We start from the raw sequence: 70053 nt of genomic DNA on the forward strand, positions 1-70053 counted from the left end.
TTGGTGGGCTAGATAACACTCAGCCCATGATGGGCAGCTCAGGTCCCAAGGCAACTTGGTGGCCCATTGTCAAAAGTTCAGTTTCCACTAAGGCCTCATAGTAGACCAAGAGCTGTCTTTCAAAGGGATATCTTAGTTTGGGTTTTATTGCTGTGAAAAGACACCATGACTGTGGCAAGTCTTATAAAGGAAAACATTTAATTGGGGCTAGCTTACAGTTTCAGAGGTTTAATCCATCGTTGTCATGGTGGGAAGCATGGCAGTGTGAGAGTTATACATCTGGATCTGTAGGCAGCAGGCAGAGAATGTCCCATCTCTGGCTTGAGCATTGTGAGATCTCAAAGCCCATTTCCTAGTGGCATACTTCCTCCAGCAAAACCACACCTACTCCAACAAGGCCTCACCTCCTAATAATGCCAGACCCTATGAGCTATGGGGTTATTTTCATTCAAACTACCACATTCAGTTTCCACTAAGGCTCAATAGCAGACCAAGAACTGTCTTTCAAAGGGAGAACAGTTGTCTGCAGATGATAGTAGCCTTGCTTCAAAATGCCAATGGTCTTTTGTGATTCACCTGTAGGGGCCTGCCAAAGGCTCCAAACAGCATCCCCATTTCCACTGACATTTCAAGTACCATCAGGTCTGTTAGATCATATGGTCCAAGTGAAAGAGCAGCCTACACAGCACCCTGGACCGTTGAAGAGCCTTCCCTGTTCCAGGCCCCACACAAAGCTAGTAGCTTTCTGAGTCACTTAGTATATTGGCTGGAGTAACACACCCAAGTACAGAATGTGCTGTCTCCAGAATCCAAATAGGCCCGTTAAATGCTGTGCTTCTTTCTGGGTGGTGGGTGGGACCAGGCACAATGACTTATTCTTTATTTTAGAAGGAATATCTCCGAATGTGCCCCACCACTGGACTCCTTTCACAGAGGTAGGACCTTGAATTTTGGTTGGATTTGTTGCCCATCCTCTGATGTGCATATGTGCTACCAATGAGTCCAAAGTGGTTGCTACCCCCGGCTTGCTTGGTCCAATCAGCATATCGTCATCAATTTAGTGCACCCATGTGATTTCTGTGGAAGAGACAATGATCAAGTTCCCTTCTAACTAAGTTATGTCACAGGCCTGGGGAGTTAATATATCCTTGAGGTAAAATGTAAAGGTACACTGTTGGCCTTGCTAATGGAGAGCAAATTGCTGGCATTTGCTGAATCAATAGCTGCATACCAGGTACCGGGAGATATGTTAATCTGCTCAAGTAAGGACACTGCATCTGGTACAGCAAATGAAATTAAGAGTTATTGGATTGAGTTTTCCATAGTCAACTGTCATTCTCCATGATCCATCTGTCCTCTGCACTGTCTGGAGGGAGAGTTAAAGGGACATGTGTTGGGGACCACCACCCCTGCATCTTTAAAGTCCTTGATCGTGGCACTAATTTCTGCAGTTCCTCCAGGGATGTGATACTGTTTTTGATTCACTATTTTCCCTACAAGAGGCGACTCTAAAAGTTTCTATTTAGCCTTTCTAACCATAATAGCCCTCACCCCACAGGTCAGGGAACCAATGTAAGAATTCTGGCAACTTCTAAGTGTATCTATCCCAGTTATACCATCTGGGACTAGAGAAATAACCACAGGATGAGTTTAGTTTGGACTTATTGTGAGTTGGACTTCATCCCAAACTCCATTAATCACCTGACCTCCATAAGCCCCTACTTTAACTGGAGGACCACAGTATTTCTTGGGATCTACTGGGGTCACTGTCAATTATAGTGGCAATTAATGAAGCAATTCCTCATCGTTGCTGCCTACTAGGGGCAGTGCTTCAGGGGTGAAGCACAGACAACCACCCCTGCAGTCAGTTCAGAACCAGTATCCAACAGACCCTAGAAAGCCTGTTTCCTGCCCCCAGCGCAGTAACCCTGTCAAAGGCTGCAGTACCCTGTGCGGGGAGGAACGGGGAAAGGCTACAAGTAAAACCTTCATGTATTTTACCAAGGTCCTTCCTCAAAAGAAACTGGCCATCCCTTCATTCTGGGTCTCCAAACTGGCTCAAGTCTGGAAATTGGTTCATGGGCCAAGAATCACTTTTGCCATGATCCAATGTAGCCTTTCTTTTCATTTGTTTGAGAATTTTTCTGCTTATGCAGATTAAACAAAAATCTAGTAGGTTTCCTATCTATTTAATGCTTGGAAGCACCATGATTGATTAGCTAGTACCAAAGAGCCATCCAAATCATGCCACCATAAAGTTCACTGGGTCTGTGCTGACCATACAGGTCAGGCCATTATGGTCAGACAATGTTTTTTTGTTTTTTTTGTACTTGCTAGGCAAGCGCTCTACCACTGAGCTAAATCTCCAACCCCTTAGACAATGTTTTGTCTGTTCTGCTCTTTAAGATAACTACGATCACTTTGCCTTTGGTGACTAAGTGCTGCCACTGGCCCATGCTACTTCGGGGCCCAATTAAACTCTTTTTTTTTTTTTCTTTTCTTTTTTCAAGACAGGGTTTCTTTGTGTATCCATGGCTGTCCTGAAACTTACTCTGTAGGCTGGCCTTGAACTCAAGAGATCTGCCTGCCTCTGCCTCCCACGTCCTGGGATTAAAGGCAGACCACCCAGCAAACCTATTGCATTTACTTCATCCAACCGAGTGGCAGCATCTCCTAAGGTCAGGCACAAGGAAAAGTGAGACAGCAAAGCTCTTTAAATGTGCGGGTGCCCCTCTCACCGTTGTGTCTTGTAGGATTAGTGAAGGGCATGTCTTCTGGGCCTTCCCATTGGGGAGGATTAGATTTTACACAGCACACCCACTCTAGCATTGCAATCTCCCCGAACCTGAAAACCCCTTTATCAACACTAAACCAAGGGATATCAGGTAACTCCAATTCCTTTTCAGTACACTGTGGGGGCCCCTGCAAGTGTCGTGACCTGCAGAGAAACAAACATTAAAAGGCAAGAAGGGAAACTCAGCTCAGCCCAACTTAGCTGTTGCTGGCTTAAACTTCTAGATAGTCTGACAGCAGGTGGTTTATTGTAGGCATATTTAAACATGGTACAATGTTGGAAAAAGGCCTCCTGGTGTTAATACAATCCCCAATGCACAAGGAGTCATAATTACATCGAAACTCAAAAGTACACGTGACTGTGAAGATGGCTTCTATAGCTTGAGGGCCTAGATCTGGTGTGGTCTCTGACCCACACAGCACAGAGGTTGCCAGGCTATAAGGTACCTGACATCTCCCCTAAAGATGAGTTCTATTGACTGATAAACAAAGCTAACTGGGCAGTGGTGGTGCACGCCTTTAACCCCAGCACTCTGGGAGGCAGAGACAGGTGGATCTCTGAGTTTGAGGTAAGCCTGGTCTACAGAGTGAGTTCCAGGACAGCCAAGGCTACACAGAGAAACCCTGTCTTGAAAAAACCAAACCAAACCAGAAGGAAAAAAAAAAAAAGCTAAAAATAAAGGTCTAGGGAGGGAGAGCCTGGGATAAACGTTCTGAGGGATTTGGGTGAGGTCTGGCTCTACAGAGAGCGAAGGTCGCCAATCATCACAATATCCACTCGCAGCCTTCCTTCTGCATGGGAAACAGGTATTCATTCCCTTCTTTGAGAAGATAACCCTGTGTGATTAAGATTCCTGGTTCCCCCAGTGATCTGTGGGCACAAGGACCTTTGTGTTCCCAACAGTGACCTTTCAAGCAAACTTGACCCCTTCTTTAACTGTGTAAGTTTCCATATAAACCTAGGTCTTCTCCAGAGGGCCCATATCAATCAGCTCAGCCCGATTCAGTTCTATGTTCCTGCCACCACTATCCCACGCCCTTAAAATCCACCCCCACACATACTCCCCAGACTTCTGCTTGAATGGTTTAGCAAACCCATTAAGTTCTTTAGTAGTGGAACGCACCTCCTTGGGGACTATACTTTCTACCACCTCATGGGCCACACTCTCTCTCTCCCCTCTAGGAGCCTGCTTAGCCTTCAAGTCTGGTCATAGATCTAGAGGCAACTATTGGGGGCCCCAAGCGACATCAGGATTGTCTTAGAATTTCCTTCAGAGAATGAAGTATTAATTTTAACTGAAAAGAGAGACCAAATGGAACCCACCTGATATAGACCTACTTCTAAGGTGGACACAAGACCTTCCTGACAAAAGAAACAGTGCCTTCCACTTGGCTGGCTATGCCCAAGTCTTAATGGATGCCAGAGGCCACGTGGATATATACTTTACTTGCGTTTGTTCCCAGAAAAGAGGCAGACAAGGTTTAATTCAGGACTCTGGGGTGGCCAAATCTTGGAAATAATAGGACTCTGGTGCTAAAGATGGGGAATGGGCCAGGGCTGGATAAGGAACTTCCTGCTCAGAATAGGCTTGGCTGTCTACTGTGGGAGCAGGGGCTCCTGTCATGGGGAATGGCTCTTATCAGGTACAGAAGACGTCCCACTGCCCTCGGACCCCTTGGAACTCTGCAGCCGATGCAGTGCCTCCATCTGCCTCCTCTTCTCCTTGGCTCGGTTGATGGTTGTCCGGAAGAGCTTGCAGAAGAGATGGATAGCTTGAGGTGAGTCATCATTGCCAGGGACAGGGTATGTGATGAGGCATGGGTTGCAGTTGGTGTCCACAATGCCCACTGTGGGGATGTTCATCTTGGCAGCATCCCTCACAGCCACATGGGGTTCAAAGACATTGTTGAGCGTGTGCAGGAAAATGATGAGGTCCGGCAGGCGGACTGAGGGCCCAAAGAGGAGGTGTGCATTAGTCAGCAAACCACCCTTGAAGTAGCGGGTGTGGGCATACTCCCCGCAGTCCTGGGCTGTCTTCTCAATCAAGTGAGAGAACTGCCGGTTCCGGCTCATAAACAGGATGATGCCCTTGCGGTAGGCCACATGGGCCGTGAAGTTCAAGGCCAGCTGTAGATGCGAGGCTGTCTGCTCCAAGTCGATGATGTCTTGGCCCAGGCGGTTACCAAAGATGTATGGCTCCATAAACCTGCCAGAAAAAAAACCCCAAGGTGAGTGGGACAATGTTCAGAGAGCTACTGTTCTCCTTCCACAGACCCCCATCAGCAATTCAGGATCATCTATGAGGGCACTACAGGCTAGGAGGCACTATTTACACTCAACTGCTCCCCACTACACCTTGACTAGTGAGTGAGAGATGAGGACAGTGTTATGGAGTTGAGCAGCGAGCATCGGGTGTGTGGCTCAACCCGTCTCACCTTTCCCCTATGGTTTGAGGACCAACCACACATTAAACAGGACCTCAGGCAGGGCACTCTGTCTAGTACTATTCTCTTCATTTCTTTTTACTTTATGTGTATGATTGCCTGCATGCATGCCTGATGCCTGTGGAGGTCAGAAGAGGGCGTCAGATTCCCTGGCACTGGGGTTCCAGATGGTTGTGAGCTGTCATGTGGGAGCTGGGAACCGAACCGGGGTCCTCTGCAAGATCAGCCAGTGCTCTTAACCACTGAGCCATCCCTCCACTTATTCTCTTCATTTCTATGTAGCAAGACCTCTCCACTGGGGTGGCCAAAACTCAGGGGTCCCCAGCCTGTAATGACCCTCAGTTTTCACCATGTCTAGGAACAGCATCAATACGAGCACTGCACTTGGCCTTGCGGTCAACGCTCCCATCAGTCCTCACTTCCAACCTGGACCCGATCCCACCGCTCTGCCCACACTGCCCGTGCCAGCTACCTATGGCGGCAACCAGCTTTATGGCCCAGGTGTACTCGGGCGTCGAAGAGGCTCTTCACGGAAAACAGCTCCTTGACATTGAAGAAGTCTGAATGCTGCAGTGGCACATCTAGGATCCTGCTCTGGGGATCTGAAAAGGGAGGGAAGAGAGGCACTGTGGACCACCACCATCCACCGAAGACTCTGTGTGGGTCATCCCTCTTCCCTTAGTCTCCACAGATACAAGAGAAAGAGACACGAGCCTCGTTGACTTCTGGCGCCCTCAAATGCCCCGCCAGGAGACCAGCAAGGTAGACAGATCCAAAACTAGTCTTCACTGGTCTCGGGAGCTACTAGGCCACAAGGGGGCCATTCGCCCTCCCACCCCACTTAGAGAGATTAGCACAGGGTTGCTTCGGGGATCCCGCAATGACACCCCCTCCACGATTCTGCACCCCCGCCCAGCTCCAGCCGCTGGCCTTTACCGTCGCCGTCCTGGGGCTCGCTGACCACGGGGACTTGGGCTACCGTCACCATTCTGCCATTTAGCTCGGCCAGGCCCGGGGCCGCTTTCTGCAGGAAATCTGGCCGGCGCCATACACCTGCGGGGAGAGAGTCGGTGGGGCCACGCCCTGTTCATGTCCCTGTCCTCCTCTCTCGGATCCCAGGGTCCCTCCCGTCTCGGAGATCCTCCGCGCTCACCTGCACACAGCAGCCGGGTCAGCACGGCCGGAGAAGGCGCCATAGCTGGCGCGTGGACAGAGCTGCCGCAGAGACTCTTCCTGCCGAACAGAGCGCCTCCTCCGCGGAGCGCGCGGGGCCGCAGCGCCGCCTGCAGGCGTGGAGGACAGCCGCCGGCTCCCGCTACGCGCGTCCTTGTAGAAGTCTGTGCAGATGCTGGCCACCAGTGCCGGGCTGGGAGGTGGGACTGAACCAGGACCAGTGGACACTTATCTGCTGCTCGTTCCTCCTGGTAAAATTACTGCGTCCTCTCAGAACCGGTCAGGAGGAGGCGACCTTCTAGTTCAAAATGGTTTTTATTGTTTTTCCGAGACAGTGTTTCTCTGTGAAGCCTTGGCTGTCCTGGAGCTCTGTAGACCAGGCTGGCCTTGAACTCGCAGAGATCCGCTTGCCTCTGCCTCTCGAGTGCTGAGATTAAAGGCTTGCGCCACCACCGCCTAGCTTATTGTTTGGTTTTTAATTGCATTTTTTTTCTTTAAAATTTGCTTCAGATTTATTTATTCTGTGTGTGAGTACTTTGCCTACATGTATGTATACGCACCCTGTGAGTGCCTGTTGCCCGTGGAGATCCTAAGATGGTGTCTGATCCCCAGGAACTAAAGTCAAGGATGTTTGTGAGTCACCTTGTAGGTGCTGGGAGTTGAACCAGGTCTCCTGCAAGAGCAAATGCCCCTAACTGCTGAGCCATCTCTCCAGCCCCAAATTACTTTAAAGAATGACAATAACAATGAACCAAAGTCTCCCTGACTGGCCTGACACAGAGATCTGCTTGCCTCTGTCTGCAGTGCTGGGATTATTAGTGTGCACCACCACACTATGACCCGAGTGGCTTTTATCGTTTGTTTCAAAAGTATTATTATTATTATTATTATTATTATTATTATTATTATTATTCGAGACAGGGACTCACTATGTACCCTTGGCTGGCTTAGAACTCTCTATGTAGATCAGCCTGGCCTTGAACTCAGAGATCTGCCTCCCGGAATGCACTACTACTGTGCCATAAATACGTGCACCGCTCACAAGATCATTTTTTATATTTCAATAGTGTTTGGCCTGGGAGAATTTCCTAAATTTAGCAACATTTCACGTCTAAATTTAGGCTGAGTTGTGGGGAGCATAGGATGACGGAGGCCAAGGAGAAGTCCTGGCAAGTACAGTAAACCACAGACCAGTAAGTGCTTGCTCAGGTAGAGTTTGGAAGCACCTAATTCCTGCATATTTGCTGGTTAAGTCCCAGGTCCTAAGGTTTCATTTGCCCAGGATATGCTTCCTATTGCATTTTGAGATGATACCAGGATGTTCAACAGTCCCAGAAAAAGGCCAGCGGAACTCCCAGAGGGGCTGCACCATGAAGCTTGGGATTCTTTCGCGCAACAGCCTAGCTTAGAACTCCTCACTGTCCCCTTTGTTATTCGCCCTCTGGAAGATTCTAGATTTGTTTATAGCTCCAGGGGCAAGCAGCCTACAAAGGACCGCCCCTCCTCCCGGTCTGGTGACATTGTTGCCTAGCAACAGGACGCTGCCGACGCTGCCGCAGCTTTGACTACTAGTCGGGGGCTACTTTCCTGTGGAGGTCAAATGTCTGAAGAAAACCCCCAAGAGTGCACGGAGCCCGTGGAGCCCAAGGCTAAGCCCGCCCCAGAGAAGACGAGCGACTACTACCGCGTGAGCGAGCAGCTCCCAGTCAGGTTCAACAACCCGGGGTGGTTTCGTGGCTACAGGTGAGGACTGAGGTTACCTCCTCCAGGCAGTAGGGGGCCGCAGGTGGCCCTAGCTTTGGCCATGCGTGTGAACTCCCAAGTGCCTGGCCGCTGAGGTCAAAAGAAGCCAGAAGTGGACCTTGTTTCTTGTGTCACCATTACTAGGAGAGTCATGGACCTGCTGTCTGAGCAACCGTAAGAGTGAATGTGTGTGGCCATGAGGTTGTGTGTTTGTGTGTGTGTGTGTGTGTGGGGGGGTGTCTCTTCGCTTTTGAGGCTCCTCTGAAAGTTGTACACCTCACAGGGCAGCCTGGTGCCCTTGCGAGTGATGGAAGCTTTCTTGACTTCTGTGAAGTGTGCAGGCACACTACCAACCCCTTCCCACAAGCAAGAGGACAGCTTGCTGAGGCCTCAGACTGAGAAGTAGAGTGGTGTCCAGTTGGTGGCCTCTGTGTCACAGACCACAGCTCCACAAACCGGATTGCCTTCCTCCTCTCCACCTGACTGAAGCTTGGCCTCTGTAAGGGTTGGGGCTCAGAAGCGGAGGGACTGCTGGGTGACAGGGTCTGGAAGCTGAGATGCTGTTCCCCAGGTAGCTATACACCTGGCAGTGGCAGTCTGTACCAAGGTTCCACCGAAGCCTCTACCTCCAGCATTTGCTGGCTGGGTGCTCTGTGGGGTTTATTTTGGAAGGGTCAGGGGCCATGGCTGGGGCGGGGGAGGGGGGGGGGATCAGGCCTGCTGGGAGAGAGTGGGCACCCTATTGGTATTGATATTGCCTCTGGGGATATCACAAAAAAATAAAATAAAATAAAATAAAAAACTCCATCAATCAAAGATTCTTCCAGGTTATGACTTGCTGGCTTAGAATGAGTATGAGTGAGAAACAGAGTGTCTCTTTTTCTCCAGGACCAAAGAGCTTGTCTCCATGTACAGGACCAGTAACCAAACCTATGGGAGCAGAGCACCCACAGTGCATGAGATGCCGGTACGTGCAAGCCAGACATGCCAGGATGAGGTGCCATCTAGAAGAAGAACAGAATTGTGAGGTTGGGACCCCGTTAGAAATTCGGGGCACCTCAAATCATGTTAGAACAGGGCAGGGCAGAGAGACCATAGAGTACATTTAGAAGCAAAATTGTAGAAAGAGAGAAGTCCAAGTAAACTTGCGTCTGCATTGTCCTTCTCCTGCTCTACAGTCACTCCCACCCTCAGACAGGCGTGTACTTCTTCACATGGGCACCCAGAGGCAAGTCAATGAAACCAAGTGTTCTCTGAGATTTGTTTTGTGCTGTGAGGTGTGCTTTTTGCATTCGGGTGCAGGACTGGTCAGAGCTGAGTTTGCAAGATGATGCCACTGTGACTGAAGTCACTTAGATCCAGGGAAAGCACTAAAGGAGTCAGTGAGCATCCCCAGATCACCAGGGCTCCCACTTGGAATGAGGATGTTGGAGGTCATTTTCCCAAGCAGTTGGTTTCGTTGTTGTTGTTTTGGTTTTTTTGAAATAGGGTTTTACTGTGTAGCCCTGGCTGTGCTGGAACTTGCTCTGTAGCCCAGGCTGGCCTTGAACTCACAGAGATCCGCCTGGCTCTACCTCCCGAGTGCTGGGATTCAAGGTGTGCACAACCATGCCTGGCCGCTTCTGCACTCTTAAATTTCATTCTACTCGTTTTTGTGTGTGATGCACCATGGCACATGTACGTAGGTCGAAGGACAACTTGTAGGAGTTGGTTCTTCTGTCTCCTCGTGAGTAGGGATCCAATTCAAGTCATCAAGGTTGGCAATAAGTGCCATTATCTTTTCCTTTGAGACAGGGTCTCAAATTAGCCCCAGATAGTTTTGAACTCACCATGTAGCTGAAGATAGCTTTGAACTCCTAAACTTCTTGCCTCCCTCTCCCAAGTGCTGGGTTAAAGATGTGCTCTACTAGCCGGGCGGTGGTAGCGCATGCCTTTAATCCCAGCACTTGGAAGGCAGAGGCAGGTGGATCTCTGTGAGTTCGAGGCCAGCCTGGTCTACTGAGTGAGATCCAGGACAGGCACCAAAACTACACAGAGAAACCCTGTCTCGAAAAACCAAAAAAAAAAAAAAAAAAAAAAGATGTGCTCTACCACACCCTGTTTTATGAAGGCCTGGGGCTTTGCTTATGTTAGACATAGTGTTCTATCAGCTGAGCTACACCCCCAGTTTCTGCTTTAGCTTTACTAAAAGGCCACTAAGAAAATGCTACTCTGGTCAACAATGGCGTTTTACACTCAGATTAGCAGGCAATGGACCACAAGGCAAGGGTATCGGGCAAGTCTGGAGGTGGCTGTTCCCTGATTCTTACAGTCCTGTTCTCTGGGGCTGGCTGCTCAGCTTCCTGACTGAGTACACTGCACGCTGTGAGCAGCTCTCAGTATTATTCTCTACGATACGGCAGTGATGGACATGTGTCATTGTACACTTGTCAAAAGGTACTGAACATGAAGGGCCAAGAGGGGGGCCCTGAGTGCTTGGTGCTGCTAGGGAACAGCCAAGCAGCAGTATTGGCTCTGATGCAGGTACACCTGCAATGCAATGTGCTAACAATGGGGGAGCTGTGTACATTGGGATGGGATCTGAACACTTTATGTTCAGTTTTCCTGGAGATCTCAAACTTGCCTTTTGAAAAATGCTCTGAGCTGGGCGGTGGTGGTACACGCCTTTAATCCCAGCACTTGGGAGACAGAGGCAGGTGGATCTCTGTGAGTTTGAGGCTAGCCTGGTCTACAGAGCTAGTTTCTGTGGTGGTATTGTGTTCCCCAAAATATTGTGCACCCTAATAAACTTATCTGGGGTCAGAGACAGAACAGCCACTAGATACAAAGGCTAGAAAATGGTGGCACTCACACCTTTAATCCTAGCATTCCAGAGGTAGAAATCCTGTGAGTTCAAGGCAACATTGGAAACAGCCAGGCGTGGTGAGGTGACACATGCCTTTAATCCCAAGAAGTGAGCCTTTAATCCCAGGGAGTGATGGCAGATAGCAGAAAGGTATATAAGGCATGAAGACCAGGAGCTAGAAGCATTTGGCTGGGTAAGCTTTTAGGCTTCTAGTAGCAGTTCAGCTGAGATCCATTTGGATGAGGACTCAGAAGCTTCCAGTCTCAGGAAACAGGATCAGCTGAGGAACTGGCAAGGTGAGGTAGCCGTGGCTTGTTCTGCTTCTCTGATCTTCCAGCATTCACCCCAATAACTGGCCTCAGGTTTGATTTTTTGGTTTTTCGAGACAGGGCTTCTCTGTGTAGCTTTGTGCCTTTCCTGGATCTCGCTCTGTAGACCAGGCTGGCCTCGAACTCACAAAGATCCACCTGGCTCTGCATCCCAAGTGCTGGGATTAAAGGCGTGAGCCACTACTGCCCAGCTTCAGGTTTGATTTTATTAATAAGAACTTTTTTTTTTTTTTTTTGGTTTTTTCGAGACAGGGTTTCTCTGTGTAGCTTTGCGCCTTTCCTGGAACTCACTTGGTAGCCCAGGCTGGCCTCGAACTCACAGAGATCCGCCTGGCTCTGCCTCCCGAGTGCTGGGATTAAAGGCGTGCGCCACCACCGCCCGGCCTATTAATAAGAACTTTTAAGATTCCTGCTACAAGTTTTAGGACAGCCAGGGCTACACAAAGAAACACTGTCTCAAAAAACAAAAAAAAAAAAGAAAGAAAGAAAAAAAGAAAAGAAAAAAGAAAGAGAGAAAAAGAAAGGAAGGCAGGAAGAAAGGAAGAAGAAAAATGTTCTGAAATCATTTCTCTTTGCATGGTGGAGGTTAGTTTGCACATGTCAGACATCTCCCTATCGTCTAATGATTCTGTCTAGCTAGGCTGATTCTCACTCCGGTTCCTCTTCTCACAGTGGCCTCACTACACTCTCAGCAAGCGCTGAGTGCTTCAGGCCTCCGAAGAGCAGCCCCTTCCCCTACACTGGGCCGGTGGTGCATGCTCTGGACTCTTTAAAGCACTTTACAGAGGGTTTCGGCTCACAGCCAGGACAGAAACCCACTGCTATGGCTCAGAGGAGTGACCCCAAAGGTCTGTGTGTTAAAGGCAGGGTTACTAGTGTGTGCTCCTGGGATGTGGGACTTTATGGGAGTTTTCAGGACATTGGAGGTACACCCTTGAGAGGGATCCCGAGATCCAGTCAGCCCTCTCTTCCATCATGGCTCCTGACTGGAGCAATTTGCTTTGACCACTGTTACCCAGTACCCCCAGCCAAGGGGCAAGGCCTCGGAATTGTCCATTGTCCTTCATGGGACTGGAACTCCAGGAGTGAGGCCCAGAATATATATATATATATATATATATTCTCTCTCTCTCTCTCTCTCTCTCTCTCTCTCTCTCTCTCTCTCTCTCTCTCTCTCTCTCTCTCACTTTGAGACACAGTTTTTCTATATAGTCATGACTGTCCTAAAACTCTTTATATAGACCAGGCTGGCTGGCCTTGAACTCACAGAGATCTGCCTCTTGAATGCTGAGATTAAAGGTATGGGCCACCACATCCCCTAACTTTTTCTCTTCCTAAGTTAATTTTAAGTATTTTATTTGAGTATTGCAATGTGACTTTACTCATAGAAGAAAAAGTTGAAACTTACAGAGGCCCTGTGACTTGCCCAGTGTGGCACAGCTGGCAGAGTAGAGCTTGGTGTGTGTGTGTGGGAAGGGGTGTCCCTCTGGCCTGAGCCCAGGTTAATGCTTGTTGTCACACCTAGGTGTGGAGGTGTTGCACACAGGCGATCCTGTAACTTCTCTTGCTGTCCATGCGGTATGCAAACAAGGCATTGCTACTTATAGTAGACATATTAAGCACAAATTGGGATGGCTGGAGCAGAAGAGGCCATCTTGCCCACTCAGGTTTCTGTGCTTCCTAGGAACAGAGGCTGTATTTTCGAATAAATTACTCTTCTTCCAAAATACCAGTCTAGCTGCTTGAGTATTGTCACTCACCACTAATTCTCTTGTTTCTTTTCACTTCTAGACTGTATTTTATCCATCTTCAAATAAGTTTTCCAGAGAATGTTCAGCTACTGGAATGTTCCTGAATAATACTTTTAATGTCGGCTTGGAGAAGAGCGTGGTGACAGGCCCTGACAATTACATCACCCACTATGACCGCTTTAACTTTCACCCCAGTTACAATGTCAACAGGCCATCCATCTGTGACTAAGGGAGTTGGCTGCCCATGGGAGGGGGCGGGGGAGGTGTCTCCTGACTCAGTGCTGCTGTGGGGAGGATCACTGCTACCCCTGATCCTTACCAAGTGCCCGGTTCTAAAGGCACAGATCTCACTGCCTTCTCAGAAAATGCTTTTCCTTCCAGGAGGAGAAAAATATGCAAATAGGGCCATAATGTCCTTCGTTCTGTATTTTACACAGGAAAGATGCTGATGGCAGGATTTGCTATTAAAAAAGTTGCCACAGCCTCAGTTTCTGGCTTGTCTCATCTTTGCCTTGGAGCAGCAGGGAACTGCACATCTTGGAACTCAGATCTTGGTCTGAAATGCAGGGTGTGACAGCGAGTGCCACAAAGTGTCTTTATTTGTGAGCTGTTGCCGTGTGTGTGTGTGTGTGTGTGTGTGTGTGTGTGTGTGTGTGTGTGTGTGTCTATACTAGGCTAACATCTGCACAGACCCTAGAAAGCCCTGAGTGAGTGTGGGGTTCCCCAATTGGTAGTACAAATGTCAAGTGAGCATTCTCCAGTCACAATGAGGGTAAGGGGCAGGACATATGCCACGCACCAAGGTTGGCAATGATAGCCAATGTTAATAACTGTGGAGGTCAGAAATCTCCCATCCAAGTACCATTCAGGTATGACCTCACTTAGCTTCCCAGATTGGAAATACTGGTTTACACAAAGGCCCTCTCTGATCATTTTATTTTTTCTTTTAAGATTTTGTTTTTAAATTGTGTGTGTGTGTGTGTGTGTGTGTGTGTGTGTGTGTGTGTGTGTAGGGGGGAGTCCAGAAGAGGCTGTCAGATTTTCTGGAGTTACAGGAGGTATGAACTGTGTTCCATCTGGGTACTGGGACCTGAACTTGGGTCCTTCACAAGAGTAGTATGTGCTCTTAGCCACTGAGCCATCTCTACAGTTCTCATTTTCTTTTTTTGGTCAGGCTTGACAGCAAATACCTGCTGGCCATCTTGTTGATGCAGATTTTTTTTTTTAATGTGTGTGTGCTCCTGCACCTGAGTATACATATGTGTGGCTGGACTGTGCCATGTGTGGATGTGTGGATGCCAGAGGCTGATATCAGATATCTTCCTTTATTGCTCTCCACTATGTGTTTTGGGATGGGGTTCCCTCACTGAACCTGGAATCTGATGTTTTGGTTAGACTGACTGGCCAATGAACCCTGGTGATCCACTGGCATCTGTCCTTTAGTGCCAGAGTTAAAGGTGCATGTCCCTTGCCTAGCATGCTCAAGGCCCGGGCTTCATCCCCAGCACCTCATAAATGGGGCACAGTGGTGCCCCCTCACATCCCAGATGGAAGCAGGAGGGTCAGGAGTTACTTCCAGGCCAGCCTCCTCTGCTGCACGAGACCCTGCCTCCAAAGACCAAGGGAGAACTGAGCACATGAGACCACAGGTTCCCCAAGTCCAAAGTTTGTCAAGGTAAAGCTCACAAAGTCTGATGTTGGTGTTTTAGGAAAAAAAAAAAAGGTGCATGTCCCCGTGCCTAGCTCCCAACTCAGGTCCTCAGGTTTGGGCGACAAATATTTTATCCACTGAGCCATCTCTCTACTCTTGAATTTTTTTTTTTAAACTTCATTTCCATGTATAAGGTTTTCTTGCTACAAGAAATTTGGCCATCAGAAAGAAGAAATCCTTACACACTGTCATTAATGCTTTATTCACAGAAATTAAACACCTGTTTTTTCCTTCAGTATTATTAATGCATAAAGTAAACATTTTGCAACAGTCTTAATGTCTAATTTGGAATGGAAATGCTTTCTAGAAAAAAAATCGATTGGTTTAATTAAAAGGCTATGAGCCAAGACTAAAGCCAGAATCTACAGACTTCTGAGATAGAAAACCAACAGGCTGCTGGGTGTCCAGCTGAAAAGGCTTTTGTTGTTGTTGTTGGTTTTTGTTGTTGTTGTTTTTTGTTTTTGACAAGGTTTCTTTGTGTAGCCCTGGCTGTCCCGGAACACACTCTGTAGACCAGGCGGTCCTCAAATACATGTAGATCCACCTGCCTCTGCCTCCCGAATGCTGGGACTAAAGGCGTGCACCACCACATCTGGCATATTTTGTAAGATTTATTTAGGGATATCAGCAGTAGTGGTCCATGCCTTTAATCCCAGCACTAGGGAGGCTGAGGCAGAGTCAGGCAGGTCTAGCCTGGTCTATGTATCCAGTTCTAGGATGGTCAGGGTACACAGAGAGACTCTGTCTCCAAAAAGAAACTATTTTTTTTTTAGGGTTCGGAGAGAGAGCTCAGTGCTTAAGGGAACTGGCTGCTTTTCCAGAGTACCTGATTCAATTCTCAGCACCTACACAGTGAGTTACAATTGTAACTCCAGCTCTAGGGCCTCCGAGGGCACCATTGTGGTGCACAGACATAAATGCAGACAAAACACCTATACATATGTGCATTAGTCAGGGTTCTCTAGAGTCACAGAACTTATGGAATGAATCTCTCCATATGTAAACAGGGATTTATTGGAATGACTTACAGGCTACAGTCCAGCTAATCCAACAATGGCTAGTTGTGAAAGGGAAAGGCCAAGAATCTAGTAGCTGCTCAGCCCCATGAGGCTGGGGGTCTCAGCTGGTCTTCTGTATATGCTGGCATCCTGAAGAAGTAGGTGCCAATGCCAGTGAAGGGATGGATGTGCCTGCAAGGAGAGAGCAAGCAGGTCAAGAGCAAGAGCTTCCTTCTTCCATGTCCTTATATAGGCTTCCAGCAGAAGGTGTGACCCAGATTAAAGGTGTGTCTTCCCCCGTCAAGATCCTGATCAAAGATGTGTGTGTCTTCCTACCTCAAAGGTCCAGACTAGAAGTGGATTCACTTACTTTAAACTGAGCAAAAATAGTCTCTCATAAGTGTGCCTGCCATTTCTGGATTGTAGTTCACTTAAGTTGACAAGAATAGCCATCACATCATAAATAAAAAAATTTTAAACTTATTCTTTGTGTACACGTGTGTGCCTTTCTGAGTTTGTATGTGCCACATGAGTGCAGGTGCCTGAAGAGCACAGAAGAGGAGCCCCTGCAAATGGAGTTACAGGAGATTGTGAGCCATCTGATTTGGGTGTTGGGAACCGAACCTGGGTCTTCAGCAGGAACTGTATGTTCGTAACTGCTGAGCCATCTCTCTAGCCCCTGAATTAATCAATCTGTGGCTTGTTGAGACAGAGTCTCACTATGTAGCCCTGGCTGTCCTGGAACTCACTGTGTAAACCAGGCTGGCCCTGAACTCAGAGAGATCCACTTGACTCTGCCTCCCAAGTGCTGGGATTAAAGGTGTGTGCCACCATGTCTTGCTGAAAACAGGTTAACAATCATTAAAAGTATTCTTTAAATGCCACTGGCCTTGCTATATTTAGCCTCTCCCCTTTCCACATAGCTGAGAATGACCTTGAACTTCTGACTCTTTATCCGTCTCTTTAATGCTGGGATGACAGGTATGCGCCACCACACTAGGTTTATGTGATGTTGGGGATTAAACTCAGCCAAGCTACATCCTCAGCCCCTCTCTATCTTCTGTTGAAAGAAAAAAGCTCCACCAACCAGGTGCTGAAAAGAGGGAATGCCTTCACAGCAGCCATCCTGAGGAGCAGGTGGACAGTGCCACAGTAGATAAAGCCAGAGGCTGAGCGGAGCCCAGAGTGACTGAGCTCCCGTCCTGCCGTGTGATGAGGAGGATTTGTCTCAGCAACCAGCACATCTGAAAAAAACCTGTGTGCTGGACAGTCCCCACTTCCAATCCCAGGGGAATGTGGGGCCTGGGCCAGAACTGCCAGCTGGCAAACAAAATGTGGGTTGGCACAGGGACTGAGCTTGCCCGTGGGCTGTGTGGGTTTCACTCTGGCACTGCGGCCGGGCACTGAATTGCTTTAATTGGCCATGTCCAATAAAGTGCTTTTTCTGGGAGAGCTGATGAGAGTACAAAGGTGGACAGCGCATGTTAAATAGAGGAAGTGTCTGGAAAGACAAAAAGCCCAAATACTTCTCATGTAAGCCACCTGACAGGCTTACTCCATTTTCTGTTGGTATAACAAATTATCTTAGGCTTGTCATTTATGGAGAATGGAGGTTTATTTGGCTTAGGGTTCTAGAGCCTAGGAATTCCATACCAAGGCCCTGGTATCTCCTGGGCATCTATCTGCAAGGCCCTCACTTTGGAGAACATGCAGAGGCAACACATAACAAGCAGAGCAAGCCTTCTCACAAAACCACTCGTGCCACCGTAGGGGCACCTACCTCCGTTTCCTGACTGTGCATGTGATGTGACCAGCTCTTCTCATCTGGCCTTTCCTGCTGTGACGGACTGTATCTTGAACTGAACCAGAATCAACCCTGAAGTTTTGCTTTTGTCAAGAGCATTTTTATCATGTTGTTAAGAGTATTTTGTCACAGGGACAGGACAAGAAACTAAGACATGGATGTGCACGTGCGATCTGCTGGCCACAGCTGATGGATGGCACAGCCCTCAACCCAAGGGTGCTGTCCTCCCTAGAACCGGGGACAGCTTCTGCTGCACACAGCCCAGCCAACTTGGAAGGAAAGCACTACTGCTCCTGAGTTCAGGAGACTGGACCAGCGCCATCCACAGGTAGGGAGCAGGGGCAGGACTGAGAGATGCCATGTTGTGGGGTGAAGCTCCTTTCCTTAGGTGGTGATGGCATCACCCCCCAAACAAGGACAACCTAATTTGTGGATAGTACTTGGTTTATTCATTAGAAAAACAAAAACAAAACCCAATGGGTCTTACATACAAAACAAGATGCTTTTTGTTTTCAAGGGTTAAAAGCACTCTTTAAAAATTTAAAGTGGGAACACGGACGACACAAAGCTGTTTCTCCCAGAAACACATGAACAAATATAATATGCACATGGAATTTATTATACACAGACCGTTCAGGGGCAAGACAGGACCACAGAGCCCTGTGCACGTCACAGCTCCAACATGGCAGACACTGAGGATGGTGGGAGTATGTGTCAGTATCTGGGCAAAGAAGTGAATTGGTGCATAAAATAGAAAACTCACTTCCACGTTAGAACACCAACAGAATCCAGCCACAATGTAGAGCCACAGCAACCCAGTACACTGAGCTGCATGACTCGGGTGACAGGGAGATAATCGCAACACAGATGTAACCCTCACATCTGGGGTCCAGCACATCTTCAGCCCCAAGTTGTCACTGGCACCTCAGCACCAAGGCAGTCATCACTCTGGCTAACTTCCCAGGACCCAACGCTGCTGCCTGCAGCCTGGCCTCAGCACTGGCCAGGCCCTTCTTTCTCCTGTGTAGAAGCAGGGTTTGCAGAAAAGCCATGCAGGCTGCTGGTGTCATCGTTGGTCACATACAACTGGGCTTTGAGTCCTACAGGGCTGGTGTGGGGAGGGTTTGTCTCCATTGTTTCTAGGGCTGGGGTTCTCCATCACAGGTGACTAAGGTGTTCAGGGACCAAACCATCTCATGGCCTCACTCTTCACCCATACATACATCAAGAACAGGACAGTCAAAACAAACATCTGGAATCACCTTTTAGAGCCACAAATAAAAGCAAACCAGTTGCTCTCTCAATATAAAGAGGTTTATAGGGATGCTAGAATGTCCCAGCAACTGGATACTGGACGATCTGGGCTCAGCTGAGCTGCAGAGCCAGCAGCCAGGTTCCCACACTAGACAGGGGATGACTGGCTAGCTATCTGCTGGCTGTTGTGCTTTGAAGTGTTTTCTAGCTACCGGCCACAACTACAGGAAGCAGAGACAGCCTCTGGCCAGGGGCTAGAGTCTTCAGGAAGCACCCTTGTCCCAGTGGCGTCCTGACACACTTCCGAGGTAGACAGCTGCTGCTGCCGTCTCCAGGCCTGCCTGAAAATTTGTACCAGCAAATGGCCCACAGATCCAGCCTCTGTCTCTGACCCTCACAGGATGGTGAGAACCAAGTGTTTGCTCATCTACACACATGCATGGAGACCAGAGAGAATTGCAGCTAGGAACACCCTGCAAGATCGAGTGACATTTTCAAAAAGTATTTCTTACACTACTTTAAATAATTTACAAAAAACCCTACAAAAACCATATGTACCAGGACACATCCATTAAATAAAAATGTCATTTGAGATTAGTGTACATATTTATACAGGGGGCTGCGCAGAAGGGACCCTTCTTTTTGCTCTTTAATGGTCAGCAGCCCCTACCTCCACCCCATGCTGCCAGCACACACAGAACTTTCCACAGCTATGACACGAGAGTCAGGACATGCCTGTCACAACTTGAGGCCTTTACTGCTCACTGTCATGCTGCCCCCGTCCTCCACAGAGGTGTCACTGAATTCGCTGGCATCACTGCCCAAGGCCTCCTGGTCCTGGTGTTCCCTGTCAACCCTGTGTCGATATCTCAGGTCTAGGACATTGTCCTCAGAGCCAGAATTCCTCCTGTCGTGCTGTCTCAGGGCCCCCTGAGCCTTCCGGCTTGGCCAGTGCCCACTGTCCTTCATAAGCAAGTGTGAGCTTCCAAACACAGGGCTGTGGCCAGGCGGGGTCTCCCTGAAGGCCGAGAAGGCTGGACCCTGCAGAGGCAGGCCCAGGCTGGGGCTGAAGAGGCCAGCCTGTTTGCTCCCCCAGGAGACACTCTTCCCGAAGTGGAAGAGCTGGGTGGAGAGGAAGGGCAGGCCCTTCCTGGGGCCTGAGGAGAGGCCAGATGGGCCCCCGGCCTCTGATGTGGCCCCCTTTTCTTTCTCAGCCCCGAAGACCCCTGTCCACAGTGTGCCTGGTCCGGGATTCAGTGCCCATGGGCTGGACAGCCTGCTCTGGTGTGCAAAGTCATTCCAGGGGAGGGTGAGGTCAGCCTGGGGTCCAGGATTGGGGGTCAGCAAGTTCTGGCTGCCATAGTTCAGGTGAAAGGCCCCCCCAGCACTTCCCGCCTCAGCACCCACTTTGGCACAACTGGACAGCTGACCGAAGACACTTTCTGCCATGGCAGTGTGCGCCCCCCGGGGGCTCTGGTCCTTGTGCACACCGGCACTTTTCCTGCTTGGCGGAGACACTTTGGCAGAATTGTTCCTGCTAGTGTTCTTGGGCAGTGCTGGCTCGCTTCGGCCCAGGGCAGTTGGGAGGCGAGGGGCCTGCTCAGCACGAGGGGTGCCCTTCCCAGTCTGGCTTAAGAGGCCGGCTGCCTGGGTCCGAGCTCTCTCTGGGCCTCTCCTTCCTTCGGCCAGCTGAGGGGTTGCCCTGGCTTTCTGGCTCCGGGTGCACACTCCAGGCTGCACCCCTGGGGTTGGCTCTTTCCTGCAGGGCATCTCCGGCTTGGCAGGGCCCCCTTGAGGCTCTGAACTGCGTACAGACTCCTTGGCCTTTTCTGCCAAAAACCGCCTGATCTCCAGCTCGATGCTGTCATCGCTGTCCACTGAGCTGTCCTCAGACGGAGGGCTGGGGGCAGAAGGAGGGCGGCCACTGGCTCCGGCGTCCTTAGAGGCAGGAACCCCTTCTGGACTCTTCTTCCTGGGAAGCAAGGCCGGGGCTGCATCCTCGCCCGCTGTGCCACCCAGCCTCACCCTCTCTGCCACGCTGCTGAAGATGCTGACTGGGCCTCTTCCCAGGCCATCTTTGTTGTCCCCTCTGCACTTGGACAGACAGCTCCGTAGGGCCTGCTGCCCGTGGTCCTTCCCGTCCCCAGGGAGGCTGCTCAGCCTCTCTCCGCACCGAGTCTCTGCGGTGCCGAATCTGACCTTCTTCCACGCGGCCCGGGGGTCTCGGCACCTCCTCTTGAACTTCCGCTTTGATCTTAACAGGTCCTTAATGGCCATGTCCAGGTCCTCATCGCTGTCCAGAGAACTGCTCTTATCCTCAGAGCTCTCTTTCTCACCCGCACTCTTCCCCTCGCCTGCTTTCCCGAGACCCCCGTGGCCTTGTGCATCACTGAGCGCAGCTGTCCTGGAAGGGACAGGCTGGTCCCTGGCCTCAGCCTCTCCTCCTGGGGCCTCTGTGACTTTGCTCTGGCTGGGAGGGTCCCAACCATCATGGCCGGGCTGCCCCTTCCCCTGAATGTGGTCACTGTCCTGGGCACTTTCTCTACCCTCCCTTATTTTCTTGGGCACTGTCGTGCTGCTGCCACCTCTCCGCTTCCGTTTGCAGCCCTGGGGAAGATCCGGTGTTTTAGTAAGAGATGACTTGGGGATGCCGGTCTGGCCACCGGGGCCGGGTGGGGACAGCGGGCCCTGGGCAGGCTGCAGACTCCCTACTTGTGCCTTGAGGGCCAAAAATGTCCGGATCTCCTGCTCTATGCTGTCATCACTGTCAATGTTGCTGCTGTCACCCTCAGAGCGGGGAGGTACCGGTGGGGGACAGAAGAGTGGGTTCACGGATGGAGGCCTGTCACTGCCTTCCACCGGGGCTGGCAGGATGGTCTTGGAAATGTCCAGGATGGCTTCTGCGCACATCAGCTCGGTGGACGTGTCCGCGAGGCACGACGAAGCCTGGTGCACAGCTTCGCTCTTGGCAGCTGTGTGTCCTGGAGGTCCGGAGGCTCTCGAATCCTTTAGGAGCTTCAAGAGGGGGTCAGGGTGGAGCCCCCCCAGGGTGGTGTCCGTAACCTTTGGGGTTGCTAGCTTTTTCTTGCTTGGGGGCCTCCTGTGGGCTTCAGGCAAGGCACTTGGCTGAGCACGGCCAGGGCTGTCCTCTTTGAGCTGGGTTCTCGGAGGTGGGTCCCCACTGGCCTCGTTCCTGGTTTTCTCCAGCTGGTACAGCTGGATGGCCTCCTCGATGCCATCGTCACTGCTGGAGTCAGACGCCTGGTGCACTGGGGCCAAGTTTCTGATGCGCTTGCTTCGCCTGGCAGGCATGCTCCTTTTCACCCCGCCCCTGTTCTGGGGAGCCTCTGGTCTGTGGGCAGTCAGCTTTGTGCTCACCAGGGTCTCAGGCTCTGCGGTGACCTTCGGCCGGAAGTTTCTGGGCTGCACGCTCATCTTTGTTAACCTGGGAGGTTTGCGGAAGATGAACTCCTTACAGGTTCCTATCAGAGCTGCCCTGGATGTGGTCTCTCGGTTCCCTCTAAGTCTGGCAGGGCTTTCGTTTGGATCTGATTTTTTATCCACAGACCCATCACACTTTGGGTTTTCATGCTGTCTTTTCTCATTAAGAAACTGTTCTATCTCAGCTTGGATGCTCTGTTCAAAGGAATCCTCGCTGCTCATGCTAGCTGGGGAGGTGGAGCCCGGGTCCTCACTGGCTCCCACAGGAACACTACCTGAGTCAGGAGTGAGTTGTTGGGGACACGGGATGGGTAGGGTGCAGCTGTGGGAAGGCTCTGGTACACAAGAGGCTGCTCGGGACACAGGCTCAGAAGCCCCACCCTTGGCCTTCAGGTACTCCTGGATGGCCTCCTCGATGTCCCGGTCCACGGAGTCATCGCTGTCAGAATCCAGCTCCAGGGGGCCCTGCTTCCCAGCTTCATCTTTCTCTAGGGGTGTACAGTCTGCAACAAGACCACAGGCAGGGAGCTCTGGCTGCTCTCTGCACACAGCAGGTTTGGGGGCCAGTCTGGTGTCCCGGCACCTTTCTGCACGTTGTCCTCTCTGTGTGACACGCTCATGGCTCATGCCCAGGGCAGCCTCGTCTCTCTGCAGTGTGCTGATGAGCATCTGTACCCTGGCGCTCACTGAGGCCCTGGAGGCGTCCTCTTTAGACTCGGAGAAGCAGTCAGGAAAGCAGAAGCTCCTGGGCTGGCCGAAGGCCTCCCATCTGGACTGGAGCGCCACCACTGGAGGTGCGTTCATGAGGAACATCCTAGCAGGCAGGCTGGGGGCTGGGAGGCAGGGCTTGTGGGTCAGCCCATGTCACATCCTGGAAGCAAAGAGAGCATACGTAATGAAGGCTGTAGCTAAGTGGTAACACCAGCAACCACCCACGCCACCAACAAGAGATAACACACCCGGGACTACAACCTAATGTCTCGTTGGCTGGGGAGCTCATGCAAGCCTCTCAGACCTGTTTCGCCAGCAGTACTAGGAGTCACTTCCATCCTGGAGGGTGGAAGACTCAGGGGGAAAAAAAGTGTCTGCAAATTCCAGCGGCCCTTCCCTTTCCCCTCCAGGCTTGCACCTTTTCTCTAAGAGGACAGAAGAGGTGTCTTTACCGCCCAGTGTCACCAGAAGCCACTGCAGTCTCTAAATGCTTCTGTGTGTTTTAAAAAGAATGACAATCCACATGACAAGCTAAGTTGGACTTCGTGGGTAGATTCTTTCTGGAAATGACCAATATGTTCTTTAGCCAAAGTTGTGCCTTGTGAAGGACTCAAAATGCACTGTCTCAAGCTTTTCTTCAGAGTTGCCTTCACTACATTGTTGGTATGAAAATGTCAAACATGTGACAGAGATTGTCATAGGCTGACATCAAGTTTTGCTAATCAGCATGAAAGTTGTCCTAACTTTTGGGTGGTCACAACTAATTGGTGGTCCCATCATGTGGGTGGGTCTGGGTCTAGGTCTAGGAGCAGGCTGCATCTGTCTGGAGAAAGGACTGTGTGGCATGTAGACAGATCATGGGCTCATCAGTTTGGATGGAGGGGACGCTGTGAAACAAACTGACACAAGCCTGTGTGGTCAGAGCCAGGTCTCTACACATCAGGTGGCCTGGTGTCAAGAATACTGAAGACCAGTTTTCAGAATCCCTGCAAAGAGGAGACTAATGAAGGAGGCACAGGGTCACTTGAAAAAATACCAGCTGCTCTGAATAGCTCTTAATTCTTCCAGGCTCTTTTTTTTTTTTTTTTTTAAAGATTTATTTATTTATTTTGTACACGGTGTTCTGCCTGCATGTACCCTTGCAGGCCAGAAGAGGGCACCAGATCCCATTACAGATGGTTGTGAGCCGCCATGTGGCTGCTGGGAATTGAACTCAGGACCTCTGGAAGAGCAGCCAGTGCTCTTAACCTCTGAGCCTGCTCTCGATCTCTTTCAGGCTCCTTTGATCTCCTTTCTGCCTCCCTGAGATTGGAGAGCACTTACAAGGCTGAAGGGCAAAGAGACCTGAACTCCCGAGAGAAGGCATCGAAGGTTGTCTCCACCCCTAACCCAGGGCGGGATGGTAGGCCTGGCCTGTCGTTGGCCTTGCTTCCATGTTCTGTCCTGTCCAGCAGCTGATCCATCTGCACTTGCCTTTCTGACAGGCCAAGATGTGCTGCACACATACTGAATTCCCTTCCCACAGAGGCGGGGCTGGCCATCTAGACTAAAATCTGCTCAGAGGGACAGGCAACTAATTAGAGGTCATTGCAAATGAAGCTGCAACTCATGGGCGATTAACAATGTGTGCTTCAAAGGTTGAACTAATATACAAAATCTACTGCAATTACTTGAAATTCTCAAGTGCAGGCTGATGTTCCACAGGATTTCAGGGATGAGGTCTTCACTGATCCTCTTACATTTCAAAGCATCTCTCACCCGCTTTTAAAGTCAGCTGTGAGGGCTGGGCATGTGATGCACACTTTTAATCCTAGCACGTACACGAGGCTGAGGCAAGCTGATCTCTGTGAGTTCCAGGCCAGCTTGGTCTACACATAGTGAGTTCCTGGCTAGCCAGGGCTACATATATAGTAAGACCAACTGTCCAAACAAACAAACAAACAAACAAACAAACAAATCAGCTTTTACTGCTGGTATTATAATCAGTGGCATCTAGTTTAGAAACTGGTGACAGCTTATCCTTTTCTTTCCTGTCATGATATGTTGTTAATGTAAAGAAAGGCTCAAAACAAATTCAGGAAAGCCTGCACGGACACCATTTACATTTACTGTGTCTAATTTAGCACTCTTCTGGGTGAGAGCCGCAGGGTGGGGAGCGCTTTCCTGTAGTGGCTACCAGAGCTCCCATCCTGGCCTCCGTCTACCACAGTCCTACTCTCCGGGGACACTGCCTTCCCGAGACCCCCACAGGCACAGGGCAGAGGGAACAAATGGGGCAAGTGGCTTCCTTCACTGGCTACACCTTTCCCTGCCGTAGATGTGGTTCAGACTGCCAGAGCCGTCCTACGGAAATCACGAAACCTTTGTGCAGCTTAACTGTGAAGGGTCTGAATCAAGCAGGGTGTGGTGGTGCATGCCTGTAATTCCAGGTGAAGGCTGGAGGATCAGAGTCCAAGGCTAGCATTGTTTCCTTATCTAGTTCAAAGATAGCATCTGGTCTATTGAGATCCCGTCTCAACAGACCAAAGCAAACGAAACAAAAGGTGCGTTGGGTGGGGTGGGGTGGGGTGGGGTGTGTGTGTGGGGGTAACATTAATGTCTTAACAAGAGGGCCACCACTACACCAGGTGCAGAGCTGGGGAGATAGATCAGTTTATCTCCACTCACCTGTTCACAGCTTATAACGATGGACCCAGAGCTGGGCTTCTCCGACAGTCTTAACGGTTGTTGGTCCAACTACCTGGTCTACGTCAATCTTGGGAGCTGTCATTCTGGAGAACCATGAACTGCAGAGAGTTAGAAACATGAGCTGAAGCCAGGGTTGGAGCTTTAAACTGGCATCTCTGGGAATCAGGTTTCCAGGGTGACTGTAGGTACAATAAGCCCCTGCACCTCAGCATGGCCTCGGCATTTAAGTTATAATGCAGAGGGCCCTGTACTCCAACTTGAAGTAGGTGTAGGTAATATTTGGTCCTTGGGAGCCAGAGGTGCTGACAAGATTCAGCCCTCAGTAAAACTGTTGTGTCTGCCATCCCCTGTGCGGAGTGGAGGCAAGCCGAGACAGACTCCCACGGCTGCCTGAGCACTGACTGACTGCTCATCTCGCTGCCTGAGAGGCAGCTGGAGTGGCAGTCTGGTCTTGAGCAGGTTAATGCCAACCCTTCTCCAGGCAGAGGCAGGGCCTCCGACTGGTCTGTGCCCCCACCTATCCATCCCCGAAGTCCTTTTCTGGGATCCCCGGCTTAGGGTATCCGGGGGCCTCGAAGCTTCCCGTGGCAGGGTGAGAAGGAATCCTTGAAGGCCAGGCAGGCCTCGGTGACCCGGAGCCCGCCCCTCACCTGAGCCTCACCTGGGCCCGACCTGCACCCGCTGGCTCTCGAGGAACGCAGGGCGCAACAAGCGCCAGGCACGCGCGGGAGGCGCCTCCCGGGGGCCTCGACCCTCGCCCATGGCAGCGACTAGCCCCAGCCACCGACCCGATCCGGAGCCCGCCCGCCGCGGCCTGCACGGCGAACCCGGCCCAGCTGCCCGCCTTGCGCCCCGCGTCCCTGGAGGCGCCCGGCCCGGAGCGCGGGGAAGCGCGGACACACGCGCCCCGCCCTCCCTCGGTCTGGCGCCCGCAGCCACCGCGGAGTCCCGCGGGGACCCCGGGGCCCGGCACGCCGTGGGAAGCGCGGGAGGGGAGGGCGGGGCCGGCGCGGCGAGGGGCGGGGCGACCCCCTCCCCCCAGGCCGTCCCTCCCGCCACCTACCCGCGGCGGCGGCGGCGGCGGTGGTGGCCGCGCTCCGGAAGCCGTGCCCGGTGGCTGGGCATCATGGGAATGGCACGGCCGAGTTCCGGGGGAGGCGCGCGGCCCGGCCGGACCCCCGCCCGCGAGAGCGCGCCCACCTGCACCGCGAGTGCCTGCGCTCGGACACGCACGGCGCGCGGGAGGAGCGCACGGGCCAGCGCGGAAGCGGCCGCGGAGCCCTCGGGAGTCCGAGCCTGCGCGGGGACCCTCCTGTCCTCCCACCCGGGCCTGGCGCAGCGCCCGGCGCCGAGAGCGCGCACAGCCCAGGGGTGCTGGAGGTCGCGCGCGTTGGCAAGTTGGCCACGGCGAGGGGCGTGGCCGTGAACAGCAGGAGGAGGGCCGCCGGACCCTGGCACATACCTCTTAAGCTGCCTTGTGCTGGTCCAGATCCAGTGGCCCCCCGAGTGCATGGCATCTGCTCAGCCCAACCCTCCCTATCCTCAAGCCAGCAGAGGTGTGCTTTCCTGCCTACGTTTTGCATCCAGCTCCGGATTGCGCTTAGCTCGCCTGCGCTGGACACTTCGCCTGCGCTGGACACTTAGGGCCCTCTGCCAGGGTCCTGTGTCGTCCATGCCTTCTGGACTGCCCAAGTCCTCTAACTTTGCAGACTGCTTCGATATGTTTGTGCACAATGCTCCCTACCTCGACCTTGGGGAGATCTCACACCACACTAAGAGATAGGGACCCTGAGACTGAGGAGGTGATAAACACCCGGGGTCATGCAGGGTGACCTGCCCCACATTCACATTGGTGGCCTGGTGGAACAGGTGGGGTAGGACTAGCTTCTACCAACACAGGATTATAGAGTGGAATTCCTTGGCTCCCTGGCACACTCTGACCACGTGACTCAGAAAGCTTCCTAGTTTTCTTTTGCTTAGACAAGTCTGGAGATACTGTATTTATGGCAATCTCAGGGAGCAAACGAGGCCCACCCTGGGCCCTGGGCACCCACCTATCTGATAGAGCAGATGAAATGATTAGTGAGTACCAGGGATCTGTCTGGAGAAAACCCCAGAAACTTTGTTCCAGAGAAGGGCTCCTTCCCCCTTTCCCCTCACCCCTCCCTTCACCTCCACTCTGTTTTTGTTTTTTTATTTTTGAGATTAAAAATAGCCTAGACTGGTTTTAAACTCCTAATCCTCATGCTTCTACCTCCTTGGTACTGGGATTACAAGTAAGTGCTGACATGCCTTGTACAAGTAAGTGTGCCACCACACACACACACACACACACACACACACACACACACACACACACTTTTAATCCCAGCACCCGGGAGGCAGAGGCAGGCAGATCTCAATGAGTTCAAGGCCAGCCTGGTCTACAGAGTGAGCTCCAGGACAGCCAGGGCTGTTACACAGAGAAATCTTATCTCGAAAAACAAACAAAAATATATTTCTAAGCTTGGGAAATTGGGGCGGGGTTGGAGGTTCAGGAAACACAAAGGCATTTTAATGCTTCCATGACTGGGGTTTTTCCTTTTCTGTCTTTCGTTCATTTCTTTTAAAGATTCATTTATTTTATTTTATATGTATGTGTGTTTTGCCTGCATATATGTGTAAGCACACTACTTGCTTTCCTGGTATTCAAGGAGTACCAGAAGAAGGCATGGGATCCTCTGGAACTGTAGTTACAGATGGTTGTGAGCATGTGGTGCTGGGAATTGAGCCCAGTTCCTCTGTGAGAGCAACAAGTGCGCTCAGCTGCTGAACCATCTCTCTGGCCCCTCCCCCTTTCCTTCTTGGGTCTCACTGGTGACACTTCTGCTGGGGGAGGGGGGAATTTGTTATATAAACAAGTTTAGCCTCAAATGTACAGAGATCCATTTGCCTGTTTTCAGAGTGCTGGCATTAAAGACATGGGCCATCACTGTGGGGAGTCCCAAAAGAGCTTGACCAACAGCTGCCATGACAGGCTTAGAGACCCAGACACAGCTTCTGGCCAACTCCACACAGTGGGGCCTGCGTCTGAGGGGAAATACCTGAGGCCCAGACACAGCTTCCGCCAGGCAACACCTGGACCCAGGAAGAGCCGCAAGCTGACCCCACCCTGTGGGGCCTGCAACTGAGAGGAAATACCTGGCGTTCCAAACATTCCCTGTACCTAGACAATTGTCAGCCAATCAGGGTCCTGAACCCTGAGGTTCCTCTCACCCCAACCTCTGCTATGATAAAACCTCACCCAGCCTGGGCTCTGGGCTCTCTGCTCTCAACTGCTGCTTCGGACAGACAGAGAGACCAAGCTCAGAGCTTGAAGATAATAAAGGCTCTTTGCTTTTACATGCGGAATTCCGTCTCCATGGTGGACGACAGCACTGCCCAGACACACAGCACTGCCCAGGACCACAGCACTGCCCAGACACACAGCACTGCCCAGGACCACAGCACTGCCCAGGACCACAGCACTGCCCAGACACACAGCACTGCCCAGGACCACAGCACTGCCCAGACACACAGCACTGCCCAGGACCACAGCACTGCCCAGGACCACAGCACTGCCCAGACACACAGCACTGCCCAGGACCACAGCACTGCCCAGGACCACAGCACTGCCCAGGACCACAGCACTGCCCAGGACCACAGCACTGCCCAGGACCACAGCACTGACCAAGCACACAGCACTGCCCAGGACCACAGCACTGCCCAGACCACAGCACTGCCCAGGACCACAGCACTGCCCAGGACCACAGCACTGCCCAGGCACACAGCACTGACCGAGCACACAGCACTGCCCAGGACCACAGCACTGCCCAGGACCACAGCACTGCTCAGGACCACAGCACTGACCGAGCACACAGCACTGCCCAGGACCACAGCACTGCTCAGGACCACAGCACTGACCAAGCACACAGCACTGCCCAGGACCACAGCACTGACCAAGCACACAGCACTGCCCAGGACCACAGCACTGCCCAGGACCACAGCACTGCCCAGGACCACAGCACTGCCCAGGACCACAGCACTGCTCAGGACCACAGCACTGCCCAGGACCACAGCACTGCCCAGGACCACAGCACTGCCCAGGACCACAGCACTGCCCAGGACCACAGCACTGCCCAGGACCACAGCACTGACCAAGCACACAGCACTGCCCAGGACCACAGCACTGCCCAGGACCACAGCACTGCCCAGGACCACAGCACTGCCCAGGACCACAGCACTGACCAGGACCACAGCACTGCCCAGGACCACAGCACTGACCGAGCACACAGCACTGCCCAGGACCACAGCACTGCCCAGGACCACAGCACTGACCGAGCACACAGCACTGACCGAGCACACAGCACTGCCCAGGCACACAGCACTGCCCAGGACCACAGCACTGACCGAGCACACAGCACTGACCGAGCACACAGCACTGACCAGGACCACAGCACTGCCCAGGACCACAGCACTGACCGAGCACACAGCACTGACCGAGCACACAGCACTGCCCAGGACCACAGCACTGCTCAGGACCACAGCACTGCCCAAGTACACAGCACTGCCCAGGACCACAGCACTGCTCAGGACCACAGCACTGCCCAGGACCACAGCACTGCCCAGGCACACAGCACTGACCGAGCACACAGCACTGCCCAGGACCACAGCACTGACCAAGCACACAGCACTGCCCAGGACCACAGCACTGCCCAGGACCACAGCACTGCCCAGGACCACAGCACTGCCCAGGACCACAGCACTGACCAAGCACACAGCACTGCCCAGGACCACAGCACTGCCCAGGACCACAGCACTGCCCAGGACCACAGCACTGACCGAGCACACAGCACTGCCCAGGACCACAGCACTGCCCAGGACCACAGCACTGACCGAGCACACAGCACTGACCGAGCACACAGCACTGCCCAGGCACACAGCACTGCCCAGGACCACAGCACTGACCGAGCACACAGCACTGACCGAGCACACAGCACTGACCAGGACCACAGCACTGCCCAGGACCACAGCACTGACCGAGCACACAGCACTGACCGAGCACACAGCACTGCCCAGGACCACAGCACTGCTCAGGACCACAGCACTGCCCAAGTACACAGCACTGCCCAGGACCACAGCACTGCTCAGGACCACAACACTGCCCAGGACCACAGCACTGACCAAGCACACAGCACTGCCCAGGACCACAGCACTGACCAAGCACACAGCACTGCCCAGACACACAGCACTGCCCAGACACACAGCACTGCTCAGGACCACAGCACTGCTCAGGACCACAGCACTGCCCAGGACCACAGCACTGCCCAGGACCACAGCACTGCCCAGGACCACAGCACTGCCCAGGACCACAGCACTGACCAAGCACACAGCACTGCCCAGGACCACAGCACTGCCCAGGACCACAGCACTGCCCAGGACCACAGCACTGCCCAGGACCACAGCACTGCCCAGGACCACAGCACTGACCGAGCACACAGCACTGCTCAGGACCACAGCACTGACCAAGCACACAGCACTGACCAGGGCCACAGCACTGACCAAGCACACAGCACTGCCCAGGACCACAGCACTGACTGAGCACACAGCACTGACCAGGACCACAGCACTGACCAAGCACACAGCACTGACCAAGCACACAGCACTGACTGAGCACACAGCACTGACCAAGCACACAGCACTGCCCAGGACCACAGCACTGCCCAGGACCACAGCACTGCCCAGGCACACAGCACTGACTGAGCACACAGAACTGACCAAGCACACAGCACTGACCGAGCACACAGCACTGACCAGGCACACAGCACTGACCGAGCACACAGCACTGACCGAGCACACAGCACTGATTGAGCACACAGCACTGCCCAGGACCACAGCACTGACCGAGCACACAGCACTGACCAAGCACACAGCACTGTCCAGGCACACAGCTGCAAAGGCTGTTCCTTGCTTGTCAGTGTAAATATCCCTAAGAGGTGACTGATGGGAAGAAGGTGGAAAAACGTGGCACTCACTCTGGCTGCAGTGACTCTGTTCTAAAGAAGGAGGCTTGTCTTGGGCCCTGACAGGATGAGAGGCTCCAGGGTCACAGTCATGTGCAAAAACTGTGTGGAAGAAAAAGGGAAGCATCATCCCATGGCCTAGGGTGCAGTCTGCTGTGAATGGCATGATGGGCTCCGGACAGTGTCCTGCAGTGGAGAGTGGGATGAGATTGGGGGCGGGTTTGTGTTGTCTTTTATACTCTATGAAGTCTTAAAACCAGGAGCCGTGATCTCATATCTGATAGCTTAAAAGATGAAAATATTTAATGCAAATACAGTCGTCGTGTCCCCCCCCCCCCCAGACAGGGTTCTCAGTTCCTGGCTGTCCTGGAACTCACTCTGTAGCCCAGGCTGACCTTGAACTCAGAGACACCCCTACCTCTGCCTCCCAAGTGCTGGGATCAAAGGTGTGCACCACCACCACTCAGCAAAAAGTACATAAATATTCATGCATACAAGATGGACATGGAGGCTCATACTAGCATTAGAGAAACTAAGGAAAGATTGCCAGTTCAAGGCCATCCTGGGCAACATAGCAGGACCCTTTTCAAATAAAGAATATTTATACTCTCAATTCTTTTATTTCCCCCTGCACAAATGTGTGTGATATGTATCTGTATGCATGTTCACATATGCAGGCACATGTGTGTGTAGGATCTGGCATCTTCATGGATTGATCTCCACTTTGTTTACTGAGGCAGGGCCTCTCACTGAACCTGGAACTCACCTATTCAGCTAGTTTAGGTAGCAGGTTTGCCCCGGGTCCCTCTCTCTCCTGTTCCCAAGTGCTGAGATTAGAGGGGGGCCTCCACACCCACTGGCTTTTCCTTGCATGCTGGAGACTCGAATACCAGTTCTCATGTTCATACACTAAGGACTTTTCCATTGAGACTTCTCTCCACCACCACATGCCGTTTTGTGTGCGTGAATGTGCCATGACATGCACGCAGGGGTCAGAGGACAACATGCAGGGATTGGATCTCTCCTTCCACCGTGTGCATGTGCTCTGACCTGTGGAGCCTTGCCCACCCGCCCCTTTCTACCTGACCGTCATACGCTGAGTGACTGTTCTGTCATGCTGTCCCTCAACAGTGTTCTACCCCATCACAGACATGCAAACATCGAACCCAACCTCTGGAATGGAAATGGTGACAGTCTGTATGTGGGCTGTGACTTGAAAAGCACCTGGTGTTCTCTAGAGTTGGTGTGTTAAAACACGACAGAAAAAAAAGATCCAAACAACTATCTCAGTCATGAACACGTCTATAGCAGAGGCATTTAAGTCGCAATAGCAACAAAGTCAAGAGTGATTGCTTTTTTTGTCTGTGTTTTGTAGGTTTTTTTTTTTTTTTTTTTTTTTTTTGTGAACAGCATTGCTTCCATAAACAGGAAAAATGCTTTATTTTCAATTTTAAAATGTTAAAGGAGCTGGATATGGTGGTGCACGCCTTCAGTCCCAGTGCTTGGTGAGTAAAAGCAGGTGGATCTCTATGAGTTTAAGGTCAGCTTAGTCGATCTACATGACGAGTTCCAGGGCAGCCAGAGCTACATAGTGAGATCTTGTCTTAAAGAAAAAAATAATTAAAGGTTTTCTGTTTATTTACGTATGCACGTGTATGAGTATATGCACACATGTGCAGGTCCTGGGAGAGGCCAGGAGAGGGTGTCAGACCTTCTAGACCCAGGTTACAGGCCGTTGCAAGTCACCTGATGGTGCTGGGAGTTGAACTCTAGTCTTCTTGACCATTGAGACCTCTCTCCAACCCCTTTTAATTAAAAACAATTACATTTATGTATGTATTCATTATTTATCCAAAGGCAGGAAGATCACTGAGTTCCAGTCCAGCTAGGGCTACATAGTAAGATCCTGTCTCAAAAAAAAAAAAAAGAAAGAAAAAAATCTTTTTTTTTTTTTTTTTTTTTTTTTTGGTTTTTCGAGACAGGGTTTCTCTGTGTAGCTTTGTGCCTTTCCTGGAACTCACTTGGTAGCCCAGGCTGGCCTCGAACTCATAAAGATCCACCTGCCTCTGCCTCCCGAGTGCTGGGATTAAAGGCATGCGCCACCACCGCCCGGCAAGATCTTTTTTTTATATGTTTATTTATTTATTTATTTTGATTTTGTGTGTGCTTCTGTGGAGAGTCCATTCTCAAGAAATAAAAAAAAAGGCCGGGCAGTGGTGGCCCACGCCTTTAATCCCAGCACTCAGGAGGCAGAGCCAGGCAGATCTCTGTGAGTTGGAGGCCAGCCTGGTCTACAGAGCAAGATCCAGGACGGCTAAGACTGCTACACAGAGAAACCTTGTCTCAAAAAATAAAACAAACAAACAAACAAAAAACCAAAAAAAAAGTTTTAGAGAAAAATTAACTGAATGTCTAATTTACTTCTTTCTTTCTTTCTTTCTTTCTTTCTTTCTTTCTTTCTTTCTTTCTTTCTTTCTTTCTTTCTTTCTTTCTTTCTTTCTCTCTCTCTCTCTCTCTCTCTCTCTCTCTCTCTCTCTCTCTCTCTTTCTTTCTTTCTTTCTTTCTTTCTTTCTTTCTTTCTTTCTTTCAATAGAGTGTCACCATATAGTCCTGGCCTGGAACTCACTATGTCAACCAGGCTGATCTTGAACTTGCCATAACATTCCTGCTTTTGCCTCCAGATGCTAGGATTACAGGTATGCATCATGATATACAGCTTGTATACTTCTTTAGTCTTTTAAAAGGTTTTGCAAAGAAATACTTTTCCTACCCATTTTTATTTTGTTCTTTCAAATACTTAGTAAACAATTCTGCAACCATGAAAAAAGAAAGAAAGAGAGAGAGAAAGAAAGAAAGAAAGAAGGAAGGAAGGAAGGAAAGAAGAAAGAAAGAAAGAAAGAAAGAAAGAAAGAAAGAAAGAAAGAAAGAAAGAAAGAGAATAGCCATGCATACAGATGCATCCACCTATGAGGGAGAAGTTGGTAGGGGTGGCACTTGTTTTCTCTGATGCCACAGAAGGGATCAGCCTGTTTTTACCCAGGTTGGAGATGCTTCTCATCAACTGGATTCATTTTGAAAATCTATTCTTCTTGTGGTGGTGGTGGTGGTGGTGGTGGTGGTGGTGGTGGTGGTGGTGGTGTGTCTGTGTGCGCGCGCGCGTGTGCTTTAAGAGAGGGTTTCATCGAGCCCAGGTTAGCCCTTATGGCTGTTATGTATTGCTTTTTAGCATTTTGGCTAAGATCAAGCATAGCATCCAACTTGCTATGTAGCCAAGGATGGCCTTTCATTTCTGATCCCCCTGCCCCGACTTCCCAAGCACTGGGACTACGGGTGTGCACCACCACCCCTGGCTGGAAATTCTGTTCCTGCAAAATAATTTTTAGTTGTTTCAGTTTGATTTATGCCTGTGTGTGCATGTATGTGTGCTTGCATGTGTTAGCCAGAAGACAAATTCAGGAACATCCTCCACCCCTTTGGAGATAGGATCTCTCATTGGCCTAGAAGCTGACCAATTAGACCAGGCTGGCCAAGGAACCCTGGGGATCCTCCTGTCTCTACCTCCTTAGTACTTGGATTACAAGTATGTTCTATCATGTCCTGCCACTAAAAAATAGATTTATTTTAATTAATTATTTTATGTGTATGGGTGTTTGCCTGCATGTGTGTCTGTGTACCGTATGTGCACAGTGCCTGATGAGGCCAGAGAGACCATTGGATCCTCTGAACTGGAGTTACAGATAGTTCTGAGCCACCTTGTGAGTGCTGAGAACCAAATCCACATGGACTGCCTCTGGGAGGGCAGCCAGTGCTCCCTGACTGCTGAGCCCTCTCCCCAGCCTGACACCCTGCTTTGTTTACATGGGTCCTGGGACTGGAACTCAGGTCCTTATGCTTGCAAGGCAAGCACTGTACCTACTGCGCTATCTCCCTAGACTGCAAAATGTTTTTTTTTTATTTTTATTTTTTTTTTATTTTAAAGAACTTTTACTTTAGAAATGACTTCGAAGGCCTTTGTTCAGTTTTATTTCTGAGTACTGGGATTTTGGAATTTTTTTTAGCCAGCATTTTACCCAATTTATTACTTTTAATTTTAGGAGACAACTTGACTTTCAGATGGTCTATTTATAAGTAGCATTTTAAGCTACTGAAGAAAGCAAGATTCTTTTTTTCTTTCTTTCTTTCTTTCTTTTTTTTTTTCCAAGAGTTTCTTCGTGTAGCGTTGGTGCCTGTCCTGGATCTTGCTCTGTACACCAGGCTGGCCTCGAACTCACAGAGATCTGCCAGGCTCTGCCTCCTGAGTGCTGGGATTAAAGGCGCCTGTCACCACCGCCTGGCTCATTGACTCTTTGAAGAAAATAAATTGGATGAAGGCCCTGCTGCATCTTCTCCTTTAAAAAAAAATGTTTAAAAACTTTTATTTCTGTGTATACGTGTGTGTTTGTATTTGCATGTGAGTGCAGATGCCCTCAGAGGCTCCTGGAGCTGGAACTCTGGCGGTAATGAGCTGCCTGACATGGGTGCTGGGAACTGAACTAGGGTCCTCTGGAAGAGCGGCAAGCCCCTCTTAGCCACCGATCATCTCTCCAGCCTTGTTTCCTTTTTTCCTTTTTTGTTTGTTTGCTTGTTTGTTTTGAGACAAGCTTTCTCTGCGTAGTTTTGGTGCCTGCCCTGGATCTCACTTTGTAGGCCAGGCTGGCCTCGAACTCACAGAGATGCACCTGCCTCTGCCTCCCGAGAGCTGGTATTAAAGGCGTGTGCCACCACCACAGCCCGGCTCAGCCTTGCTTCTTATTAACTGATATTTGTGAAGTGTGGTTCTTGCCCTCCCAGCTAGGCTTTTGAGACCTGGGTGTGAGGCAGCTCAGGGGGGCCTGGAGGGGTCAGAATAGGGAGCAGTAGTCCCTCTCCAGAGGCGTGAGAGCTGTGCAGGGTAAGCCAATGGGATGAAGGTCAGAGGAAATGGTATTTCCCAGAGCAAGACAACCTCTGGGACATATATGGAGTCCCATATAGCAAGTCTGCACACAGGAAGGCTTCCACAGGAGGTCTCCACACAGGGGAGAGGGAAGTAGGAGGGACTGGGTATGTGCACCCTCAGGCAAAAGCAAGCAGGCATGCAGCCCTGTTGTCATGCTGACACCATGGAGGCCTCCACTGAAGATGCCTGGCACTCCAGAGCTAATGGCAGCCCCTCCGAGCCCCCACTGAGGTTACTGGGCCTTTACACCACATGCAGTGACCCTTTTCCCAGGACTGTTGGAGTGGGACAGTCTCACGTGTGTGCTGGCACTGGTGACAGGCCAAGTTCTGACCACCAAGGGCTGCTGAGCTGGGCTGTGTCCCCTGCTGCCCTCCCAGCCTCATGAAGCAGACGCCGCCGCCGGATCTTTGACTTCCGAGTTTCTGGCAGGAGCTGGCGCGCTCTCTATTTTAGGCAAAGATTTTGTTAATTCTGTAGAACTCTGAGGCACGTTGCTGAAACTCCATGCAGAGGAAGAGGCTGTGGAAAATGTGTCAGGCATTCTAAGACTGTATGACTTACGTATGAAAACCCAAAATAGGATTGTAACCGGCAGGATTATGCCGATGGCAGACGTGATGAGGAAAAGTTCCCAGAGGCATGCTTCTCCACTCACAGAGGGTGAGCAGGGTGCAGAGGGGAAAAGCAGAAAGTACACACTCCCCCCACGACCTGCATGAAGATTATCCGATTTCCACGCTCCTTCAAGAGGAGGATTATTGGGAAAGGCAACACTGGGCACTGTTTCTGTGTGTGAGAGAAATAAGACAAAAATCTTACACCCTGAAACATGGGGCGGTAAAGTGACTCTTTGAAGTTTGCAGCGATTAGTTTGAGGTCAAGGAAGGGCGTGTGGAGGGCTGTACTCTCTTGATCCTTGCAGGGCCATTCCAGAACAAAAGGAGCTGAAGGTCGCGTGGCTCCTTTTCTATTATTATAACACAATATCTGGTGTGGGGTAATTGAGAGAGAGAGAGAGAGGAAGCTTATTCAGCTCAAGGCTGGAAGCTGGAAGCCTGAAGGCATTCGCTGAGGGAGAAATTAATTTTAATTTTATGGATCAGGGTATAGGGATCTCAGGGCGAGCAGTGTAAGGGGGCCAGCCTGGGCCTCCCTTCCTTCCATGTTTCTTTTCTTATCTTATCTTACTTCCCTTTTCTTTCTAGTTTCTTTCTCTCTCCCGCACACACACTTTGTTTCTTGGGACAGAATTTCCTGTAGCCCAGGCTGGCCTCCATGTTGCTGAGGCAAGCCTTGAACTCCTCTTCCTGCCTTTACCTCCTGATTGCTGGGGATTACAGGTGCGCACCACCACACCCTGTTGTAGAGTATTATTTTAAGATGTGTTACATTTGTTTATGCTGTGGAACATTTGTTTAATGATGCAAAGATGTGTTGCATTCTTTTATGTTGCATTTGTTTAACTCTGTGAACCTGTGTTACTTTGCCTGTTCACCTAATTGGTGAAATAATGAGCTGAACGGCCAATAGCTAGACAGGAGAAAGGATAGGTGGGGCTGGCAGGCAGAGAAAATAAAAAGGAGGCACGAGAGAAAAGGAGGAAGACTCCAGGGGCCAGCCACCCAGCCGCCCAGCCACCCAGCCACCCAGCAAGCCACGGAGAAAGAAGTAAAGAAAGGTATACAGAAAGAGAGAAAGATAAAAGCTAGAGGCAAAAGATAGACAAGATAATTTAAGAAAAGCTGGCTAGAAACAAGCCAAGCTAAGGCTGGGCAGTCATAATTAAGAATAAGCCTCCGAGTATTTATTTGGGAGCTGGGTGGTGGGCCCCCCAAAGAACAATGAGGAAAGAGTAAAAAGCAACCAACAACACCTAGTGGTTTTTAGGTTTTGCTCCATGGTGTTGTGTGTCCCCTTCTAAGGGAGAACCAAGGTTTCTTAGACTGGGTGGTACTATATAGTTCTCCACATATCCAAGTTGCCAGGGGCACCCAGGATGAGGGCAGAGGGCCATGGAGGTGTTGGCAGGGCTTTGGGCTCAGAACTAACGCTCACTGAGCGGTGACCTCTTCTGATGTGGTGGCACCTGCTGCATTTCATAGCCGTGTTCTGAACCCAGTGAAGAAGGTTTATCCAGTCACCACTGGGAAGCACAATGAGGGTGACCAGCCAGCCTGGTGCGTGTCCTAGTGGTCGTGGGCAAGTCGGGACCAGTAGGAGCCCTGCGCTCCATCCGTAGAGGTGTGGCTTTCCTGAATTCTGCCCCGTCCACTAGCAATTAGCCTCCTGGTGCTGTGGGTTTTCCCTACTCTCTAGCACAGTGGAGACTCTCCGCTTATCTCAGCATCCATGGAAACAACCAAGGGCTCAGAGACAGATGCCTGGAGAGGGGGAAGAGGCCCCCACTGCTCAGACCTTCATGCATCCCCTGGCACTGACAGTACTTGTAGTCTCTGCCATCAAGGACAGAAATGGACAGGAATGTGGTGCAAACTATCTCTGGAAAAAAACAAAAAACAAAATACTTTTGTTCTTCAGAGAGAATGTCCTGGCTCAGTCTGATGCCTAAGGCCAGGGAGTGTTGGAATGTTTCTGTACCTGTTTTCATCCACTCCTTAAACTTGCCTTAGCTACCCTCTACTCCTGGCCTGTTGAAGAAGCAGCTGCTCCATCTGAAACTGCAAAGCAGAAAGCCTGGCCTTTGGAAGTGACACCAAAGAGAGAAGCCAGTTTCAAAGCTGATGCTTGGTTTGGGATCCCCTGACCTGGCCTAGCTGGAGGCAGCAAAGCTTTGTTCAAACTCCTCTAACAGGTTTTCTACCCCTTCTCACCCCCCAGCCCCCATAATAGGTTTCTCCGCTGTTGCAGTAAGCCAGATCAAGCCGAACTGAAAAGGTATAGCAAGAGGTTTATTTGAGCAAAGCGACTCCTGGGTGGGTTCCCCAGTCCCAGAGATGGAGGCCAGAGAAGCTGTACCCCTGAACTAGAGCAGGAGACTTTATAGGTTGCAGGTGAAGGGGGATGACAGTGTCTGCTACAAGGTGGGTTTGTGCCCAAGGACGGTCCAGACTGAGCGCTTTATGTGGGGACTTGGGCGGAGGCAACTTCAGGGGAGGAGCTGCCAAGAATGCCAAAATGGGCTTTGTGGTGCCTTTCCTTTGTTTGGAGACTGAGTGGGCAGGGTTTGGAGAGAGACAGAAATGGGGCGAGCTGGAGGTTCCAACCAAACATTCTTTATTTAGGAGCCAGAGAAAAAAGAGCTCTTCCTGCTGTGAGTTGGCCAGGTCTCTCCTTCTCCTCCTCTTCTCTGTAGTCCTCCTTCCCCTCCTCCTCCCTCTCTTGCTCTCCCCTCTCTCCTCTTTCCTCCTTCCTTTTTTCATTCTCCTTACTTTTCTCCTTACCTCATTCTATTTTGAGACTTACCACACACCTAGGATGACCTGGTAGTCTCAACCTCCTTTACCTCCCAAGGGCTGAGTCTAAGAATGTTTATCACTAGGCTGGGTGTGGTGGCACACACTTTTAATCCCAGCACTTGGGAGGCAGAGGCAGGCGGATCTCAAGGCAAACCAGGTCTACAGACTGAGTTCCAGGACAGCCAGGGCTACACAGAGAAACCCTGTCTCGGGGAGAAAAAAAAAAAGAAGTGCTCACCACTGCACTTGGCTCTGCTGGACCTTCTTAGCCCGAAGCTGGTCTGGCTTTTGGGCTCCAGGTTGACAGAGACTTGAGGGACGAATCTCTGGGACAGACAGAGGAGAGGAGGGAATGCTTAGAGAATGTCTTGAGGAATCCAGTCCCCACCGAGTCAAAGGCCTTTGTCTTTGAGGCTCAGTGAAGGAGGGAGCAGACATTTGCAACAGAGTCAAGGCTGTGGCCCAAAGTCAAGGGCACACGGCGAGTCCTCACTGCACAGGCTCACTAGTGACTACTGCACACTACTCCTAGTGACTCTTGCAGCTGGACCTTCTGAAGGGTGAGGGCAGCAGCTGGGACCCCAAAGGCCCTTCCTTGGTGGTGGATCCCACGCTCCTGGGAGGATGCTGAAAAAGTGGTGAAGAGCTGAGGCTTTAGTGTGGAGGGGAGGTGTCTTCCCGGGGAATGTGTGTGTGAGGCCAGACTGAAGCCGGGCTGCCTCCGCCAGGGGCAGAGACCTTGGGTTGCTGGTGACAGAGAGAGGGTATTCTAGACACCCACTCTGAGCCCAAGACTATTCTGCTTCAATAAAAATTGTAAAAATGTTGACAGTTCGCTACAGTGTCTGTTTCCTAACCCATAGAGATGAAGACTCAAAGGTCAGAATACTATGGGCTCAAAGATGCTGATTACAGGGGCGGGGAGGAGTTTTTTTTTTTTTTTAATTAAAAAAATTTTTTTTAACAGGGTCCCTTTGCTGCCCTGGCTCTCTTGGAACTTGCAAGTCCTGGGATCAAAGGCATGAGCCACCCCACTGGCTAAGGAGGCGGGGCCTGTTTAAAGTGGCAGAGTCCCTCAGACCCAGAGTTTGTTCTCCCACCCTGCAGCCCGCTAAGATGGAGGGCTCACCTCTGTTAGGTCCAACGGAAACTGCAGTTCTAAAAACTCCAAAGGCAGCCCAAATATCCAGAAATAGGCTCTACCTGGACTACAGGAGCATTTCTGGCAGTTAGAAAAAAGCCAAGCCGGGCGGTGGTGGCACATGCCTTTAATCCCAGCACTAGGGAGGCAGAGCCAGGCGGATCTCTGTGAGTTCCAGGCCAGCCTGGTCTACAGAGAGAGCTCTAGGACAGGCACCAAAACTACACAGAGAAACCCTGTCTCGAAATAATCAAAAAAAAAAAAAAAAAAAAAAAAAAAAAAAAAAAAAAAAAAAAAAAAAAAAAAAAAAGGAAAGAAAAAAGCCAGCATTCTTCAGAACTGGTGAAGCCGGTTCCCCTCTACCCAAGGAGGTCATTCCCCTACCGCTGGCAGAAGGGACAAATGATTATCTATGGTTCTATTAGCATACCAAAGCTCCTGCTGGCCTCACAAGTACTTACACATTTCAGAGTCCCTGCTGGTATCATGGCTCTTTTCAGCTTTTCTCCTCAGCCACCCCTATAAACTTTCCCTGGCTCGGGAGCCTCCCTCCCGCCATGTCCTCAGCTCCCTCCTCGAGTTTACTCTGTCTCTAGTGCCCATCCCTTCACTCTGCTCCTTCTGCTCCATCTCCCTCCTGGAGCCGCCCCCGCCCGTCCCTCTCCCCCTCTCCTCCCGCCTCCCTTCCCCGCTCTGCGCCTCCCAGCTGCCTGCTCCGTCTCTGTCCTGCTAACCTTGCTGGAGCCTGCAGTTTAAGTCCCCCAGGTACATCATGCAGCTTCCCTAGGCCTCCAGGCCTCTACTTGGAATCCTCCCTCTGGTGAGTTCCTGTTAGAGACCCATTGCCTCCTTCTCTAATCTCTTCTCCTCCTCAGAGGGAATCTGTTGAGCCTAGATGTTTTCCTGCAAATGGCTCGGCCTCACACAGCTCAATGGCCACAAAACAGCACACTTGATTTCCAAATTCTTGCAGATTGTAACAACTTCTGCCACCTCATAAGCAAATGATCCCAAGTCTCTTAGCTCTAAACCTTCTCTGCTTTCCAAGTCTCTCATCACTCTCTACACTTTGCTCTCTGCTCTCAAAACAAACAAACAAACAAAAACAAACAAACAAAAAACAGAAAACAAAAACAAACAAACAAGCTTTTAAGATCATTGGTTAAACTCTCTTTATCTCAGGATTTTACTTACTGGGTGTGGTTAAAATCTGTAACATCTGTAACAAAAGTTAGCTTAAAACCTGGAAAGAAGCTGGCAGTGGTGGCCCACTCACACCTTTAATCCCAGCACTCAGAAGGCAGTCGCAGGTGGATCTCTGTGAGTTTGAGGCCTGCCTGGGCTACAGAGTGAGTTCCAGGACAGCCAAGGCTGTTACACAGAGAAACCCTGTCTTGGAAAAGAAAACAAAAGGAAACAAAACAGAACAGAATAAAATAGACTCCTTGTAACGAAAAGGACTGATAGTTAAAAAAAAAAAAAATGGATACATAGGTATTATTATTATTATTGGTTTGAGACAGGTTTCTCTGTGTAGCCTTGGCTGTCCTGGAACTCACTTTGTAGACCAGGCTGGCCTCTAACTCAGAGATCTCCCTCCCTCTGCATCCTGAGTGCTGGGAATTAAAGGCATGTGTCACTACCACCCAGCTACATAGGTAATTTTTTTTTTCAGATTTATTTATTATGTACACAGAAGAGGGTGCCAGATCTCATTACAGATGGTTGTGAGTCACCATATCGGTGCTGGGAATTGAACTCAGGACCTCTGGAAGAGCAGTCGATGCTCTTAACCTCTGAGCCCTACACAGGTAATCTTAATTTGCTACTGCATGCTTGTATGTAACTTGAATTCAACTCTTGTTTATAAAAATAGATCTATTACAGCATACTGTATATGTGTGTGTGTGTGTGTGTGTGTGTGTGTGTGTGTGTGTGTGTGTGTATGTGTGTGTGTGTATAACTTGGATTCAGCTCTTGCTGGACTGGCAGCTGTTGGACAGATGTCCTCACAGATGGACTTAGGTGCTATTCTTTTGTGTAGTCATAGGTAAACATACATAAGACTCCTCCCTCATATCCCTCTTGCTTTATTTATGTTTTTTTTTTCTTTTTTGGTTTTTCGAAACAGGGTTTCTCTGTGTAGCTTTGCGCCTTTCCTGGAACTCACTTGGTAGCCCAGGCTGGCCTCGAACTCACAGAGATCCGCCTGGCTCTGCCTCCCAAGTGCTGGGATTAAAGGCGTGCACCACCACCACCACCACCACCACCACCACCACCACCACCACCACCACCACCGCCCGGCTTGTTTTTTTTTTTTTTTTTTCTCTTCAGTGCTGGAGATGGAACTCAGGGCCTTGTGCATACTGGCAAGTGTTATTTGTTATTTATTTATTGGTGAGGGTTGATACAAATGATTCCATTTTAACTGACAAATTTCACGGGTACAGATTCTTGTGATAAAACAAATAATTTCTGGGCCTCTACCACATACCACATGAATGTGGTTGACAGTATTGAGACTCACTTGAATTTTGTAGTGGAATAGATTCTGATTGTCTAACTGTGCTTGCAACACTTGCCTTCTCATGCACACATACATGTTTGCACACACGGTCATATGTTCACATATATGTACACACATGTATTGTACACATATGCCTGTGCATGTGCCTGCATCACTTGTATTCTTACATACAAGTGCACATATATGTTTACACATATGCATGCACATACACCCTCACACACATGTACATACTCATAAGCATCACACACACATATGCTCAGAACACACTCACAAGCACCACACACACACATGCTCAGATGTGTATAAATGCACATACAAGTACACTCACCCATGCATACCTATAGCGGTGGGTATGTTAGTTACTGGATTGTGGTAATTGTTTCACAGAGTATATGGAGACCAAATCGCCATATTGCACACTCATCCACGGACGCCAATGATGCTAGAGGAAGTAAGTTCATCTTGGGAGTTATTGAGTTGAGCTAAGGACAAGTTTTATCAGGACCTCCCTCTAAAAAAGGAAAAAGGAATGGACACTGCTCCTCCTCACCTGCTGCCTGTGTCCCGCTGTTTGTCTGGCAGCCATGCGAGGAAAGTGTCCATTTTTGGTTTTTGATCCTTCAAAGACTGGGAAGTGCGAAGGTTACCCATTCCCACTGAGGGTCTGGGCCCCGCCTCAGGTGCTGTCTACATTAGTGAAGGGAGCGTGTGGGGAAATCCCACTGGGCCCAAGTGGGAGGCTGAGAGACCACGAGGGACAAGATCTCACAGAGAGGAGCAGAGATGGGGCTGAGCCCGATCCAAGCCGAGTGTCAGAGGGGACCCGCTCGCATGTGGCCTCCAGGGCCCGCTCCTTTTGAAGCAATTACACTCGGCCTCTTTTCGCAGCGGCTCCCTCTGATAGCAGCGATCCATTCCTGTTATAGTCTAGATGAAAGGCTCGGGGTTAAAATTCGCCTCACAGGAAATTCATTCATATCGTGTTTAGTGGAAGAGGCTGCTGAATATGTGTGGGGAATACAAACTCAGCCCAAAGCAGCAACCTGGACCGATGCCGCTGATGATCCAGGAGTGAGGCAGGACTTCCATGGGGCCCAGAGGGAGTCCGCAAGAACCAGTCATTGGAGTTGGGTGGTCACACTTGGTAGCCTGGGGGCAGAGAATTTCTGTGAGTTCCAGGCTTGGGCTGCATAGTGGGACCCTGCCTCAAACAAACAAAGTAAAGGGCTGTGGCCATGGCTCAGTTGGCAGAGTGCTTGCTTAGCATGGCCGAAGCCATGGGGTTTATTTCTAGTACCACAAAAGCTAGTTGTGGTGGCCCAGTAGAGGCTCAAGGCGTCTTCAGATCATACAGGCTAGCCTGGGTTACATGAGACCCTGTCTCAACAAGGCAAAACAACAGCATGAAAGAGAGACACACAGAGATAGAGAGAGAAAGAAAGAATATGAACTGGTTATTGGAAAACCCATGTGAAGATGTTTTACCCCAGAAGCTGGATGTGGTGGTGCATACTCATAATCTCAGCTCTGGAGGTGGAGGCTAGCCTGGGCTATGTGAAACCCTGCCTAAAAGAGCCATCCCCCCCAAACAAACAACAACAAAATCAAACAGAATGTCTCCTCACCCTATATATTTGCAGTTCTCACCGTGGGGGGTGAGCTGTTGGCATCTAGAAGGCCGGGGATATGACTTAAGGTCCCAAGGTGGCCAAGATGGTCCCCCGAGACCAGCAGTTTATCCAATACCAAGGCCAGACATGCAGTGCCAGAAACCTCTACCTTAAATGGGCCTTTCAGGAAAGAGGGATGAGTCTGGCTTTGGGCAGGAAAGAATGCAGGCACTTTTATATTTTATATTTGTATGGAAAATACGTCGTCGTTTCTTATAAAGAGCAAAGTGCTCCCCCCCACCCCCCACCCGGGAAAATGGCTGTCTCTCTCAGCGCACCCTGTGACTCAGACACACATTCATTCCTGCTTTTTCACTGTGATTGATTTAAGGCAGCCAGAGAATTAATTGGTTTAAATGTTCCAACCTGAAGGCAAGTTCCCTTGATGGATGCGCATGCCTGGTGCAGAGAGGACAATCAATAGACATTTGCAGAGTACACAGAGCAGTGAAGGGCTACTGGGCCAGGGAAGAAGGGGGGGCTCCCTTTCTGCTGTAAGAGTTTGCTTCCAGTTGACAGTATGAGGTCAGAGGCCCAGGGCGTTCAGGAAGGACCACCCGGGTTCAGCAGGTGGAGAGTGAGTTGGATTGACACAGAGGACACAGCAACCAGAGTCAGAAAAAGCCTCCTCAATTTCCCAGCCTCTCAGGATGCTTCCCAGCCTGCTTCCCCCTTCCCAGAGGGATCATTAAAGATGCTCTTTGGAGAAGCAATTTTAGTTCTTGTTGCAAACACTTTTTTCTATTCGGTGTCTTCTTTAAAAGCTTCTGTCTGCTGTCTTCTTCTCAGAAACTGCTTTGAGAAAGAGATAATGAGGCGGGCAGAGCTGAAGCTCTGTGGTCTGCTCACCTAGCTTGTAGGAAGCCCTGGGCTCCATCACTTGGAGAAGCCAATCCATCAGTTAGTCATCAATCAACCAACCAATCAAAATAAAATAAAAGCAAAACAATAAAGACAAACAGATCAGTGGTGTGGGCTGTAAAACTTCACCATGGGTAACTGGGAGCCAGGGCCCAGGTGTGGGAGGGTAGGAGAGTGCTTGTACGGGGGGAATTGGCACAGGGAGGTCACACAGGTAGTGTGTGTGTGTGTGTGTGTGTGTGTGTGTGTGTGTGAGAGAGAGAGAGAGAGAGGCGGGGGTGGGGGAGGGAGAGAGTATTGCATTGTAGTCTTGATGTCTGTGGAGGGTGGTGGTCTTGACCCTAGGGCTGTAGGGCTTCAGGAGTTTTAGGGACAAAGGCCTCCATGTTGTGGGATATTTGTACACCGTGTGAAGATGTATTGCTGTGATTGGTGTAATAAAAAGCTGAATGGTCAATAACTAGGCAGGAGATATAGGTGAGACTTCGGACAGAGAGAACTCTGGGAAGAAGAAAGGCAGAGTCACCAGCCAGGCTTGGAGGAAGCAGGATATGTAGCAGGAGAGGTAACAGCCATGAGCCACGTGGCAGAATATAGACTAATATAAATGGGTTAATTTAAGTTGTAAGAGTGAGTTAGAAACAAGCCTAAGCTATATGGCCGAGCTTTCATAATTGATAAGAAGTCTCCATGTCATTATTTGGGAGCTGGCTGGACAGAGAAAGACTCATTACACCTCCATCTCTTTCTTAGATGTGATGCAAAGCCAGGTGAGGCATCAGAGTTTTGGGAGGCTGTGATGAACTCCTGAGACTGCATCTGTCTTTACTTGGGTGGCTTGTGACATCCATCAGGTGATGCCTCCAGGGTGTCCCTGACACCCCCACAGCTCCTAGTAAAAGGAGTAGAAGGGCCATGCCTCCATCAGTCAGGTGCCTCATCGGGGGCCAGGTTGAGGTATGGCTTCATACTAATATCTTTTTGTGTTTGTGTGTATGTGTATATATGTAGTTAGAGGTCAGCTTTGGTTATCATCCTCAATCTCTCTCACATATATTTATTTAGTTGGAGTCAGAGTCTCACTAGCCCACAACTCTTTATACAGACCTCGCTGGTCTCGAACTATAGAGATATGGCTGTCTCTGTCTCCCCAGAGTGTTGGGATTAAAGGCATATGCCATTATGCCAGGCTCCACCTTATTAAATTTTTATTTTTAGATTGATTTTTTGTGTATGAGTGTTTGCCTGCATGCATGTCTGTGCAGCACATGCCTGCCTGGTGCCTGTGGAGAGCAGAAGAGGGTGTCAGATTCTCCGGAACCAGTGTTACAGATGGTTGTGAGCCGCCATGTGGGTGCTGGGAACTGAGCCTGGGTCTTCTGTAAAAGCAAGTGCTTCTAACTGCTGATCCATTGCTCTAGCCCTCTCCACCTTAATTTTTAATTTTTGAAACAGGGTCTTTCACCTACTTTAGAACTCAGCTGATTGACTAGGCTAGCCATCGAGCTCTAGGGATTCTCCTGTCTCTCTGGTCCCCCAGCTCTGGGATACAGATATGTGCCACTACACCTGCCTTTCTAGTCCAATGCCAAACTCCTGTCCTCCTGCTTTAAGACAAACCCTTGACTGACTGAGTCGTCTTTCCAGGCCCTATACTCATATCTTTAGGGAAGAAGCACCCTGCTATGGACGTTGCAGGGCCAAAAGGGGCCCTCCTGAATGAATACCTCAAATTTCATGACGGGGCCCTGATGCCTATAGGATGTTCTGCAAGGATGAAAGAGTTGGGGATAAAGGACTGAAGACAAACCAGAAACCCCTGTTAACTAGACCTTGACACATGCTGCCTGAGCCCAGTGACTTAGGATGTCTGATATAAACGTTTGGAGTCTGACCCCTAAAGACCCATGGGGCCTGTGTAGTGACTTTTCTGCTGTGATAAAATTCCATAACTGGTGCACATCTTTAATCCCAGCACTCGGGAGGTAGAGGCAGGAGGATCTCTATGAGTTCGAGGCCAGCTTCGTCTACAGAATGAGTTCTAGGACAGCTGGGGCCCCACAGAGAAACCCTGTCTTGGGAAAAAAAATACCATGATCAAAGGCAACTTAAGGAAGACTTTGTTTTGCTTTCGGTTCCAGAAGGCTAGGTGTCCGTGATGGTGGGAAAGGCCTGGTGGCAGCAGGGAGCTGAGAAACGATATCTCAAAAGCACACAGGAAGCAGAGAGTGGATGGGAAGCGGGGTGAGGCTATAAACTCTCAAAGCCTGTCCCTCAGTGACGTACTTCTTCCTGCAAGGCTCCACACCCTAAAGGTTCCATACCCCCCCCCTCCACCCAAATGTCTCTACCAACCATGGACCAAGCGTTCAAATACAAGAGCCTATGGGGGACATTTCTCACCCAAATCATCACAGAGCCTTAGCCCAAATGGCCAGTCTCAGAAAGACAACGCACACTGAGAAATTTACAGCTTAATGAGATAGTGAGATAGATACTTGACTGTCCATGCACAAATGTCCCAGGAGACAAGAGCGTATAACATCTCTCCTCACTGTTAAAAAAGGACCCCACCCCCTCTTGGAGTTCCCTTTCTGTGAACTCCCTGCTATGTGCTCTTAAAATGTGTTTTAATAAATTCTCTTTGTCTTTTCATGACCTTTGGTAAATTCTTTTACTCTCTGTGTCATTGGCTAGAAATGGTAGACATTGGCTGTGTCATTGGTAGAAAGCGCTTTAAAAAAAATCAAGGTGAAAACTCACATGATAGGAGGCTGGAGAGACAGCTCAGTGGTTAAGAGCACAACTGCTTCTTTGAAGGACCCAAGTTTGATTCTCACATCGCCACTGTGGAGCTCACAAGTGCCTGTAGCTCCAGCTCCAGTGGATCCTACGACTCTAGTTTCCTTGGGGCACCTGCACTCATGTGCACATATCCACACACACCCCATAGTAACAAGCAAACAAACAACCTGGTGATGGCGGCGCACACCTTTACTCCTAGCACTTGGGAGGCAGAGGCAGCTGGATCTCTATGAATTCAAGGGCAGCCTGGTCTACAGAGCAAGTTCCAGGACAGCCAGGGCCACAGGGAGAAACCCTGTCTCGAAAAACTAAAACCAACCAACCAACCAAACAAGCCCATAATATAAAATTAACCATCTCTTTAAAGAAACAGATTTGGAAAATTACATTTCTTTACTTGTGTGTGTGTGTATGTGTGTGTGTGTGTGTGTGTGTGTGCGCGCGCCGGTGCTCATAAAAGTGTTTGTTGCAGCATGTGTGTGGGAGTCAGAGGACAACTTACTTTTTTTTGAGACAGGGTAGCCCTGGCTGTCCTGGAACTCGCTCTGTAGACCAGGCTGGCCTTGAACTCAGAGATCCACCTGCCTCTGCCTCCCAGTGTTGGGATTAAAGGGGTGGTCCACCACCACCCAGCTGAGGACAACTTTCAAGGGCTGGTTCTCTCTTTTCATTGGGTGCTTAACTGGTGAGACACCTCTCCAGCCCCCTCTGACTAGTTTCTATCTTCATTCTGCCTCCATGGACATTTCCTTTATTCATCTAGCATGTGTTTGTAGGTGTGTGTGGGCTTGACTGTGCCACGGTAAGTGTGTGGAGGTCAAAGGAAGACTATGGGAAGCAGAGGGTCAGCCTTCAGGAACCTGTTCTCTCCTTCCACTATGTGGGTCCTGGGGATCAAACTCAGGTCCTCGGGTTTATCCCAGGGCTGGTGGAGGATTAGGCAAGGTTAGAGGCTGTTTCTAATTTGCATGGACATGATTAATTTCGGGGAGAGGGAGCTAGGGTCTCAAGTAACTCGGGCTGACCTTGAACTCACTGTGTGGCTGAGGATGCCTTGAACTCCTGATCTTCCTGCCTCTACTTTCCAAATGCAGGCATTATAGGAGTGTACCACCACACCCATTTATGTAGTGCTGGGATGGACTCCAGGGCTTTGTGTATTCCATGCATGCTTGGCAAATACTCTTCCAGCTTAGCTACATATCCAGCCTGGCTTTTCCTTTTTAGCACTAGGGGCTGAACTTGGGGCCTTGCTTATAATATGGAATCTACCACTGAGCTGGGCTCATTTTTTTAAAATCTTTTTTTTTAAAAAACAGATTTATTTATTTTATGTGCATTGGTGTTTTACTTACACGTGTGTCTACATGCATGTCTGGGTGAGGGTGCCAGATCCTCTGGAACTGGAGTTACAGACAGTTTTGAGCCACCATGTGGGTATTGGGAATTGAACCTGGGTCCTCTAGAGAAGCAACCAGTGCTCTTAACCACTGAGCCATCTCTCCAGCCCCTTAGTTTTTACTGCTGGCCTTCACCTCCCTCTGTAGTCCAAGCAGGACCTGAGTTTGTGATCCTTCTGCCCCACCTTCTGGATGTCTGGGATTATAGGCCAGCACCAGCAGGCCCCTTGAGAGCCTGACTTTTAAAATAGGTGCATTACCTATTTATTATCTTGACGACTCTCTGGCCTCCCCTTCACCTGTCCTGTGCTCAAGATCATTGTCTCACTTCATTGTAGTCCTTGTCCTATTTCTGGCATTTTTGGTAAAACTGGTCTGTAGCTGGAAGTTTTCCTGTGTCCCACAGCCACTTAGTCCCAAGTAAACACACAGAGCCTTATATTAATTACAAACTGTTTGGTCTATGGCTCAGGCTTATCATTAACCAGCTCTTAAAACTTAATTCAACCCATTTCTACTAATCTATGTTTTGCCACATGGCTTTGTGGCATTACCTGTGTTCCATTACATCTTGCTCCCTCCAGCAGCATGAAGCATCTTCTCACTTCACCTTCCTGCTGCCTGTATCTTTGCTTGGATTCCTGCCTGGCTCTATTCTGCCTTGCTATAGGCCATAGCAGCTTCTTTATAACCAATGAGAGCAACACATAGTCACAGCATACAGAAAGACCATCCCACAGCACTTCCCCTTTTCTGTCCAATCAAAAGGGAGGGTATTTATTTATTTATTTATTTATTTATTTATTTATTTATTTATTTATTTATTTACATATTTTGTGGAGCTGAGGACCGAACCCAGGGCCTTGTGCTTGCTAGGCAAGTGCTCTACCACTGAGCTAAATCCTCAACCCCAGAGGGTTTTCATTTTAACATAGTAAAATTACATATAACAAAAGAGTTATTAAGCAAGAATTACAGTTACAACATTTAGTCTATTTGTACTTGGAAAAATTAAAGAAAATACTCTATTATTTATCCTATCTTTGTGAGTCTAAAGTTTCATATCTAATTTATCTTTTATCATAACTATAAACTATAACTATCTAGTCTTCAACTCCATCAAAGACCCCAGAAAAACACAATATTATCTGAGTAAACAGGAAGTATATTGTAAGCAACTTCCAAAACTCTAGAAATTACAGAGACAGCTGGCTGCCTGGATAGTCACCCAAAGTTCCTCTGTAATGTTGGGGCATCCATCTTCAGCCTACAAGCCTAGAGTCTCTGGCAGACTTTTCAGTGAAGCAGGAAATTTGAAGGACCATTTCACCTATTTTGACAGAGTTCATTAGCCGCTTTCCTCTGTGTCCTGCAGAATGTCTGGCAGTTTCTTCTGTGAAGCAGGAACCTGAAGGACCATCTTGCCTTGTTTTGGCAAACTTCAGTGGTCATTTTCCCATGAGTCCTGCATGTTCAGTTTATATAACATACTGTCAAACAGTCCAGGTAAGAGCAGTTTCTTGACCAAATGGCCAGCCATTTCTATATTGTAAGCAAACTCCATAATGAGTTTCTTTGATACCCATCATCTCCTTTGAAGTAATTAGTGCTGCCAGGAGCAGACATGTCTCACTGTCCAGAAAGGTCTAAGTTCTTAAAACATTTTAAATACCATATTCTGTAGGTCTTTCAAATGTTTGAAGATTACCTACCTAATTAAAATATATCTTTGTATACCTAGAAAACTTCATGACTATAAGTTTGATTATCATAGATGACTAATTATTAATCTGTATTTCTTAATTATACGTTACAATTTTAAATGAGTTGCATAAACATAATACCTTTGTTTGTTTGTTTTTTTCGAGACAGGGTTTCTTTGTGTAGTTTTGTGCCTGTCCTGGATCTCGCTCTGTAGATTAGGCTGTCCTTGAACTCACGGAGATCCACCTGGCTCTGCCTCCCAAGTGCTGGGATTAAAGGCATGTGCCACTACTGCCCAGCTGCATAAACATAATACCTTAAACAAGAGTAGAAATATACACACAGTATAACAAAACTGACCTTAAATTTGTATCAACAAACCAAATCCATATCAATGTAAAGTATTTTGAGATTAACAGTTGTTTTTGGATCAAAATAGATTAAATAATCTATCTTTTTAAAAATCATTTCTATATTATATCCTTCTTCTTTTAGAAAGAGATTGACTATGACCAATAGCAACTTGTAACCAACCCCCCTAAACAAAGACATACATCCATAATTCATTTTTTTTGGGAATGTGGGCATAGTTTTCTAGGCTACTTCCCGCTGAAGTAATGGGCATTGGTAATCTTTGGGGGAACCTGAGAAAATTTAGGATTATGGTCAAGTCCTGACTGGAGTGGTCTGTGAGTCTGGGTCATCTCAGCAGCAGCCTTGAAGCCTTTCTTGATGCAGAACTCAGAGGAAACTGCAACAAAGGCGCTCTGCAGCATCATATCATCTGTGCCATCTCTCTCATTAGAGATTTTTCGAGGTCTTGTTTGTTCAAACAATGTTAATCTGGAAGCAATCCACAGCTTCTCATCTTCTGTGGAAACAAAAGCAGAACCTCTTTTCCAAAGCAGCATATCCTTAGACCCAAATTTTGAAGTCAAAATACCTTTAAAATATATATGTTGGTTTAACTCAGCATCCTTTCTGCAGTTAGCTCATTAACAGTCAAAAATTCAAAGAAAAGACAATAATATACATAATCCAGACTCCCTGTGTATTTTCCATCTTTACATGGCTTCTTTTATATTACTTTTACTGTCTCTTTAAAGACTTTATTTTTTAAAACTATTTATTTCTTTATATAACTGCCTATACTCCTTTTCCTCTCTTTTCCAAACCTACATACATTTTACATATGCTGTAAACCATTTACAGGTTTTTTTTCTGTCTGAATCTGTCTTGTTGTGTATCTGTAATCCTTTTCTGACGAGGAGAGCTTTTTAAACTGTTAAGCTGCGTGGCTAGGACCAAAGCTGTGGTTTTGGTTGATGGCTCTGCCAAAGGTAAAGTTATGTTTACCACCAGCTCTGGGAGCTATGCTCACCACCAACTCTGGGAGCAGTGGGTCTATGTCTCCACCAAGCAGTATTCAGCCCAGAAACACTATAGCAAAAACTAAATCTGCCATGCAGCATGCTGCACGGCTTGGAGACACCTCTGTCTACCGTGTTGGGAATCAGCCATACTGTGCTCAAACTCGAATGCTGTGGCGTCTCTGTACCACAGCCTGCATGAGAGACAGGAAACTGTTCTTAGCTCCGTTTCAGAATCTTTTCTTCAGCTCTTTTAGGTTTTAGGTGGAAATTCTTGCTACCACATTTGGGTGCCAATTTTTGATAAAAGTTTCTGTCCCGCCCAGTCCCACAGCCATTCAGTCCCGAATAAACACACAGAAATTTATATTAACTATAAATGTTTGGCTTATTGCTCAGGCTTATAACTAACTAGCTCTTATGCTTAAATTAACCCATAATTCTTGTCTATGTTTAGCCACGTGGCTTGGTACCTTTTCTCAGTCCTGCAATCTCATCTTGCTTCGTCTGCATCTGGCTCAAGACACTGTCTCTGCCTTCCTCTTCCCAGCCTTCTCCTAGTCTGGTCACCCCACCTACACTTCCTGCCTGGCTACTGGCCAATCAGCATTTTATTAAGCCAATAGGAGTGACAAATCTTTACAGTGTACAAGAGCATTATCTCGCAGCACTGGTCCCAGCGGATCCAGGAACAAACCCTTTCAGAAATGGCGGTTTGCCACGGGATACAGGGAGAAGAGTGACCAGTAGGTGGCAGCAGCGTGCTTCCTTGAATGGCTCAAACACTTGAAAACAACCAACCACCAACCTTTCCACTGGCCCTTGGGAGACAGGGCCAGAGCTGGACTCTGGGGTGAGGGTCAGGAGAGCACTGTGGCGGGGGGGGGGGGGGGGGGGGGACACTGCCCCTTCCTGCTGCTCTCTGCTCAGATCCTGCTTCTCCTTAAGAGCCCTGCTTCCGCTGAGGTTCCCCAGCGTTCATCACCCATCTCAAGCATAGGAAGGGAGGTGTCCGGTTTCCGTTGTAGCCACTGGTCATATATCACCCTAGAGTGTGGGAAGTGGGGCTGGTTGGAAGGAGGATGGTTGTTCAGGTGTAAAGTCTGTGCTTGATTCTGAGCAGTTAGAAGGAAAAAGCAACTGTAAAACAGACAAACAAATAAAATACAAATAAAAATCACAGTGAGTTTCCTGTTGGTCATGGGGGTGACAGTGCTTTGGATGACTTGGTTCCAGGACATATGTTATCAGGATGAGTTTTATGAATCCCTTTTGTCTTCTGAAGCATGCTGGATCCAGTGCTACGGGACAGTTGTACCAGAGTACCGGGTTTGCAAAGCCCATCCTATCTGCCGTGCACAGTGGATTGTCTGGGCTCTCCAAGGACAGCTCGGCACCCATGGTGGTTCCCATGGGTGCTCCTGGGGCTCAGTTGGCTTGGGGGCACACCTTGTTTTCCTGACCCTCAATTCTGCTGTCCACCCCATGGCCTGCTTGTGAGCAGCTCTTGGTGCTGTGGTGAGGGAAAGGGATGTCTCAACACTATCCCTGATGACCAGAGGCAGAACTGGCTCCCAGAACTCTGCCCCCAGGTGGGAGTCTTGTTTCGGGAGGGGAGGAGGTCACTGCAAGGGTTACCTGTCCACTGAGACTGCTGGCCACAGCCAGTCTGTGATCACTCACTGACTTCTGCTCTAGCCAGGCAATAGGCTTGAGGTTTGCAAGATGACAAGACTCCATTCTGCCTTGGATAGGGTCCCAGTATGGCTGAAGCCCAAGTGAGGGACAGGCTGGGGCAGTCGCAATAAGTGGGTCATATGGGTACCCAAAGTGGGAGTGGGCCAAGTGAGGATGAGTAGGGCTGTATGGTGTGGGTCAGGAGGTGGGGCTTCTAGATAGCCTGGCTGAGGTATACCGGAGAGAGCACTGGCCTCCGTGGAGGTCTAGCCAGTTCCGGGGAGGTAGGTGGGAGTGTGTAACCAGGCTGGAGAGATTATTTTAGCCTAAAGCTGTTGCACTCCTGGAATGTGCAGCGTTCAGCTCAGCACTCACCTTCTTATCTTCTTAGTCCTCGGCTTGTTCATCTTGGTGGCTAATGGCAGCAGAGACTGCAGGAACCCTTCATGATACCAGAGAGAAGTGAAGGGAAAGTTCCAGGGTATCTCCTCCCATAGAGCTGGGCTCCTTCTGGAGCTCTTGCAGTGAAGGGGGAGGGAAGCTCAGCCATGACCCCCGTGTGTGGATTTCTCTAGAGTGGCACTGGCTGACCCGAGGAAAGCCTTAGTACAAGCAAGCCCCTCGTCACTTTCTCCAGGCTGTGTATGTGAAAGGTGACCCTATGATGTCAGAGCCGTGGACCCTCACAGTCAGGAGGCTTCCAGACTGTCTCTGTGAGGCAGGTGTCTTTTCTCTCCTCTCTACTTTTCCTTGGGGACAGCACCAGGCTTCCGCTTTCAGCAGCATGCCTTTTTGCCTTGGGACCTGGATGGTTGGAGGGGTGGTGCCCAGGTGGAGAGAAAATGCCTGTCATCCTTCAGTCATCCACCAGGGGGTGCTGTGAGCTCACCTATGATAGTTGGTGCCTGGTGACTGGGGCTTGAGGGCTAGCTAGCAATTGGTGGCTGGAGGTAGGTTACAGGGCCCTGGGACTGCAGTGCTGTTCAGTGTCAGAGGGATGAGGAGCTTCGCAGGCCTGGGTCTGTGAGTGGCCTGGGTGCTTCTACTTCTGGAGAGGTAGAGCCTATTGCAGCTTGGGGTGGGCAAGGATGTGAACAAGGTGACCACTGGGCACAGAACAGGGGCCTGCAACCTGAGCTAGAGGTCCATTTCAGAGCTCTCCACTGAATGGCTTTGGTGGGTTCTTCAGCCTTCTGGTCCAGTGTCCTGCTCTCTGCACTGCCCTGGAGTAAAGCTTCATGATCTTAGTTAGAACGCTCTCCTGAGCCCCAGCATTTGGTGGCTGTTTGGGAGGTATTGAGGTCACCTTGCATGTCCCGCTGCTCTTGGCTCTCCCCTCAGCAGTCTTGGTATTGCAGGAGGCAGCCTGAGGTACAGGTCAGCTCTGACAGTGCTGAGAGTCCCCATCACGAGGTCCAGGCTGGGAGGGGGTCGACTGCAGGTGGATGGGCCAGAGAAGTGGGCAGGGAGCCTCAACTCGAAGTCTGACGTATTCTCGGAGGAGGAACACGTGGAGAGCAAGGGTGCAAGAAAGCCAGGAGATGGGCTGGAGGGGTAGATGGAGCAAGGTGGGTAAGGCTGGCGGTGGGGTCCTGCTGGGACAGGTTAAGGTAGTCCGGGATGAGGGCACATCCGCAGGGCAGGCCTAGAGCAGGAGTCTCCAGCACCCTGTGGTAAACTGCACAGTTTTTCCTGATACAGGAACCAGGTCTGGAGAGGCCAGGAAGGCTTTGGTTGAGTGAGCAGAGAGGGAGGGAGGGGAAAGAGTGACAGAGTGAGTGACTGAGACACACACAGACAGACAGATAGACAGGCGCGCATGTGCGCGCACACACACACACACATACACACACACACACACAAACACACATGCACACACACAGATACACGAAATAAAAAACACAGAAAGAGATGGAGAGACAGAGATAGAGACATGGAGAGAGACAGAGAAAGATCCAGAAGGATAGAAACAGAACCAGAGAAAGAAAGAGAGGCAGAAAGACAGAGACAGAGAATGACAGAGACATGGAGATGGAGGGAGAGAGAGAGACAGAGAGAGCCAGCCAGCCAGGATGAGTACTCTTGATGGCTGCTTGGGCATCTGTGGAGCTGGGAGGGGCCACCACCTTCCCTGAGGGTGAGGTAGTAACCAGCTCATTCCAGATGGCTCTGAGCTCACCAGAGCTCCTCTCTGGCCCCTTGTGACCCTGCCAGGTGTCCCCTGAGGCCAGTGAACCGCTCTCTTTTTCTACTTCCTGTCTCTATCTACTTTGGTCCCCTAACCCTCCTCCACATGGTAGCCGTGGAGACTCTGCAAGCGTCAGGTTCCTGGCCTCTCCATCCTGTCCCAGGAACACTCTGAGACCTGACTTGGCCTTTGAGGCATGCCATGCTAGTGTCTATCTGGAGAGGTCTCAGGACCCCATGTTCTTTCCTGTTCCATTCAGGCCTGATGGCATCTCCTGGTTCCTCACTTTGATCACAGGACTCATTGTGTGCGTCTTGTGTTTCACGTCCCCACAGGGCAGCCCAGGGTGAGCAGTTTTGCCCTTCGTATCTACCAGAGCCCAGAATGTGGCTGACAACAGTGTGTAGACCTGGGATCTATGTGGAAGAGGAGGTGGAAAGATTGTAAGAGCCAGAGGTGGTTGATGATTCCAAGGAAACAGAATCTTCCAGACACAACAGGATTGATGTATATATGAATCCATAGCAACTGTGGCAGCATGCATGAGACCTACATAGCCAGATGGGGTCCCAGCAACCAGAGGGCCAGTGGACACAGGCTCCCATCCCTCATCAAGAAGCGATGTGCAATTGATACCTGCTGGAAAAGGGAAATCGTTTTCTCCAATGGAGTGTTACTGGGCATGCCATCCACACTCCAGGGCTGGCCCATGCTCAGGAATAGCTGGCCAATGCAAAACCCCATGGTTTCTTTGTGGTCTTTTTGTTTAATTTTGTCTTATTGGTTTTGTTTTATGTTTTTTTGTTTGTTTGTTTGTTTTGCTGAGAGTGAGAGAACACAAAGTTGGGTGGATGAGAGGTGGATAAGATCTGGGAGTTGCTGAAGGAGGGGAAAACATTATCAAAATATATTGTATGAAAAAATTTTAAGCCAGGCAGTGGTGGCGCATGACTTTAACCCAGGGCTTGGGAGGCAGAGGCAGACGGATCTCTGTGAAATCGAGGCCAGCCTGGGCTACGTAGTGAGTTACAGGATAGCCAGGGCTTCAAAGAGAAACCCTGTCTTGAAACAAACAAACAAACAAACAAACAAAAGAAAAGAAAGAAAAAAGATTTTAAAGGAGAAAAGAATTTTTTGTTTGTTTGTTTGTTTGTTGACTGACTGACTGAAAATGCTGCCCCAGCTCTTGGTGTATCACTCTTCCTTGGTGTGACCATCTGACTATGACCTGTCCACACGCAGGGCTTGGCCCAGTGCCCACACATAGCAGTCAACAAATGTGAGTGATATTGTTGTTATTACTGTGATTACTGGTGACACGTGGGACCACTGACACAGTGTTCTGACCAGGGCAGGCTGTCATCTCCATCAACACAGGAGGAGGCAGCCCAGGAGAGGCACTCTAGGGAGACGGGGAAACTGCACACATGAGCTCCGGTCAGCATCACAGTGGACAGAGTATGGCAAACTGCCAGTGGCCTGGGGATGAGCCATAGTCCCGCCCCGAGTGCCTACCACAGTGTCCCCAAGCCAGGCACGTGCTTCTTTCTGCAAATTGTCTTGGCACTGGGCACGCTGGAATGAGGCCGTGCCTGGCTCTCCTGCTGGGCTGGACTCCTTCCGAATGAAAGACAAATGTATTTTAATTTGTTCCAACTTGACACGAATCTCCCCCCACCCCCTTGAGAAACTGGGTCACCAAGCAGAGAATTCCATAGCTGGCTCCAAACTGCATTCTTGCTCATGAAACCGCTCTTGTTCTCTTGAATGGCAGGAAAGGCTCTAATGCTGCCTCTTTGGACACTTGGGCGTGAATTCAGAGAAGTCCAGGAATGCTGGGTGCTGCTGAGCAGACCAGGGACTGTGCTGAGTGCTCGGAGGGGTTCCTCTCCATCCCCCGTCTGGAGAAGGTGCAGTAGGGCCCAGGCAGGGGAAGGCACTGGCTCAGGGGCACACAGCAGTGCAGAGACAGGCTGGAAATCCTGCTGAGTCTGGATGCACTGGACATTAGGAAGGCTACCTGTGCCCCGCCTCAGTCCTGTGGCACTTCATTCTGCTGTATGCAGAGGCCTTGCTGGGTTCGTCCCCCTTACCTATAAAATGAGGAGTCCACAAGGTTTGTGGAGTGGGGACATGTGTCTAGAGGTCTAGTGTAGGCTTTTGGTACCACAGGTCCCAGATGCCAGGAGCAGTGAAGGTCAAGACCTGGACCACTCAGGTAGTGGATACTTGGGTCCCTCTGAGTCAGCATGTGCCACAGCCGCAGGAGATGGGGAAAGGCTGGTGCTGGCCATGCATATGACTGGTAGAGGACTTTGTCCAGTTATCTCTGCTGTTCTGGAGACCTTGGACTCCATACCCTGGGCAAGGCACAGCCAGGACCACTGCTTATCTCAGCCTCAGTTTCTCCATGTTGAGGTGAGGATAGCCTGACTGAAAGCCTTGTGTGGAACTCACACAAGTGGGGGCAGGTGGACAGGAGATGTGTCTGGATATCAAAGTGCATTTGGATGAGGAAGGACAGACAGACATGTGTGGGTCCTGGTGGTGAGCTGAGATCATGGGTGATTCTAAGCTGGGCATTGTGAGAAATTCTTGGCCTTTGGGCTCCTGGGTTTTCCCAGAGGAATTGGCTAACCAGGGCTTCCGAGGGTCATGGGTGTCATCCATGTTGGGACACTTCCTGTTCTAGGGTCCCCGGGACTTCTTCACTTCTGGACTCTGTGGGCAGGACTGTGGTGAGGTTGGAACTGCAGAGTGCAGCTGGAAGCAGTTCAAACCTCAATTTCTATTTCTGATGAGATTTCCCTGGCCAGCACCTTAATGAAGCCAGGGCTGCTGGGGCCGCTGGGAAGTGCACATGAGTTAATTACCCCTGTTCTTGCTTTGCTTGGCGAACAGTCCTGCCTCCCTGGGCTTCCTGTCCTCAGACCTCCAGCCTTGGCTCTAAGCCCGGGTCCTGCCCTGTCCCTGTCCTTCTATTCATCCACCGTCCTTCCATTTGTATGCTAAGTACATCCGTATCTACCTGGCTACCTAATCCTGCATCATTCCTCTGTCCATTTATCCATTCACACCACTGTGTGTTCATTCATCCACTCGTCTCCATCCACACATCTGCCCATCCACCTCATCCATTGTCCACTCATCTACTATCTACATAGTTAGCCATTCATTGGCCTACCCATCCATCCACTTGTCTATCTTTCCACTCATCCATCATTTACCCATCCTTTATCCATCCATCCATCCATCCATCCATCCATCCATCCATCCATCCATCCATCCATCCATCTACCTACCCACCCAGCACATACATACATTCATCTATCTATCTATCTATCTATCTATCTATCTATCTATCTATCTATCTATCTATCATCTGTTAATCTCATCAATCCATGTTATTTTCCATCCACTTGGTACCCATTTAGACATCCACATATTTATCCACCCACAAGCTACTCATTTAGTCATCCATCCATCCATCCATCCATCCATCCATCCATCTATCCATCCATCCAGCCCACTAATCGTCCATCATCATCCATCCATCAATTTATCCACAGATCTATCTACCTTGTACCTGACACATTCACTTATTCATCCATCTATTTATCTACTTACCCACCCATGTACCCATCCATTCATCCATACATCTATCTATCCACCGTCCACCCATCCATCCATCCATCCATCCATCCATCCATCCATCCATCCATCCCTACATATATACATACATACATTCCTCTCATTTTATAAACACTTTTCTAAGGCTGGATGGGTGGGGAAGAGATCCAAAGGGGGAAGAGTCCAACAGCGTCAGCTCTCCCACAGGGACAGTCTGCTGAGTGACAGATAAGCGAACGGCTTGGGCCATCCAGGCAGTTGAGCTGCACCAAGTGTAAGTATGTATATAATCTTCCTAGAGGCCAGGGCAGCACTGAGGCTGGAGGCCTCATCCCCCATGCCAAACCCGCTCTCCCCATGGCATCTCCTGATCTGGTGCGGAGGAGACAGCACCAGGAGAAGTCTGCGTCTGCCGCCCACATGGGGGTGGTGCCACCAGCCTGCCCACGAGCCATCTGCCTCGTCCTTTCCTTCCCCAAGCTTGCTGCAGCCCACGGGCTGCCTGGCTCCTGGCACAGTTGCCAGCTGCACATGTGGGCCTGGACTCTTGCCCCATGCATTGCCCAGCATTTGCTCTCATGGACTGGTAGAGATGGGGTCTACCTGGGTGCTTTGGCAGGACCACCATGATACTCCCAGGTCACTGGACCTTGTAGTTACAGGTGCTTCTGTGTTCAGTGTACTGGTCAGCTCTTGGCACTGTGCTGGAGATGACAGTTTAAGGGCCTGTTGCTGCTTCTGGAAACTGAGGCCCAGCAGTGGCCATTTCAGTGTGGCTCAGATTTGTGGGCAAGGGGAGGGCTGAGATACCACCTGTAGCAGGTTAACCTGGGCCTCATCCTCCAGGGAGCCCAGGAGGGCGAGGGCTTGCACAATGAAGTGCTGGCCACAGGTGGGTATGGCTTCGGCTTGTGTGGTGTATTATCCAGGGGGACTCAGAAGAGAAGGAAGGAAGGCCAAACGCTCCAGGGGAAGCAGTGACCCTGCGCAGTCTCCCTCACTGTCTTTTGCAGAATGTTCTGGGTGTCCCCAAGCTTGCCCTTTGGAAGAAAGCACTTCTTCCTTTGTTGTTGCCCACGACTCCTTGCAAATGTCCCCTGAGCTCAACTCTGTGCTTGGCCTTGGCTGGAGGCAGCTTTGGAGTACTTTCCTCACGTAGCACAGCTGCCACTTTGGAGATCTGTCCTCAGCTCACCTGGTGGCTTCTAGGAGGAGGCTGATTTGTGGTTAGCATGTTCTGTGTTTTTCTGGAATCCCATGTGCAGCAGATGTGGATAGAAGGTTATTCCGGGGAATGTGAGTGCCAGGCCTCAGTGTGCCCCGATGTCCTCCAGTGAGTCGCCACTGTGCTGACTCTGGGGGTGGGTTTGGATTCACAGACACTTAGGCCTGGCCTCACTTAGCTGGTCCCCTACCTTGGTCATGTCACGGGGGCTCCAGGGGCCTCGTTTCTGCCTCTAGGAATGGAGAAGAGGATGGTGTATTCATGATAGGGTACAGTTCTCACCAGCTGTGTGTGAGGAGGCAGCCTGGGGCTCTCCCCTCCTCCTGGTGACTGAAGCTGGCTGAGCCAGGGTGGGTGTGCCTCACTGCCTCTCAGCCATCACCTCTTCTACCCCCTTTTCTGAGTGCTTTCCTGGGCAGAATGTCTCCTCACAGCCCTCTTTGGTCATATTTATTTTATTCTATTGCTTTGATCTATAAAATGCCCAGGAAACCCTTTCTCAGAAGGTGCTGTCTTCTGTCTCCCTCTTTAGTAGTAAAATATGGTGTTTAAACATTTCATGGCCTCAAGGTAAATTTTTTATCAAGGAGTCCCGCGGGCTGCAGGTTGCTGGCTTGTCTCTACTGGGGCTCAGGGTCACTGAGGGGAGCATGGCAAGCAGGCTGGGGAGAAGTGGCCAGGTGCTGTGTCCTCTACGGTGCCCTGGTGATTCAGGGGAGAGACTGACACGGGCCTCTCTTCCATCTCCAATAGCAGCCACCATGGTGGCAGGACAGACACTATAATGGTGTGAAGAAGCCCCGCTTGTTGGGATGCTGCTCGCCTCCTCACCTTCCTTTCTTCTCTCCGGCACACTTGTCCTCTTCTTTGCCCTGGCCTGGCAAGGCTGCTGGGGCACAGGATGGGTTCTGTCATTCTGATAGGTCCACGTTATCCGCTCACGCCTGTGTGGCTCTCCCACCCTCCCTGGTCCAGCTGGGAGGGATTTATCTGAGGTCTGGGTTGTGGAGAACCTTTTCTGGCTGGCACATCCACCCTTTCAAGAACTCCAGGGTGCAGGGACCATGGAGAAAGAGACCAAAGCTTAAAGGCCAAACCAGTGGGTGTGGTCTTCAAAGCCCTCTCAAAGCTCCCCTGGGGACTGCTGGAGTCTCCTTTCCAAGCAGTGTGCATTCTCCAGCACCCATCAATGCTTAGTGCAAGGACAAACTCAACCTTCAGAGTGGATTAGAGGAAACTGTGCTCAGTGCTGGCACAATCAGGCCAGAACACTCCGGGATGCTCTTGACTCCAGAGTCACTGGGCTTTGTTTCTGTGTGAGGGACAGATAACCCAGGTAGAGCAATTCTGGTCTCAAATGATCGCGTTTAAAAGTGAGACCCAAATGAACCAGCTCTTTCAAAACGAGCTCACCCCCAGAGTTCCAGTGTATTTATGTGAATAAAAACAACACCCAGCAAAAAACTGATCAGTTGGTGAGAAAATCGGACCCAGAAGGAGGAGAAGAAAAGCAATTAGCTCCCTTGGATGCTCAGCTCAGCGGACCACAATGTCAAGACGGCTGCTGGAACCACCTTCCACGCATTCAGAAAGCACGAAGGACCACAGAACATGTTAGGCGGAGTGTGGGAACGAAAGAGATCCACAGCAAAGTTCTGGGGGTGAGTCTCAGAGTCTGAGATGAGAAGTGCACAGATGGGACTAAACCCCGTATGAAAACAAAGACGAGTGGAGTTGGAGACTCAGAAATAGACGGCCAGCCAGCGAAATACAGAGAGCATAAACCTCAAACTCTCACAAGTCTTCCAGAGCCCTGGAACAGTGTGCATGAGCTAAATCTATGCTTGGGGGAGGCTGGAAGGAGGAAGGAGGAAGGGAGGAGGGGAGAAGGAGGAGGGAAAGAGGAGGAGGGAAGAGGAGTCAGGGAGGAGGGAGCAGGAGGAGGGAAAGTGGAGGAGGGAAGAGGAGTTAGGGAGGAGGGAGCAGGAGGAGGGAAAGTGGAGGAGGGAAGAGGAGTCAGGGAGGAGGGAGCAGGGTGGAGGCAGTAGAAACAAGAGTCAGTAAATGTCCAAGTTTGCTGAAACCCACGAGCTTCCAGATCCAGGAAGTTCATGAAGCCTGAACACCAGAAGCAGGAAGAGGAGCATAGAAAGATCCACAACATCCCACAGCTCAGAACCACTGGTAAAGAGGCAGCCAGCCTTCACAGAGGCCAGAGGAAGAGGATTTGTCACTACATGCAGAACAACAAAAGATAAGAGCAGATTTCCCATCAGGGACAGGTGGATGGGTGGTGTGCAAGGTCTGTAAGACAGAAGAAGAAAAGAAGGAGGAGGAGGGGCATGGGGAGGAGGGGGAGGAGGAGGTGATGGCAACAACCAGGTGACTATCTAGAATGCTCCATTTAATGAGAACATCTTTCAGAACTGAAGGTAACATGAAGATTGTCTCAGCCAGATGTATCAAATGTAAAGACCCTCTTTCTGCAATCTGCACTGCAGGGATGCTACAGGATGTCATCTAGGAGGAAGAAAACTATTCCAGATGTGTGTACACATAGCACTAAGATCCCTCTAAAAAAATCATAACCCCAAGAGACTTGTGAATGCTTATAATGCTTATATGCAGCCAGCGCTGGACAAATCCCATCTCATTAGGGGCTGTTGAGATGGCTGGGCAGGTAAGGGTGCTTGCCTCCAAGACTGATGACGACCTGAGTTTGATCCCTGGGCATCTTAGGTTTCTTTTACTGTGACAAAGACCATGGCAGAAAGCAATTTTGGGAGGAAAGGGTTGATTTTTATTTTACAGCTTATAGTCCATCATGAAGTGAGTCAGGGCAGGAGCTGAAGCAGAGGGCATGGAGGAGCGCTGCTCTTTGGCTGGCTACCTATGGCCTACTCAGTCTATTCTTTCTTTCTTTCTTTCTTTCTTTCTTTCTTTCTTTCTTTCTTTCTTTCTTTCTTTCTTTCTTTCTTTCTTTCTTTATTTATTTATTTATTTATTTATTTATTTATTTATTTATTTTTTGGTTTTTCGAGACAGGGTTTCTCTGTGTAGCTTTGCGCCTTTTCCTGGAACTCACTTGGTAGCCCAGGCTGGCCTCGAACTCACAGAGATCCGCCTGGCTCTGCCTCCCAAGTGCTGGGATTAAAGGTGTGCGCCACCACCGCCCGGCTCAGTCTATTCTTATACAACCCAGGGCCACCTGCCTAGGGATGGCATGTCAATCATTAATCAAGAAAATACCCCATAGGCTTGTCTACAGGCCAATTTTATGGAGGCATTTTCTTAACTGAGGTTATCTTTTCTCAAATGACCCCAAATTGTGTCAAATTGATAGAAACAAAAACAAAAACCTAACCAGTTTACTGGGACCCACATGGTGGAAGCAGAGAACTAATTCTTACAAGTTGCCCCCTGTATGTGTTGTAGCAGATATGTATGTTTACACACACACACACACACACACACACACACACACACACACACACATCAACCAACCAATCAATCAATTAATTAATAAATAGATGTAACCCCAACTCTTTTTTTGAAAGACTGATATGGTACAGTTTTCCCCTCTGTATTTCAGATGAAGAAAGTACAGGCTGTGCAGGGATCCTGGCAGAGGCTCTTAGTGCAACACATGCACCCGAAGACCCTGGAGCCTCCAAGGCTGTGCCTGGAGAATGGAGAGGACCACGAGACCTGGACGATAGCATATGCTTGAAGAAGCCAAACCCCAGAGTTGAATTCAATTACGTTTACTCCCCAAACGGTGCTCTTGTCCCAAATCAGTTCTCTGTTCCCTCCTGACTCAGGTCTCACCGGAGCCATGCCAGCCCCGCACTCTGAGCCCTGAGGGTCTCTCCAGCATCAGGCAGGAGATTGACGCCCTTTCCCTTCCAGCTTGGCTTTTCTAGAGCTTGTCTGAGTCACCAGGAGATGAAATATGGGCCGGGGCTGTTGCTGTGGCAACCATTCATCATTTATTGATGGCCAGGGAGCCCACTTGCTCATACAACCAGCAGTGATTTTCTGGTTCTGCTCTGCTCTTCACAGGCGTGGGGTGTGGAAGGCCTGCTGTTGCCCGAGTCAAGGGGCTTATACGGCTGTGGTTCCTTGGGACCGGCCCCTTCACTCGTTCCAGCAGGTCATAGATGGGGTGGATACTGGAGAGGGCCAACTCAAAGCCCTGGGTGTAGGCCTGGGTGATAGCTGAGTTGGTCAGCCTGGGCCTCCACTGGGACCTCCCCCCTCAGGCTAGGGTCAAGGTCAGCTCTCCCACGTGGAGGGTAAGGTGGGGTGGCTCTTTCAGGTGCAGGGACAGCTCTCCAGTTGTGGTGGCTGGGGGAGGGGAGGGCAGTTTTCCCAGGGCCTTTGAGGGTCTCAGGGCCAGCTTTCTCATGCCCATAACACTGGGGCCAGTTCTTCTGGGATGGGGGGATGCTGAGGCAGCCAGCAAGATGCCAGACCAGCTCTCTGGTGGTCAGGCCACCAGGGCCAGCTCTCCCATGGCCCCTTGGTAGTAACATGGGCCACAAACATCATCACAGAACCTGCCTGTGGTAGGGCCATGGACACAGCCATGGCCCTTGGTTGCAGCTTAGGCCAGGATGTCACCATGGCCTTGAGTGGCAGTACAGGTCACTCAGATTGATATGGCCCTAGTGGCAGCATGGCCCTGGGATATCAACATAGCCTCAGGTGGTGGCATGGGGACTTTGGGCATCTGTATGGCCCTCAGTGGTAACACAGGCTGTGGACCCAGACCTGGTCCTCAACCGTAGCTTGGGCCTGGATGTGTCACCATGGCCCTGGGTGGCAGTGCAGGCCCCCAGACATCAACATGGCCTCAGGTGGGGGCCCAGACCTCAGGCATCTGAATGGCTCTCACTGGTAACATGGGCCATGGACATCAACACAGACCCCAGCTGCAATGGGGCCACAGATCCAGACATGGCCTCTGGCGGCAACACAGGCTCGGACATCACATGGCCCCAGTTGGCAGCTTAGGCCACCCTCATCAGCCTGTTTGTCACAACTGTCACGTCCTCAGTTCCTCTTCTCTCCACGGTGCACAGATCACTTTGCTTCTCCTTCTCCACCATTTCTCCATCACATACCTCTTCATTGTAGTGGCGCCCCAGCCTGGGCCTCTCGGCACCTGGTAGGCCAGTGGCTGCTTGGTGCTCCAGGATAGTTATATATATATATATAAAGATTTGCCGGGCGGTGGTGGCGCACGCCTTTAATCCCAGCACTCGGGAGGCAGAGGCAGGCGGATCTCTGTGAGTTCGAGGCCAGCCTGGTCTACCAAGTGAGTTCCAGGAAAGGCGCAAAGCTACACAGAGAAACCCTGTCTCGAAAAACCCAAAAAAAAAAAAAAAAAAAAAAAAAAAAAAAAAAAAAAAAAAAGATTTATTTATATATATATGATTTTTATATATATATACGTATATGACTTATTTAACTTTATTTTATGTGCATTGGTGTGGAAGTATCAGATCCTCTAGAACTGGAGTTACAGACAGCTGTGAACTGCCATATGGATGCTGGGAACTGAACCTAGGGTCCTCTGGAAGAGCAGCCAGTGCTCTTAACCACTCCCGAGTCCAGGTTAGTTCTTCTAGCAACAGGAAGTTGCTAGAAGAACTAACCTGGACTCGGGAGTGGTTAAGTGTCTCTTCCTGTTACCGTCATCTCCCCAGTCCAGGGATTTCATTCTAATAATGCAAAACAGGGCTCTAATGGAGCTCTCCCGAGTCCAGGTTAGTTCTTCTAGCAACAGGAAGTAGACTGACTGCCGTGAGCCTCAGAGGGGCTGAGTGTATTTTCAGGCCCACTGGACCCATAGCACCTTTCTCTACACCTGCCATTCTCTAAGGAAAAGGGACCATGCAGGGGAGGATGTCATGGGTCATATTTCTGTCCCAGCAAGGAGAATCTTGGGCTGTGGTGATAGTGAGCAGCAGCAATTCTGTGTGTCATTTGATGTTCAGTTGCGAGTATCACAGAGCTTGCCTGGGGTCACCCTCTGTAGACAGTTACCAGAGCTGGGGAATCCTACAAGGAGTCTTCTCATGGCCCCTCTGGGGCCCAAGAAGCCTGGGCCTGCATGATGACGATCCAGCCTCCAGCTCTCCAGCACCTGACCCACCGCAGTACAGAGCATTAACTTTGGAGACCTCCCTGCGCCGCAGTAATGACTCCAGTTAAGCTCCATTAGAGCCCTGTGTTTGCATTATTAGAATGAAATCTCTGCAGACATCAAAAATGCATCAAATTACTCAACAGCCCACATTTGGTCATAATTAAAAGTAAAAGTGATGGGCAGGGAGAGGCTGGCTGTGTCAGCTTGCAGCTGGGGCTGATGACGGTAACAGGAAGAGACACTGGGGACCGGCCCCACTGTGGGGTCCAGCCTCTCTGGGATGATCAAGAAAGGGCGTTTCTTTGTTGGCGATCTGGAACTAGGTGAGGAAGGGGGCTCAGAGGTAAAAGAGGGGTGCTGGGCTGGAAATCTAACTGGTCGGCAGGTGGGCACATGCGGCAGATGCTGGGTCCGCCGCTTGGGTCTCCATCCCAGAGAAGCCTGTATCCAGAGCCAACAATATCTCTCAGCCTGACTCTGCGGAGACCTGCCCTTGACCAAAGAAAAAGGCCTGGGTCAAACTCATGCATCTTCTGAGGGCATTAGGACTCACAACTGGGTGATAGGGTGTTTTCTAGTGTCAAGGGTCCTGGCCCTGATGTGTGACAAGTCCAAGCACAATGATGCCATGTCCCAGCTTTGAGGCAGTCCAGCCCCTCCTCCTGTTCCTCCTCTTTTGCTCCCTATAGGTTTTTGTGAGGAAACAGATGAAGTTCTGAGCAAATGAGTATTATTGACATGAGACAGTCATGTCAAGGGCCCAATGTCGCAGACCCATGGGGATGACAAAGCCTTCCTCTTATTTAAATATGAACAGTGTGTGCAGAATGATAAACTACAAACTTTCTTCTCCGGGATTACTGTTTCTGTACAGACATCTGTACAGACATTTTCCCTGTTGTTGCTGTATATAATAGACGTGCCAAATATCAGGGCCGCTGATGGTATGTCTCCATCAGAGAGCATGGCCCACCCAGTCCCAGCTCCTCTATATACATGTCTGTCATTTCTTTATTCCATATTGCTCCAGACAGGTCAATCCCTAATCTGTGCAGAGCATGGTAGCATTCATCACAGAGGCTCCTGGGAGACCTTTCCATCCCCTATCTCCATATCAAAGACACTTTCAGGGGACTATTACCATGGGGTACCAAGCCATCCAGAATATTCCATGGGAACCAGCTCTGGGCAGCTTCAGGAAACATCTGGGTATGCAAGTTGGGTGCAAGACCTAGGATTTGAGTCTCCACTCACATGGGATCCTGTGTCCTAAGACTGTCTGAGGCTAGTGGTGGCAGTGAACTTGCTCCTGGACCCTTCATCCTCATTGCTGGCTCCAATGGCTGGCTGAACATGGTGATAAGATTTGTCTGGACACTCAGTGGTGGCTTGTTTCCTGTCTCTCACCTTTTCAGGGTCTTGTAGTGATTCTGATTTAACTCCCATTCATGATGAGAGAGAGGGTGGGCAGCGTGTTTCAGGGACTGGTGCAGGCTTCCTCCTTGGACCTGCAAGGGTGCTGAGGGTCGGAGGTTTGGCACCATGGTTCTAGAGTCCCTGAGTTTGAGTCCCAGCTC

General features: G+C 50.0%; 3 protein-coding genes across 6 annotated transcripts; 1 reads left to right on the forward strand and 2 right to left on the reverse strand.

Moving 5' to 3' along the window:
* Window positions 1-3019: 3019 nt before the first annotated feature.
* Window positions 3020-6540, reverse strand: Mrps2 (mitochondrial ribosomal protein S2). The gene is made up of 4 exons (XM_006993100.4): window positions 6392-6540; window positions 6175-6291; window positions 5711-5840; window positions 3020-5000 (listed from the first exon to the last, which is right to left on the reverse strand). Exons 1-4 carry the CDS (start codon window positions 6432-6434, stop codon window positions 4415-4417), a joined length of 876 nt encoding a protein of 291 aa, XP_006993162.2. The 5' UTR covers window positions 6435-6540; the 3' UTR covers window positions 3020-4414.
* A 1367-nt stretch (window positions 6541-7907) lies between these two features.
* Window positions 7908-13566, forward strand: Pierce1 (piercer of microtubule wall 1). Its single transcript, XM_006993101.4, has 3 exons — window positions 7908-8154; window positions 9043-9121; window positions 13120-13566. The coding sequence occupies exons 1-3, from the start codon at window positions 8012-8014 to the stop codon at window positions 13306-13308; spliced, it is 411 nt and encodes a 136-aa protein (XP_006993163.2). The 5' UTR covers window positions 7908-8011; the 3' UTR covers window positions 13309-13566.
* A 4624-nt stretch (window positions 13567-18190) lies between these two features.
* Ppp1r26 (protein phosphatase 1 regulatory subunit 26) lies at window positions 18191-27291 on the reverse strand. Of its 4 annotated transcripts, none has more exons than XM_076569137.1 (3): window positions 27149-27291; window positions 25666-25784; window positions 18191-23158 (listed from the first exon to the last, which is right to left on the reverse strand). In XM_076569137.1, exon 3 carries the CDS (start codon window positions 23098-23100, stop codon window positions 19585-19587), a length of 3516 nt encoding a protein of 1171 aa, XP_076425252.1. In that variant the 5' UTR covers window positions 23101-23158; window positions 25666-25784; window positions 27149-27291; the 3' UTR covers window positions 18191-19584. The 4 variants fall into 4 exon arrangements, with proteins under 4 accessions (XP_076425252.1, XP_076425250.1, XP_006993164.3 ...); XM_076569135.1 differs by lacking the exon at window positions 27149-27291 and adding an exon at window positions 26750-26977; XM_006993102.4 differs by lacking the exon at window positions 27149-27291 and adding an exon at window positions 26348-26693.
* Between the last annotated feature and the right edge of the window lie 42762 nt (window positions 27292-70053).

The sequence above is a fragment of the Peromyscus maniculatus genome, chromosome 4, assembly GCF_049852395.1.
Source record: "Peromyscus maniculatus bairdii isolate BWxNUB_F1_BW_parent chromosome 4, HU_Pman_BW_mat_3.1, whole genome shotgun sequence".
Lineage (NCBI taxonomy): Eukaryota > Metazoa > Chordata > Mammalia > Rodentia > Cricetidae > Peromyscus > Peromyscus maniculatus.

What these genes read in the sequence shown, in the direction of transcription:
- Ppp1r26 (XM_076569137.1), bottom strand. Translation starts at nt 23,100, where the DNA reads ATGTTCCTCATGAACGCACCTCCAGTGGTGGCGCTCCAGTCCAGATGG.
- Pierce1 (XM_006993101.4), top strand. Translation starts at nt 8,012, where the DNA reads ATGTCTGAAGAAAACCCCCAAGAGTGCACGGAGCCCGTGGAGCCCAAG. An exon ending in GGGTGGTTTCGTGGCTACAG is followed by an intron (nt 8,155 to 9,042) that starts GTGAGGACTGAG and finishes CTTTTTCTCCAG; the next exon opens with GACCAAAGAGCTTGTCTCCA. An exon ending in CCACAGTGCATGAGATGCCG is followed by an intron (nt 9,122 to 13,119) that starts GTACGTGCAAGC and finishes TTTCACTTCTAG; the next exon opens with ACTGTATTTTATCCATCTTC.
- Mrps2 (XM_006993100.4), bottom strand. Translation starts at nt 6,434, where the DNA reads ATGGCGCCTTCTCCGGCCGTGCTGACCCGGCTGCTGTGTGCAG. An exon ending in GACCCGGCTGCTGTGTGCAG is followed by an intron (nt 6,292 to 6,391) that starts GTGAGCGCGGAG and finishes CTCTCCCCGCAG; the next exon opens with GTGTATGGCGCCGGCCAGAT. An exon ending in CGAGCCCCAGGACGGCGACG is followed by an intron (nt 5,841 to 6,174) that starts GTAAAGGCCAGC and finishes CTCCCTTTTCAG; the next exon opens with ATCCCCAGAGCAGGATCCTA.